Below are 72089 nucleotides of genomic sequence, written 5' to 3' on the forward strand. Positions count from 1 at the left end.
AAATAGCTAATGACGGCTGAAGTGGACAGGATATAGAAAAAAAAGTTTCTTAGGAAGCTGCAGGAGAGTCTGTACTAATAAATCATCGTCATCGTCATCATCATTTAAGACTGATTATGCCTTTCAGCGTTCAGTCTGGAGCATAGTCCCCTTATAAAATTCCTCCATGATCCCCTATACAGTGCTAACATTGGTGCCTCTTCTGATGTTAAGCCGATTACTTCAAAATCGTTCTTAACCGAATCCAGGTACCTTCTCATTGGTCTACCCCGACTCCTCCTAACCTCTACTGCTGAACCCATGAGTCTCTTGGGAAACCTTGCTTCTCCCATGCGTGTAACATGACCCCACCATCTAAGCCTGTTCGCCCTGACTGCTACATCTATAGAGTTCATTCGCAGTTTTTCTTTGATTTCCTCATTGTGCAGACCCTCCTGCCATTGTTCCCATTTACTAGTACCTGTAATCATCCTAGCTACTTTCATATCCGTAACCTCAGCCTTATTGATAAGGCAACCTGAATCCACCCAGCTTTCGCTCCCATACAACAAAGTTGGTCGAAAGATTGAACGGTGCACAGATAACTTAGTCTTGGTACTGACTTCCTTCTTGCAGAAGAGAGTAGATCGTAGCTGAGCGCTCACTGCATTAGCTTTGCTACACCTCGCTTCCAGTTCTTTCACTATGTTGCCATCCTGTGAGAATATGCATCCTAAGTACTTCAAACCGTCCACCTGTTCTAACTTTGTTCCTCCTATTTGGCACTCAATCCGTTTATATCTCTTTCCCACTGACATTACTTTTGTTTTGGAGATGCTAATCTTCATACCATAATCCTTACATTTCTGATCTAGCTCTGAAATATTACTTTGCAAACTTTCAACAGAATCTGCCATCACAACTAAGTCATCCGCATATGCGATACTGCTTATTTTGTGTTCACCTATCTTAATGTCACCCAGCCAGTCTATTGTTTTCAACATATGATCCGTAAATAATACGAACAACAGTGGAGACAGGTTGCAGCCTTGTCTTACACTTGAAACTACTCTGAGCCATGAACTCAATTTACCGTCAACTCTAACTGCTGCCTGACTATCTATGTAAAGACCTTTAATTGCTTGCAAAAGTTTGCCTCCTATTCTATAATCTTGTAGAACAGACAATAACCTCATCCTAGGAACCCGGTCATATGTCTTATCTAGGTCTATAAAACATAGATACAATTCCCTATTACACTCGTAACGCTTCTCCATTATTTGCCGTAAGCTAAAATCTGGTCCTGACACCCTCTAAGAGCCCTAAACCCACACTGATTTTCATCCAATTTGTCCTCAACTAATACTCACACTTTCCTTTCAACAATGCCTGAGAAGATTTTACCCACAATGCTGATCAAAGATATACCTCTGTAGTTGTTACAATCTTTTCTGTTTCCATGTTTAAAGAAAGGTGTGATTACTGCTTTCGTCCAGTCTGATGGAACCTGTCCCGACTCCCACGCCATTTCAATTATCCTGTGTAGCCATTTAAGATCTGACATTCCACTGTATTTGATGAGTTTCGACTTAATTTCATCCACCCCAGCCGCTTTATTGCACTGCAATCTACTGTCCATTTTCTCCACTTCCTCAAATGTGATCCTATTTCCATTATCATTCCTGTCCCATTGTACATCGAAATCTGAAACATTACTGATCGTATTTTCACCTACATTGAGCGACTCTTCAAAATATTCCCTCCATCTGCCCAAGGCATCAACAGGATTCACCAGCAGTTTTCCTGACCTATCCAAAATACTTGTCATTTCCTTCTTACCTCCCTTTCGAAAACTGCTAATTACACTCCAGAATGATTTTCCAGCAGCCTGACCCAAGGTCTCCAACCTGTATCCAAAGTCTTCCCAAGATTTCTTCTTGGATGCTGTAATTATCTGTTTGGCTTTGTTTCTTTCTTCAATATAACTTTCTCTGTCTACCTGAGTTCTAGTATGTAGCCATTTTTGATATGCCTTCTTTTTCCATTTACAGGCTGCCTTGAATGTGTCATTCCACCAAGCTGTTTGCTTCATCCTACCTTTACACACTACTGTTCCAAGACATTCTTTGGTCACTTCTAGTACTGTGTCCCTGTACCTTGTCCATTCCTTTTCCAGTGACAGCAATTGACTACATTCAACTAACTGGTACCTTTCTGAGATCACTGTTATTTACTTGTGTCTGACTTCCTTATCCTGAAGTTTCTTTCCTCTTATCCTCCTACACATGGACCTGACCTCCTGCACTTTCTGCCTCACAATCCCAATTTCACTGCAGATTAAATAGTGATCAGTGTCATCAAAGAATCCCCTGAATACACGTGTGTCCCTCACAGCCTTCCTGAATTCCTGATCTGTTATTATATAGTCAAGGACAGATCTGGTTCCCCTGCCTTCCCAAGTATACCGGTGAATGTTCTTATGTTTAAAAAAGGAGTTTGTGATTACGAAGCCCATACTGGCATATAAATCCAAGATCTGTTTTCCGTTCCTGTACTAATAAATAATTATTAATAAAAAAGTCGATATGTTGCGCCGTTTCCGAGTTAATTGTCATTGAAGTTTGCCAATCAGGTCGTTGGGTACGCTAATTCAGACGTGCCGCCAGGTACAATACAGTCAGCTGTTCTCCTAGTGTAGGTGATAACGCTGGAGGCTTCCCAGCCTTTGGTTCGATCCTTACTACCGCGCCATGCCCAATTTTCGTATCGGTGTCTAGTTCGGTTTTAAGAAACGTTTGCGGACAGCGTCTCCCCGAAACGTGTGATACGACTGGGCGAACCATTCCCGTGTTCCGAAGTTGTTTCCGTCTAGTTTCCGTATGACCTGGAGAGCACTGGAACACTGTCCGCCGCCGAGTTGCGCCCCCGCGATCCACTCTGCGTCACGGTCGGCTGCGGGGCTGTGAGTACGAGCCGGCGCCGCGTCTGGCTCTCGCTTGACGGCCAGTGAGTTACTGTCGTGACGTCACGAGGGCTCGATGGCCGCACTAGAGCCGCGGCCGGCGGCGCTCAATAGCGCAGTGCGCGTGCGCAGTGGGTCACGTCGGCGGGAGCCGCAAGCTCTTGGGACGGCTGTCACCGCGGCCCGTCACGGGAGGCGCCCGCCAGCCAGACAGCCACCTGTTCGTGCCCTGGAACACTCGCGCGGGCCGCGCCGAACACTCCAGCCAAATAAGGCCGCCTCACCTCCCTCCCCGTACCCCCCCCCCCAACACCACCCTCCACCACGACCGCGGGTAGGCTGTCGGGTGAAGGTCGGTTCTCCACCGCTCCGCTGCTGCCGCGGCTGTCGGGGAGAATTCGCGCGTCAGTCAATTTTGCCCTCGCGCCGTATTTCCTTTTATCGCTCGCCTGCGTTTCGACGGCGCGCGTTGGTGCTGAAGGCGCGCCCCTAGCAAATACCGTCCGTTTTAAAAACGACAGTATTTCTAACTTGCGTCAAAGAGGCCGTGTAACGGGATTCAGTTGATATAGAGCCTGAATATTCGCTGTAAATCGACGTGTCTTTAAAGTTATTATATTTTACCAGCATTTTGAGTTTGATCTAATGGGGCGCCAGTGCTGTAAACAGAGATTAAAAGGTTTTCGATTCTTCAAAAAATGGCTCTGAGCACTATGGGACTTAACTGATGAGGTCTTCAGTCCTCTAGAACTGAGAACTACTTATACCTAACTAACCTAAGGACATCACACACATCCATGCCCGCGGCAGGATTCGAACCGGCGAGCGTAGCGGTCGCGCGGTTCCAGACTGTAGCGCCTAGAACCGCTCGGCCACTCCGGCCGGCTTCGATTCTTCCATTTTATATTTAAGTCTGGCAACGTATACCGAAATTTTGCATAGTTTACGTTGATGTCAAATTTGTATTCAACAAATGAGTGGTAGAAACTACACCAGTCATTACTGTGAGCGCAAAGCAACAACAAAAACGAAAAGTATTAACTACAGCTAATATCCAACGCCTTTCTAGTTCCATAGCCACTGTTGTCATTCTTAAATACTAATGAAGCTACACGTATCACCACTATAAGTAAATAAGAATTTCTCTATTATCGGAACAGCACAGGTGTATGAGAAATTTTTCCTAAAGCAACGAGACTCAGAAAACTGTAGATGTCGACGCCCAAGACGATGTCGTGTTCCAATACCCGCACGGCGTTCTACAGAGTTCCACACTGCCGCCTGATGAAAGTAGTAAAAGGGTACGGAAAATCAGACCAACAGTGCGACTGGCTTGAACAGTTTCTAGCAGGCAGAACACAGCCTAACATTCTCAGCTGAGAAAAACCATCAGGCGGAAAAGTAACTTTGGATGTGTTACAGGAATATTACTTTTCAAAATATATATAAGTAACTTGGTAGTTGATACTGTAATCCTCATTTGTGTAGATCGCCATAGCCGACCGTGTGGCCGAGCGGTTCTAGGCGCTTCAGTCTGTAACCGCGCGATCGCTAAGGACGCAGTTTCGCATACTGCCTCGGGCATGAATGTGTGTGATGTTCTTAGGTTAGATAGATTTAAGTAGTTCTAAGTTCTAGGGGACTGATGACCTCAGATATTAAGTCCCATTGTGCCCAGAGCCATTTGAACGATTTAGATCGCGGTCGTTGATAACTTCCGAAATTCCACCATCCATCACGAGGATAATTGTAAAAAACTGTAGCGAAATGCAGGAACATATATACACTCCTGGAAATGGAAAAAAGAACACATTGACACCGGTGTGTCAGACCCACCATACTTGCTCCGGACACTGCGAGAGGGCTGTACAAGCAATGATCACACACACGGCACAGCGGACACACCAGGAACCGCGGTGTTGGCCGTCGAATGGCGCTAGCTGCGCAGCATTTGTGCACCGCCGCCATCAGTGTCAGCCAGTTTGCCGTGGCATACGGAGCTCCATCGCAGTCTTTAACACTGGTAGCATGCCGCGACAGCGTAGACGTGAACCGTATGTGCAGTTGACGGACTTTGAGCGAGGGCGTATAGTGGGCATGCGGGAGGCCGGGTGGACGTACCGCCGAATTGCTCAACACGTGGGGCGTGAGGTCTCCACAGTACATCGATGTTGTCGCCAGTGGTCGGCGGAAGGTGCACGTGCCCGTCGACCTGGGACCGCACCGCAGCGACGCACGGATGCACGCCAAGACCGTAGGATCCTACGCAGTGCCGTAGGGGACCGCACCGCCACTTCCCAGCAAATTCGGGACACTGTTGCTCCTGGGGTATCGGCGAGGACCATTCGCAACCGTCTCCATGAAGCTGGGCTACGGTCCCGCACACCGTTAGGCCGTCTTCCGCTCACGCCCCAACATCGTGCAGCCCGCCTCCAGTGGTGTCGCGACAGGCGTGAATGGAGGGACGAATGGAGACGTGTCGTCTTCAGCGATGAGAGTCGCTTCTGCCTTGGTGCCAATGATGGTCGTATGTGTGTTTGGCGCCGTGCAGGTGAGCGCCACAATCAGGACTGCATACGACCGAGGCACACAGGGCCAACACCCGGCATCATGGTGTGGGGAGCGATCTCCTACACTGGCCGTACACCACTGGTGATCGTCGAGGGGACACTGAATAGTGCACGGTACATCCAAACCGTCATCGAACCCATCGTTCTACCATTCCTAGACCGGCAAGGGAACTTGCTGTTCCAACAGGACAATGCACGTCTGCATGTATCCCGTGCCACCCAACGTGCTCTAGAAGGTGTAAGTCAACTACCCTGGCCAGCAAGATCTCCGGATCTGTCCCCCATTGAGCATGTTTGGGACTGGATGAAGCGTCGTCTCACGCGGTCTGCACGTCCAGCACGAACGCTGGTCCAACTGAGGCGCCAGGTGGAAATGGCATGGCAAGCCGTTCCACAGGACTACATCCAGCTTCTCTACGATCGTCTCCATGGGAGAATAGCAGCCTGCATTGCTGCGAAAGGTGGATATACACTGTACTAGTGCCGACATTGTGCATGCTCTGTTGCCTGTGTCTATGTGTCTGTGGTTCTCTCAGTGTGATCATGTGATGTATCTGACCCCAGGAATGTGTCAATAAAGTTTCCCCTTCCTGGGACAATGAATTCACGGTGTTCTTATTTCAATTTCCAGGAGTGTATATATATAAATACTCTGATGGAACATCCTATTTATTTTTAAAGTTAAAATGTCTCTGAGCACTATGGGACTTAACTCGTAAGCTCATCAGTCCCCTAGAACTTAGAACTACTTAAACCTAACTAACCTAAGGACAGCACACATCCATGCCCGAGGCAGAAATCGAACCTGCGACCGCAGCGGTCACACGTTTTAAAGTTACTAAAAATGTAAAACATTAGGAAAACTTGTATTCTTCTGTAATAACTTGAGCTTTAAATCATAACTAGTAACACAGCTGAAACTAAACTAAACTCCGCCCGAATAGCCGGTACTGACCGGCCGCCGTGTCATCCACAGCCCATAGGTGTCACTGGATGTGGATATGGAGGGGCATGTGGTCAGCACATCACTCTCCCGGGCGTATGTTGATTACGAGACCAGAGCCGCTACTTCTCAATCAAGAAGCTCCTCAGTTTGCATCAGAAGCTCTGGGAATAACACAGATAACGTATCACAATCAAATTACGGAAAAGTTAGTATCGTCAAGATGTCTGGAAAGAGAACTCTATATCGTTATTAGTTTTGGTCGAGGATTTATTCACTTCCTGCGGAAACCAAGTGTTTCACGGACAACAGTTTCTTAAAACCTGCTCTACAGGATGAGCGCTTAATGCAGGGAGCCGCAATTGATCCTAAACTGAAATGTAACGGATTGGGCACAAACAGAAAGACCGTCAATGCACAATGGCAGAATAATGACTGGAAGTATTTACTTCCACGAATTATTCAGGAGTATGTGTACGCAGCGATTTGAAGTGGAACGACAGCGTAAAACGGGTCGCAGGTAAGGGAGATGACAGTCAGATTCAGTGGAAGAGCCCTTAGGGAATGTAGTCCAGCTGGTTCTACAGCTTGCATAACCAACACTTGAATGTTGCTCATCCGACTGGGATCCATACAATACAGGATCGATGAAGGAAACAGAGAAGATCCAAAGTAATGCAGCGCAGTCTATTACAGATTCATTTAGTAACTGCGAAAGTGTCGTCCAGAGGCGCTCCCAGAGAGATATTGTACTTCATGCCGTGGTTTACTCAGAGTTCTCACAGCGTATGTTATTAGAAGAAACCACTAATATATTACTTTCTTTTTCTTTTTTAAAAAAATCTTTATTATCAAAACCATTATAATTATACAAATTAACCCACTACCTTACTTCATTAGTGGGTCCTAACATTTATACATTTATATTAAGTTGTTGCAGCTAGTTTAGTTTTAGTAAGTGAGCTACAGTTAATATTAGTATCAATGGGCATCTAATATCCACATATACTATTTATACCTAATTCCTATAACTAATTTAATTTGTATATGTATTCTGCAGCGTCACATGTGTGCCAGTAAAGATATAAACCTACTTTCACTTGCCTTGCTCTTCGAGATAAATCCGAAGAGCATGCCCCTGGTACTGGGCAGGCCTCGATGTTAATTCGCTGCAGTCCCTATCTTAATTTCCTATAACTAAGTCCTACAAAGTACCTTATCCTACGTCAAATCCGGTGGGTGTCATAATCGGTGGTTGTTCCCTACTCCCCCTAGTCCTGCACGTGGCGGATTCCAACTTAGATGTAGTCGGCCAGTCCACGCATAGGCGGCATGGGAAAAGGGCTCCTGGACGCAATTGGTGGTTATTGTATCTCTCCTAAATAGTCAATTAGAACTTTTCGAGATACCTCGTTAGCCAAGGTGTTCAAGGTCTGAAAAGTTTCCTCTTGTCTGAGTAGTTGGTATGTGTCGCGGCTGGGTAGTCTGTCTCGCAGTGTGTTGGCGACATCATTGAAGAGGGGACATTCGTAAACTACATGCTCGGGTGTACCCTCCGGATCACCACAGTCACACGCTGGTGTTGCCCTCTTCCCAAATCGACATAAATAAGTCGGGTAGGGTCCATGGCCAGTGAGAAAGTTGATCAGCCCTCGCGTAGGCTCGAAGTACTTCAGTCAAAGTCGTTCCCTGACATCAGGAACTGGAAGGTTCTTCGTCCCGTCTCTTCTACCTCCCAAGTCTCCTGCCAGAGCTCCTCCCCTCTTTTCCTTATCTCTCTTTTATCCCCCACTCTAATACCCATAATATCAGCAATCTTCTCATAATTTTCCTTCTTGGCCCAATACCACGCCGCCTGCTCTCTTATCTTTATGTCCAGGGGGCAGAGCCCCATTATGACTAATGGGGCCCCCCCTGGAGATGTTCTATAGACACCTACGGCTCTTAATACCACGCTTCTCTGGACCCTTCTCATGGCCATGGCGGGCACAACCCTCGTGAGCCTGTGCGCCCTGACTCCCGAGCCATAGCCCACAACTGAGGTTAGGATACTATTGTGATAGAGTCTGATTAAGCGTGGAGGAAGATGGAATCTTTTGTGGCCTGTTGAAATGAGATTATTTAATATCTGAAGGGCTCTCTGGGTGACAGTATCAATGTGTTTTCCGTAGCTCCACCTCTCATCAATGATAACTCCCAGAACTCCCAGGTATCGTGTCTCTCGTCGTCAGAGAACTGGTGAACCGTCTGTTCTGACTGTCGGGTTTCTGATAAGATGTCCTTTTAGTAGTAGGTAGGTGGATTTACTGGGTAAAATCGTCATTTTAGTCGTGTGGCACCACTGTAGGAGTTTGTCTAATGCTGTCTCTATTTTCGGTTCAATGTCTTAGCGGCTACGGCCACCGACCAACAGGAGGAGGTCATCCGCGTAGGCTATCACCTCTAGCACCTCATCACTTTGTTGCAATCTATCTAATAAAGGCTCCATATGGATGTCCCAGAAGAGGGGTCCTAACACAGAACCTTGGGGACATCCTTTGGTAATTACCTTCCCAACTCCTTCGCCAAACGATGATAACCAGACCTCCCGATCCTTACAATAGCTCCTCAGGCAACCATATAGCGGCCCTGGACACTCTTTCTCTCGCAAGCAGGAGAAGAGCGAAGGCCGCCACAGGTTGTCGAAGGCGCCACTGATATCCACCATGATGCCAACCACGTATTTGTGCGGGGTCGAGCCACAGATCTCGGCCGCCAGGGCGATTGCATCAGATGCCGATCGCCCCGGCCTGAACCCGAACTGCCTGTCGCTGACCCCACACAACACTCGATGTGCTGTCAACCTGACAGCCAACAATTTCTCCAATATTTTGCCAAATACGTCCAACAAGCAAATCGGCCTGTAAGATTTCACTTCTGCAGGGTCCTTGTCTGGTCCTTTCTTTATAATAACTACGTTCGCCATTTTCCATTTCTTCGGGAATCTTCTCTGTCTGAGGCATTCGTTATATAGATGTGTTAGTGGCGCAGTCAGCTGAGGCGCCAGAAACTGCACTACCTCCGCCACAATGCTGTCTGGCCCAGGTGCTTTTCCTTTTTTCAGTGATCTTATATGGGTTGCCACCTCCTCCTCTGAGAAGGGGTAGACAGCCGTATCATTAACGTATTCTTCTTGGTCTTCGTCTCTAAGTTGCTTCTGCCCCTCTGTCTCCCCATCCGCATGCGTCAGGTAACAGGGACCGGAGGAGGACCCCCGCAGTCTCCTGCCAGGACTCCGTCATCCTGTCCCCGTACCTGACTGTTGATAGCTCCAGAGGAGAGCGGATTTTTTCTCTTACCAACTTGTATGGAAGCCCCCATGGGTCAGTGACTAGCTGGTTAAGCACAAAATTTTCCCAACTTCTCCTCCTGACTTCGCGCAGTTCCTTTTGGAACTTCCGCTTTTCCTCTCTATGTAGCATCTGCCACCTTTGTCGTTCGTGCCAGACGACACTGCGCTGGTAGTGCTTCCTCAGCCTTCTGACAGATTGACGCAGTTCTCCCAGTTCAGCAGTCCATGGTGACGGAGAGGCCGCCATGGCCCTTCTCCTTGTAGGTACGGCTGCCTTCACCGCTCTTGTCACTGCATTCACCAGTTTCTCTGCTCTCTGGTCCACGTCTATGTCCAGATGCATGTCATCTTCCGGTAATGGAGGAATGTCACACTCCCTCGCTAGACGTTCCCAGTTGGCTCTCCTATAATTTAGTTGCACCTCCCACCCCGTGGCCCAGCGGCACTCTCTTTCTCCCAAGGTGAAAGATATCAAATTGTGGTCGCTTGTGGTGGCGTTCTCTATGACTTTCCAATTTTGAATAATGTTTGCCATATTTGGAGTTACAAGGGTGACATCAATATTTGTGCCCTGTCCTCCCCCTGCAGCGTAGGTAGGAGGAGTGCCGGCCCTGTTTACCACCACAAGTTGTGATGCCATTATAAGTTCCTCGACTTTTTCACTGTTAGCGTCTCTTGTGCCACTGTACCACAGGGGGGATTTGACATTGATGTCAGCTGTTATCAAAATCTTTCTTCCCTGTAACGCCGTGGTAACTCTCGCTAGATGGTCTATGTAGTGTTCTATGCTGTCCCCGTACTGAAAGTATATGTTTATGAGAGTTATGGTTCCCATAGGGGTTTGAAGCTCCACGACGTTACAGTGGCTCGTTGTGAACTGTGAGAGCGTGGTGACTCTCAAGAGTTTATTTGCAATTATAATTGCTGGCTTCGGGTCGTCCCCTCTGCTGACTATTTGCCAGCTCGCAGCAGCAAAAGCTATTTTTCCGGCCAGGGAGTATGGCTCCTGTAGACAGAGTACATCTAGTCTCCTCTCCTCCACATCCCTTCGGAGTTCCTGCATAACGAGTCTGCTGTTGTGAGTGTTAAGCTGTCCAATAGTTATTTTTGTCATGTATGTATTCGGTCATGTGGCCAAGTCTTAGTCCAGTCGAATGCAATTCGTCCGTGTGCTACTACTGATTGTTCGTAAATGTCGTTAAGATCAAATTTCTCACCTCGTCTTTCAAAAACTTTCTTGAGCAGATCTCGCAAGGCCCCGAAGTCGGTGGGAAGATTCACTGATTTTAGCTGGATTCTGTCAACAGCCTCCATAACCGAGAAGGTTATTTTTCTGCCGTCTTCATGTCCTACGCGGACCACATGTCGTAAGGCAGTGGTCAGGGTAGCCGGCTGCTCCAATCTGGATAGTTGCATAGTGTACTCCAAGTTGGGGTACACCCTAACCGGATCAACCGGTGGTAGTCTGACAATTGGTGAACTTTGTACAGTGGGGCTCGTACTTGAGCTTGTTACTGTATTTTCTTGAATGGGTTGTTGATTTGTTTGGTTGGTATGATTGTCTTTAAGCGTTGCCACAGCCACAGGATGCCCTTGCCGTTGTTGGTGTAATTCCGGCTTTGTTCCCCGGCTTCCAGAGGAGAGAGTTTCGGCCATGAGGGGGAGATTGGTTTGTATGCCAATGTCCATAGTTGGAAATTCGGTCTGTGTAGCTTTATCTATTGTTTCAGTTTTAGTGGCGCCCGGGAGCGACCTCAAGAAATCCTTGAATCTGTTTGCCCTCATGGCGTCCCTCCTCTTTTTTGCTCGGGGACTTTCGCTTTGGCATCCTGTTCGGTATGCCGGGCTCAACCATAGTCGGTTCTGGAAATTAATCTTTGCTCCAACATTCTGTATGTCGGGCAATTCCTGCCTGTGGCTTTCTTCTGCGTATATCTTGCGAAAAGACCCTGAAAGCATAATTAGAAAGATTTGAGCCCACACAAAGAGTTACCAGCAATCGTTTTTCTCGCGAGACACACGCAACTGGAACAGGAAAAGGGGAAGTGACAGCAGCCAACAAAATAAGCCACGGACACATCAAAAGGGGTCTTGCGGAAAATACACACAAACATCAAACAGAGTTTTGCTTCACCTCGGTTCCGAGAATTCCGGAACCTGTACAGGAAATTGGAATAGAGATCGACATAAACGTAATTTCCGCCCTTTTTATTGCTCATGAAAACCGCACATTGTGTGGTGTCACCGCCAGACACCACACTTGCTAGATGGTAGCTTTTAAATCGGCCGCGGTCCGCTAGTATACGACGGACCCGCGTGTCGCCACTGTCAGTGATGGCAGACATAGCGCCGCCACACGGCAGTTGCTTCACCTCGGTTCCGAGAATTCCGGAACCTGTACAGGAAATTGGAATAGAGATCGACATAAACGTAATTTCCGCCCTTTTTATTGCACATGAAAACCGCACATTGTGTGGTGTCACCGCCAGACACCACACTTGCTAGGTGGTAGCTTTTAAATCGGCCGCGGTCCGCTAGTATACGACGGACCCGCGTGTCGCCACTGTCAGTGATGGCAGACATAGCGCCGCCACACGGCAGGTCTAGAGACACTGACTAGCACTCGTCCCAGTTGTACAGCCGACGTTGCTAGCCATGGTTCACTGAGAATTACGCTTTCATTTGCCGAGACGATAGTTAGCATAGCCTTCAGCTACATTTGCTACGACCTAGCAAGGCGCCTATTACCAGTATAGATATTGAGATTCTATTAATATATCATCAAGAGCGATGTTCTACAAATGTGGATTAAAGTTAAGTATTCCAGAAGCTACGTACTTTTCTTTATAGCATTCATTACGTATCCTGTTTCAGTCTTCACGCCAGCCTGCGTGAGTTTAAGCGCGTGCCTTTCGGCTTCCTCTCATTGTGTCTAGGCTGTCTTGTCTAGACACAACACATTGCATGTTGTGCCACCATACAGCGAGAACTTCAGAGGTGGTGGTCCAGATTGCCGTACACACAGGTGCCTCCAATACGTAGCAGCACACCCTCTTGCACTGACGCATGCCTGTATTCGTCGTGGCATACTATCAAGGCACTGTTTGCCCAGATTGTCCCACTCCTCAAGGGCGATTCGGCGTATATTCTTCAGAGTAGTTGGTGGCTCACGTCGTCCATAAACAGTCCTTTTCAGTCTATCCCAGGCATATTGGATACGGTTCATGTCTAGAGAACATGCTGACCACCCAAGTCGAGCGATGTCGTTACTCGGAAGGAAGTCATTTACATGATGTGCACGATGGGAACAACAATTGTCGTCCATGAACACAAAATGCCTCGCCAATATGCTGCCGGTATGGTTCCGCCCTATCGGTCGGAGGATGGCATTCACGTACCGTACAGCCGTTACGGCTCCTTCCATGACCACCAGCGGCGTACATCGGCCCCACATAATTCCACCCCAAAACAACAAGGAACCTCCGCCTTGCTGCACTCGCTGGAAAGTGTGTGTAAGGCGTTCAGCCTGGCAGTATTGCCTCCAAACACGTCTCCGACGATTGTCTGGTTAAAGGCATATGCGACACTCATTGGTGAAACGTTATGCCAATCCTGAGCAGACCATTCGGCATCTCGTTGAGCCCATCTATACCGCGCTGCATGGTGTTGTGGTTTCAAAGATGGACCTCGCTATGGACGTCGGGAGTGAAGCTGCACATCATGCAGCCAATTGCGCACAGTTTGAGTCGTAACACGACGTCCTGTGGCTGCACGAAAACCATCATTCAACATCGTGGCGTTGGTGCCATGGTTCCTCCGAGCCATAACCCGTATGTAGCGGTCATCCACTGCAGTAGTAGCCTTTGGGCGTCCTGAGCGAGGCATGTCATCGACAGTTCCTGTCTCTCTTTATGTGCTTCATGTCCGAAGAACATCGCTTAGGTTCACACCGAGACGCCTGGACACTTCTCTTGTTGAGAGCCGTTTCTAGAATAAAGTAACAATGCGGACGTGATCGAACCGCGGTATTGACCGTCTAGGCATGGTTGAACTACAGACAACACGAGCCGTGTACCTCCTTCCTGGAACTGATCGGCTGTCGGATGCTCTCCGTCTAATAGGCGCTGATCATGCATGATTGTTTACATCGAAGAGCGGGTTTAGTGACATCTCTGAACATTCAACGACTATCTTCAGGCGGTCTGGGAAGCGGGGTGAAGCAAAACGATTTTTGATGTGTGCCTATTTAGAGGAAATACAGTTCGATGGACGACCTATCCTTTGTGTGTGTGTGTGTGTGTGTGTGTGTGTGTGTGTGTGTGTGTGTGTGTGTGTGTGTAGTTGTCGACAGACGGAGATGGAACGGCACGCAGAAAAGCTTTTCGAAAGCCTTATTTGCTATCGACAAAGACTCGGAACAGATGGTTCAAATGGCTCTGAGCACTATGGGACTTAACATCGGAGGTCATCAGTCCCCTAGAACTTAGAAATACTTAAACCTAACTAACTTAAGGACATCACAAAAAACCATGTCCGAGGTAGGATTCGAACCTGCGACCGTAGCTGTCGCGCGGTTCCAGACTGAAGCGCCTACAACCACTCGGGCACACCGGCCGACAAAGACACAGAAACATTTGAAAAATATGCAGAGTGACATTATAACTTGGAAATACGCAGTTACTCAGTGTTCAAAATTCGTCGAATTGATAACAGATTTATTGCGTGAAACATTTTCTGTATTTTACGACTGATATCGATGTATGAGGTCATCAGGTGTGTCTGTCAGAAAGTGCACAGCGAATCAGCACTGACTCGAACAACAGTTTTTGAGATTCGCTAAGGTTTCAGTGAAAGCTGGGCGGTAATGAAGGAAGTGCTCGGTCGAGAACAAATCGTAATCGTGAACATCGCTAAATTGGTTTTGCAGAACCGAAAAACGACGCAATGGATGAGCCGTGAAACACTAAACACCTATGGACCAATCGCATTGTGAACGTTTCATGGTGATTTGTAGAACTGGAGTCCGTTTTGAAGGTTTGTGCCCCGTTTTCTGAAACCAAGGGAGTTATCTTCTGTCAGCTGTCGATTTTGCAGCTTATCGCAATAACTAGAACATAAGTAACTAGTGAAAAGACCTGGACCTTTTTTTCCTGTGATTCTGAAGTAGAACATTTGAGTTCCGGGTGGGTGAATGAAACATGCTTAACATGGAAGAAGTTACTCATTCTAAAATAAAACTCATATTCATCGAGGTTTCCAATAGGAGCGACATCGTTTACATGGAATTATAGCTTCGAAGCAAAAACTATACTTGCTCGAATCGACCGTTTCCACAAGAACCTCTTCACGTTTCGACTTTTGGTGTTTTGTTTTGCTCTGCAAGATAACTCAATTGTTCAGTCTGCCACCACGAATCGGCACCCCTTGCTCAAAATAAGTCACAACATCCATTTTACGCTTCTCGTTTGTCAGTTCAAATTCATATCCTCAGCGAAGTGCTAGTAAATCAAAATTAATGAGAACATTAAAACAATCGGGAAATACAAAAGTCCTGTAAAATCTTTTAGAAAAGGTTATTCAACCATGTAAATCACGGTTGCTGTACGTCATCACAGCTTTAGGTTGTCATAGGAATCATCAGATATGTTAAAGCAACTGTAGTATATTAATAAGTTATTTCTCGTTCACGAAAATAATGCGAAACACGAAAGTAATTTCAACTTAGCTGTGATTTTCCAGCTGAACATTACAAAAATAGAACAACAAGCCTATAGACGCTATAATGGTTGTGACGAAACACTACATCGTGCGGAAATTGAGGCCCTCCATATGATCCCAGACAAAGACGTATTAGTTTTGGATCTTTCAGCCTTTCTCTGTGAGACATGATGGCACTGCATCCTCACTCATCTTTCTGTTAACTAAGATAAGCAGCGTATTGTTATTTGAGGCTTCTACTAAACATAGAACCGGTAGAGACATATTCAGCAGCAGGACTTAACTTGTTCTAAATGATTTTTTCTAGCAAAATTGTTGGGACAGCACATACCCATGTACAGTTTTACGGTAAGTTTTTCTCTCCACGTTTCTATTTTGTCGAAGATCTCATATTTTGGCAGGTAATTAACTGGCGATGGCCAAAATGTAGTGTTATAAAATGGAGACTGGAAGAAGCAAGAAGAGCGTTTCTGAAATAATGGACTAATTTTATAAACAGTACAGCTGTAAATGTTTCATGAAGGTATTTTTCCTTGTGCCATGAATTTGTAACTCGCAATGCGTGTGCCCATCGCTCGGATTGTATTGTTGATAGTAGGTACTAGTGTGTGCAGGCACGTTCATGCCGTCAAGTATTAACCTGTGGACTGGCTGTAGGAGGTTTTTTTTTTTTTTGGACGAATGCAGTGAGTTGGTTGAGAGCCAAGAACGAGAAGCTTCTCCAACCTCGTACGTCAAACAGCCGTTTTACATTACCTCACTAATGCTCAGAGCGGGTTGTGATCGATGTATGCACACAGAGAACCCAGTGGGGCGGATAGTGTCAACGGGAAAGGGAGGTGAATCCAGCTGGGAATCACGGAGGTGCTTAACCTTATAAGAGAAAAACTAAGTGAGTGCTTTAGTGTCTGACAGCAGCAATTTGATTGGTCGAGTGATGCATCATACTGTAATTTGACGAGTGCAAGTTGTGCGTAGTGTGTTAAGGATGATGAGTAATATTACGCACTTAAGGTCCGTGCCCACAGTGCGGCATGGTATGGTTGTTGCGTGGAGCGCTGCTCGTCATGCGAATGTTTGTCTAAGAATGAGAGCCGTATTGACTTCGTTAATTGTGCGCTGTGAGCGTGACTGATTTGTATGTACCTTTCTACTGAGGGTGATCCTGTTATTATTACGCTGTGAACACATCTTTTACGCCTTGTTATCGAACATTATCTTCCTATTTTACCCTATATTGTACACAAAATTATATTGAGATATGTGCATGGGTAATTCCGTACATGGCGGACAGTAGCTTTGCTTTAGTGACTAGCAGGTATTGGGAGATGTCAGAGATTCATGTTTTGTTGAGTTGTGGTGTAAGCATGGCTCAATATTACTGCAGCGGACTTCCAACGCTTTCCGTAGTCCATGCTACGTCGCTGCTGCTGCTGCTGCTGCGGAGGGCCACAGGATATTAGGAGTTGGGTATCCCATGGCTTTTGTCACAGTGTATATAACTGTTAATACCTCAGAGTGTGGCATAACGCAAAATCTGGCTACTTTTAAGGTTGTTGAAACTGTTGAAATTATGTGTCTGTAAGTACTGCCCTGGGTAAGGGTCCGTGGCGAGTCTGGAGCGAGGTGGTGCGGGATGGAGCCGACCACAACGACGAGGGAGGGCCTGGTGGCTGCCATCACCGGCAAACGAGCCAGTGAAGTCTTAGGCCGCTTGGTTTGAGACTGTGGCTCTAAGTATGGCAGTCTTTGTGAAATGATAGACCATGGGTACTATGGGAAACTTTAACCCTAGCGTTACGGAGGTAATTTATGTTGCATGTAAAATCAACAGGGGACATCAGAAGCCCAGAAAAAAGTGGCGATTTAGTTTGTCATAATGGAAGTTTATTTTCATCTGATACCACTAAGAACACTGATAACTGATTAGACATTATTTTCGTATCCTGGACAATAAGAAATTAAATAATAATGGGAGAAAATTCAACAAATCCAAAAATTCATTTTATATACTTTTTTCCAGTGACGTTCATAATTGAGTTCTCTTGTAAAAAACAACTACTCAAATTCAGTCCATTACATGAAGCAAACAGAATTTACTGTCTCATTCAGAAATATATTTTTCACACAGCACTGTCTTCTTACTGTGTTTTCCACAGTCGTGTTTGTGGCGCTGAGAGCAGATAAATCTTGTGTTGTACTTTTATGTTTTAGCTGCAATTTCTTGGCAGCATAGGTAGCACAGTCCACGTGTTCCTGGATCCACTGTTGGTGCTCAAGGTTCCATAGTGCAACTAAGCTTCTGTTGTGTGATGTTTTCCATTGGCCATATTACTGGCTTCTGAAGCCTGTACAAATTTAGGGCCTATTTATCTACATGAGGCCTAATTAAATCAAGATGTAAGTTAGTGAGATAAACTCTTCCACATTTTAGCAAATAATTTTTGCAATTTGGGAAATTGAGAAGGGAGGTTGAATATGCATTTAATGCAGCTATATTAGTGAGAGTGTACAGAATAGGAACCTAGGCCATCTTCCTTTTTAGAATTGCAGTAATATAATTATGTTTCTCTTATTTGAGTCTTCTTTACTAACCACCTCTGAGTGATAAGCCGAAAGAATCTACAGCAGTCACTTTGGTATCTCACGGATTAGGTTTGATGCGACAGTAACTGATGTCTGAAGTCAGTATATTCAAAGATGGATGAGCGCACACTGCGGCTAGTTGTAGTCTTCAACTGTGGTCTGTTCGACCGCAGGGTTCAAACAAATACGAGGTGAAATTCATTCCATAGGGTCTCAGTAATCTCGGCTGAAGTGTACATCTGCATCTGCATCTACATTTATACTCCGCAAGCCAACCAACGGTGTGTGGCGGAGGGCGCTTTACGTGCCACTGTCGTTACCTCCCTTTCCTGTTCCAGTCGCGTATGTTTCGCGGGAAGAACGACTGCCGGAAAGCCTCCGTGCGCGCTCGAAAGTATCTAATTTTGCATTCGTGACCTGCTCTGGAGGTATAAGTAGGGGGAAGCAATATATTCGATACCTCATCCAGAAAATCTCCCTCTCGAAACCTGGACAGCAAGCTACAGCGCAATGCAGAGCGCCTCTCTTGCAGAGTCTGGCACTTGAGATTACTAAACATCTCCGTAACGCTATCACGCTTACCAAATAACCCTGCGACGAAACTCGCCGCCCTTCTTTGGATCTTCTCTATCTCCTCCGTCAACCCGACCTGGTACGGATCCCACACTGACGAGCAATGCTCAAGTATAAGTCGAACGAGTGTTTTGTAAGCCACCCCCTTTGTTGATGGACTGCATTTTCTAAGGACTCTCCCAATGAATCTCAACCTGGCACCCACATTACCAACAATTAATTTTATATGATCATTCCACTTCAAATCGTTCTGCACGCATACTCCCAGATATTTTACAGAAGTAACTGCTACCAGTGTTTTTCCGCTATCATATAATCATACAATAAAGGATCCTTCTTTCTATTTATTCGCAATACATTACATTTGTCTATGTTTCGGGTCAGTTGACACTCCCTGCACCAAGTGCCTATCCGCTGCAGATCTTCCTGCATTTCGCTGCAGTTTTCTAATGCTTCAAATTCTCTGTACACTACAGCATCATCCGCAAAAAGCCGCATGAAACTTCCGACACTATCTACTAGGTCATTTATATATATTTTGAAAAGTAATGGTCACATAACACTCCCCTGTGGTACGCCAGAGGTTACTTTAACGTCTGTAGACGTCTGTGGTGCCGATTCATGGCAACATTGAGGCCGGATTACTCAATGGATTGTATTAATCTCTTTACAATATTCGTTGGTCTATTTAGAAGCTTGTGAGGTAATGGGCGATTTGTGGCGCCCTGAAACTATTCTAAGTTCGGAGTTGTTGTGGCCGTGCGGGGGCCTATCAGCGGGTGGCGGCTCGCTGGCGGCCACGTGGTGCCGAGCATCGGCCGGAGCAATAGGGGCAGCCCCAGCGTGTGGACCAGGCCGACCGCGTGACTGGGAGTTCCATGCTGACGCTGTGACGAGGACTGTGCTTTGTGTCGATGAAGATGTGTATATCGAGAGTGCCAAAGATGGCGGACTTTGTGAAACCATAATGGCAGACATGTCACAGTTCATGCAGGAATTAGTAATAGTCAGAGGAATCATGACACCTTAAAAAGAAACGTGTACATCACCATTATTTGCACGACGCTTTTAGTGGTGTTATCAGATTTAGAATATCTTTATTAGTTTAAAGTTTAGTATCTGACTGTAAATTACACAAGTAACACCCAGCAACGAAATTCCAAAATCTAAACGGTTCATCCGATTTGGTCGACCGACGTGTCTTTAGAAACCTGTTATTGTAAACCTAAATTGGTATGAACTACAGATGTGCAACTTGAATAGTACATGAGTTACTGGAGGTCAAAGTGGCCATTTACTATTGATCGCATCCTGTCAAAAGTACTCCACAGTTACACGAAAAAACGGTACCAGCATGCTTATATTTATTCGTCTAAGGCTTTGTTAATATCCGATGTATACTATTCATGAGGAAATTGGTTAAATATTTGCTGTATTTTAGAAAGCACAGAGACATTAGACTACTGGTCTACCTTTTGTTTCTATTCCTTTGATGTATGTTTGTTTGATTTGTTTGTGTATTTAATAATGTGTGTTAGAGCGTGTTTATGGTCCAGCTGTAAGAATATTTATTTAATTTCAAGTTATTTAAATATAAATGCATTATTTCGCATGTGTTTCAATGTGACTGTGAGTGTGCATTAGCTTGAAGAAATGGCGGGAGCCAATCACAGCGTTCGTTAGTGGGGAAACTGGATGGAAGTGGGGAAGGAGTACTGGACAGGACAAGGGGTGCTGGACTGGAAGCAGCGACGTACGGTCGTATGAAAGACTTGGAGAATGGAGCAGTTTGCGCGTGGTCGTGGGAGATAGAAATATTTCGTAGTGCGGACTTGTGCACTTATGAGATTTCCGTGGCTTCTGCAGTGAAGACGTAGTATGCGTTTAGAAGTGAATATCTCGCGAGCTATGTTGTTCATAACTAATTACGTGAAGTAGAAATCTATTGCTTCCCTGTTATCCAACTTATATTTTATTTAATTGCTGGCCATCGACACAGTTTCACAGTAATAAATGGCATTCTTAAAGGTACTTCTGCTATCGTACCCATCATTTAAAGTCGTTAAAATAGTACCTGCAGATTTTATTTCATTGCAATCTTTAATTTATAAATTTCTATGTTACAGTCAAAATTCGCGATTTCCGCGTGATATGAGCCTTTGACCATTCGATTCATGTGTATATTGATATTGTATACGGTAGTCTCAGCAGTATTTGGCTAGTAATGCGGCAACTACGTATCCCAGCCCGCAGACAACGAAACCAACAAAACTTTTAATATTTCAACTCTGAGTCTGAGGGTACATAGTTGAGGGCCACCTCATATTTATTTGAAAGCCCGTAAGCTGTGCATTTTCGGACTTTCCTGTATCGATGTCCACTCTTATCACAAATATAGTCTCAGAATCACGCAGCATTCTAATTAGAATATGCAGCAACCACGGAACAAAGAGTACATCTCATCTGTGGGGTGTAGAGCGGGAATGAAATGTAATGTAAAGGAAGAATTCAAGTTTTAAACAATTTCCCTCGTTACAGAAAACTTGTCAGTCTGGCGAAGAATTTCTCTTGCATTCTTATCATCAAATCTCAATATTTTAATCAACTGGAAAAATCAAATGTCTCATTGATGCATAGCACACACTTGTCGGCCCTGAAGCACAGACCGTGAATCTTGAAGAGGTGTCTCATAGTCATTTTTTGAACCCACAATTAGTACGAGACCTATATAACAACATAACTCATCTTCACCGGTGTGCTGAATACCTAGTCGAGAAGTCTCTTCATTTGAGTGTAGTTTTATCAAATTCACAAGATGAAGTTTACGACAGAGCTCTATAGCGTCTTTAGGAGAACCAATTTTTCCTTGTTGTCTTAGCCCCGTTCTTTCTCGCACTATATTTCGTACAGAACTATGATATTACCGATATGGCTGTTTAACAAACACGCGTCCAGTTTTGGGGTTGAATTTATCACAGTTGGTATCATTAACATCTGGTGGGTTGGGCTACACATCCCCATTCACGGACGGTGAAGCAGTTCTAATTTCTTCCATATCATCATCCACTTAACATTAACCTAAATCCGATTGGTTCAAGACTTTTTCAAGCACTCTTTCAATAGCACTATCGCGTAAACGTTGTCTGTACATGTTACTTGTTCAACAGAAGAAAACACAATGAAAATACAAACGGCCAACTACTTAAAAGATTTGAAAACGACAATGCAAAAGATCATTTCGTTTCAAATATTTAAAGCCAAAGTCTCAGCCACCTGCAATCTTTCCATGGTATTACCGATTGCGAGGAGGGGGAGGGGGTCTCCTAACGCCCATGAGAAATCGATTCAAGTAAGTGAATTTTAATCAACAAATTCCATAATAACTCAGCTGTAAATGCAGTAACGAACAATAAGCCTTGATTTCAAGTTCATATATCGGAAGATACAATACACAAATATAGAGCAAGTTAGCCTACGAATCCCTCTCCCGTCCCGTTGGTAATGCTTTGTTTAAAATTAAGCATTAACTCACAGATCTATCATATAGCAAAACCATAACATCAGTGTAATCATGACATTGTGGTGCTTACACTTAGGCCTCATTGTCATGTTTACAGTAACAACTACGAAACATACATCGGCACTGTAAATGAATAATAATTCAACTATAAATTAATAATTCTTGAACACTTCATTCGAACTTTACAAACAAGGCATGGAATGATAGCGAAGAAAACTAGCTGTCATCTCTGAAAATCACTGAGATGACGGAAGTCATGCAATATCTCGTGTTATCGTGTCCGGCCTCCTTTCACACGACGCTGAGCAGCATCTGGACTTGGCATGGACTGAACAGGTCTCTGGAAGATCCCTGCAGAAACATTGAGCCATGTTTCCCCTATAGGAATCCATAACTAGGAAAGTGTTGCCACTGCATGATTTTGTGCACCAACTGACCTCGATTATGTTCCTTACATGGTCGATGGCACTCGTGTCGGGCGATTTAGTTGACCGTACCATTCGATCGAATTCTCCAGAACGTCAAACCAGTCGGGAAAACTGAGGCCCTATGATAATTTCATCGTTGTTTCTGACATGAAATTTGTGAATGGCTGAAAATGTTCTCCAAGTAGCCCAACATAACTATGCCTAATCAATGATCGATTCAGTTGGACCAGAGGACCCAGTCTATTCCATGTAATCTCAGCCCAAACTATTGCGGAGCCGCCAGCAGCTTAAAAGTGCCCTATTGACAACTTGTATCCATGGCTTCGTCGGGTCCCCGCCACACTCCAACCCTACCTACTGAAACAGGAACTCATGTGACTAGGCCACTGTTTTACAGTCGTCTAGGGTCCAACCTATATGGTCACGAACCAAGGAGAAACGCTGCAGCTGATGTCGTGCTGTTGGTAAAGGCACTCGCGTCAGTCGTCTGCTTCCACAGACCATTAAAGCCGAATTTCACCACACTGTCTTAATGGGTTTAGCTTTTCGCCACACATTGGCTACTTCACGCAGTGTTGCTTGTCTGATGGCACTGACGACTCTAAGCAAACGGCGCTGCTCTCGGTCGTCAAGTGAAGGCCATCATTACTGCGTTGTCCGTGGAGAGAGGTGTTGCCTGCAATTGGTTATTCCCGGCACATTATTGACATTGAGGATCTCGGAATTTTGAATTCCGTATAGATTTTCGAATTGGAATGTCGCATGTCTCTAGCTCCAACTACTATTCCACGTTGAAAGATTCTTAATTGCCATGGTGCACCCATAATCACGTCGGATAACTTTTCACGTAAATCAGATGAGCACAAATGACAGCTCCGCCAATGCACTATATGTGATACTACCGCCATCCGTATATGTGCATGCCGCTATACCATGATGACCTTCGTCACCGCGATGCATTTATTGAAGTGTACGTGCTTTATGTCTTCTTTGTTACCTTCATGTTTCAGAGCGTCTTATTCTCCAGATTTACACAAAAAATTTACGCAGCTTGACGTTTCCTGTACCTCTCCTCATGTAATCATAGAATATATTTATAGAGTATTAGATAAACTTAAATCTATGTACGAGGTGGAACTAACTTCTGACGAGTCTTATAGAATGAACAGTTTTGAACTCTGATTTATTCCGGCTGCATTTTGCAATTATTACTGGCTATCTTGTTGTAATCTACTTGTGATCAAGTGTATTTCGATACTGGAACTTTATTTTTGAGCTGACGACAATTTTGTGTCTAAATCAGTGGGTTGGGACTCTGTTTTCCGTGAATCATTGATGTTTAAGTAGTATTTGCGTATGTGCTACTACCACTCAAATAGACCAAAACGCAATCTTTGCAAGATTTGTTTTATTTCTTCTTTAAAGATGTGCAGGGTGTCCCACAAAGGAGTTTACACTCTTGGAACTTTAGTAAGTGAGGGAACGTTAGTGATAATTTGATCCAGTTATAACATATGGCACTCTCATGACACGTGTGTGTAGTCTTTTACAGATTTTTCTTTAGTTTATTTTCCCAGGAACTACAATTAAATAGCTAGAAGACTGGAAATTAGTTCTTGGTGGGACGGAAGCGGATTTTAGTTACTGGAAATGTAAAAACATAAAATAAGTGCAGAGATGATGACGGATAGAGTTTGATAGTGCGCCGCTGTCATGTGTGACGCTAACGAAAGTACGCGGCAAAAGTGAGAGGGAGGGAAGTTGTAACACTTCCGCCCTGTCGGACGTGCGTTAGCTCAATAAAGCCTGTACTGTAATAAGTTCACGGGCTTCACCTTGTAAACAAGGATTTAGTACATAAGTTGACCGCGTGTACCTAATGGAAGCAATTCGGACTTATATTCAGTCAGTAACTACAGTGATGCGTCAGGCAAATGTAAAGTATAATTACGCGTTCTCATGGACAAGAAGTACACACAGTAGATACTACCAATGATTAATAATACGGTCGCCAGCCTAATTAGGCATTGAGTGAGTTTTTCCCTGTACAAGTATGTGCATGTACAAGCATAATGACACGTAGTAATGTTGCGTTTTATAGCAAAATTTAGAACCAAAAAGAATCTACTGAACTAAGGTTTTCTTCTTTTGTACTAATTTGTACGAGCTAAAATTACACAACACCACACAGCAATGATTACTACGAGCTGCACTTTGTATATTGATCAGACTGAAATCGGGCATAGATTACCCTAGAATCAGCAATTTTGAAAACACACATACAATGTCACTATTAAAATTGAAAAAAAACACTAATACACTTAGGTTTAATATAGAAATTAATTTTACTGTTCAATTCTGATCAGTACACTTTAAAATGTGCAAGAATAGGCAAGAGAATGGGGGGGCCCTGAAACTGTTATGGTCGTTATACGGAAGCTAGTAAGTCATGAAGGTACATTAACACTCGAAATTATTAACCTATGGATTACTATTCTTTTGTCACGCTTCTGGATTAATAGCCTAACATTTTTTCAGTCTCAAATGAATTAAATAACATTGCTAGCTCAATTCAAATTTTATCTTTCAATTTAATCACACTGATGTTCTTTACTAACATTTACATTTGCACTCCTAACCTTGAACGTCTTTATAGCATAAATTGGTCTGCAGATAATTTAGTACTAACTGTAAACTTTCAATTCAGGATACTCGGGTTACACAATATGTGGTAAGGACCCTGTCTAGGTCAATGATAAGGATAAGTAACGGCTAAGGCAATTCTGATAAAGGTCACGTTATTATTCAACAGTTAAAACAGTTTCGACACTGGTCCACACAGATACACTTCTAAAGATGAAGTAAATGTTTGACCTGTGCACGTCGGTGCGGCGGATGGCGGGCAGCGAGATAGCGGGCAGCACAGCACACATACAAGCACGGCTAAGGCTCTCACAGTATCGGCACTTTCATTCTTCTTGGCGTCGTAATCTTTCCAGTTTTGTGCCTGAGAATATATCCATGCCAAGTAGTCGTCGGAATCGGCCCATCCGAGGCTCAATGGAATCCACTTTTCCTAGATAGCCTCCTCGGTACAGTACATGTTCCTCTGACCGATGCCCAACTCCGACTGTGTTACTGAGCCCGTTGTGCCGAACCGCGCCAGTGTGCGTTTTCCCGCGCTCGCCAGCATCCACCTTTTCCCGCGCCCCTACAGGTAGGGTATTCACCACAGGTTTTCTACTACACATATTCTAATGCATTACCTACGTATGGACCAAGTGTTTAAATTACAATTTACACATTTTACAATAGTTTTAACATTAAATACATTTTCCTTTGGTTATCAAATTGCTTAAAATCTAACATAAGTAATGACATTCATTTCAAAAGTTGTGTACAGTTTCTTTAACATGACACGAAAAGAAAAAAATCTAAAATAATATTTACATTATTTCACATAAATTCAGAAAGGAACATTTATCTAAATGCATAAAGAAAAAAATTATTATAGGTACATTATTGTTACACATGCCCCTGTTTCCAGAAAATTTTCTTAAGTCCAAATTTTATGGGAACACTAAATTTAACAATAATACACTGGTTCTGAATCTTTACGTAAAAGTTCAAGAAGATTTACACTACATATTTCCTTTCACTCACTGTATATAGGTTCACACTATTTTAATATATTAAGACCAATTTCTTGCTATTTACTTAAGTGCCTTTTGCACAGTCCAACTTCCCATTTAAACATTACTAAAATAGCAATTTAATCATTTTTCCCAAATTTCTTAAAGAAATAATTTAAAATTCTGGAATGCAAATATTTAACTACAAAAACAAATGCATATTCCTTATATACTCTAAGATAATTTGTCGCTGCTTGCTTTGAATAGCAGTCCATTTTCTAATTTACTAAACAAAACACACACACAAAATTTTCAGAAATTATTTACATATATTTGCTGCCTATTATGTGAATTTGGGCAGTCCATTTCACTTCATATTGTCACATCCTCTGGATTACATTTACTATTTTCCATCGACTATTTATTCTGCCCTCATTGGTATTTGGCAGTCCTTCCTATTCTGGTTCATACTCTGCCCATTTTCATTTTAGACAGTTCCATCTTTTATCTGGCAGATAGCATTTATCCTTTCTTTTCAGTCCTTTCCTCCATACATTTTTACAGTTACAGTACAATTGGTAATCTGAAACTCACATAACTACATTAGTAAACTTTCAATGGTATACAGACATTTACAAAGAATAGTTACATTTGAAACAATTTGTGTTCAGCATAAGATACAGCACAATTACTCGTTTCTGGGAACATACAGTTTCAGATCCACTATATTTCTTACACCTAAAGGTCTTTTGGATTTTGGGTAGATTAGGTAGTAAGCATTTTCGTGTGGAATGTTCTGTATTATATATGGTCCATTATAGATATATTTAAATTTTGAAATTTCATGGTTTAGTTCACTAGACTTTTCGTGGGTTTTTAGAAGAACATGATCTCCAATTGTAAATTTAGAAACCTTTAGATTTTTATCGTGTCTTCTAGATCTAGATTCGGCTTTTTGCTTTGCCCTTTTTATTACCAATTCTTTCTTTTGATTCAATCCCAAACTTGTACAAGGTGGAAACTCTAATTTTTCTTCAATTAAACTTTTACTACTTCTATCTAACAAAATTTCTTCCGGTGGGAACCCTGTAGTTTCATGATGTAATGTGTTCATGACATTCTCAAAATCCGATATGAATCTGCCCCAGGCTCTATGATTGTGACTGCAGTATGTTCTACACAATCTCCCGACTTCACGCATGTATCTTTCAACCGGATTGCTTGCAGGATGGTAGGCTGCAATATATTTAACCTCCACACCATTTTTCTCCATTCCCTCTTTCCAAATTTTGGATATGAACTGGGGTCCATTGTCCGATAGTACTGCCTTGGGTTTCCCGATGGTCCTGAAGTATTCGACCATCCTACTAAATACAGCTTTTGCTGTGGCCTTTTTCAAGGGGTATAGTTTCACAAATTTAGAAAATACTTCCAAAATCACCAAAAGATATGCACAATTTCCCGAAGTCTTTGGGAGGGGACCATATAAATCTACCGATAATAAGTCTAGGGTGTCTTCAGGCAATGTACTTTGCATTGGTCCCCTACTAGTTTTGTTCGGTACTTTGGTCTTTTGACAGACATCGCATGACTTAATCCGTTCCTTTACCTTCTTACTTACATTACCAGTAATCACTACGACCTTATTCAGTTTATCCAAACATTTTTTCGGCCCACTATGCCCCAATGCCAAATGAAAATAATCTATGACATCAGTATCAAACTGTTTTGGCCAACATACCCTCCATTTCTCAGTAACTAAATCTTTCCTCATATATAAAATGCCTTTATAAATTTTGTAATATTTCTTAATTTGAGGATACTGCACACTGTCAAAATTTACTTTCACTGATTTCCAGGTTGAATCCTCATTCTGATGGTACCTCATATTCTTACATATCTGCTCAATTTTCCTATTTCCTGAAATCTCTTTCATATACCTTATCTGAAAAGTACCCTCTTCCCCATTTTCATTGGGCAATTCACTCATACCATTTGGCAATCGAGATAAGGCATCTGCCACATAATTCTCAGTACCTTTAATATAGCAAATATCGTAATCAAATTGCTGCAGGTACAAAGCCCAACGAGTTAGCCTACCATTAAGTAAACGGCAATCTTTAAGAAAAGTCAAAGCTTTGTGGTCGGTATGTATAATGAGCTTATGGCCCCACAGATAATTTCTAAACTTCTTCAGCCCCCATATAATGGCTAAAGCTTCCTTTTCCGAAATAGTGTAATTTCTCTCGTATCTTGTTAGGGTTCTACTGGCAAATGCGATAGTCCGGTGTTCGATTTCCTTGTCCTCACAGATTTCTTGGAACACTTCTATGCCAATTCCATAAGCACTGCTATCAGTACTCATATGGAAAGGTTTTGACAGTATGGGGTGATGCAAAATATTGTCATTCAAAAGTTACCTTTTTAAGTTTTCAAAATCTCTCATGCATTCTTCAGTCCACACAAAAGCACTATTTTTCTTAAGTAAATTGTTCAAATGAGGACTATTAAAAACTCGGCCCTTGACGAATTTTCTATAGAATCCACACAAACCTAGAAAGGCTTTCAATTGTTTTCTATTTCTAGGAGCTGGACATCCCGATATTGCACTTAACTTTTCCGGATCCTTGCCAATACCGTTGGTAGTAATAATGTGCCCCAGAAACTTTATTTCCGATTTCACAAATTCACACTTCTTCCATTTAAGTGTCATGCCCCCTGCTTGTAGAGCAACAAAAACTTTCTGTAATAACTCGCAATGCTCCTGCCATGTTTCTGTAGCAATCAGTAAATCGTCTACATAAATGGTTAACCGGGAACTCAGTTCTCTACCTAACACAAAGTCCAGTGCCCTAATAAATACTGCCACAGATGTGCTAAGCCCAAATGGCACTACTTTATACTGATAGCATTTCCCGGCGAATAGAAAAGCGGTATATTTACGGGATTCTTTACTCAATGGGATTTGCCAGTATCCGGCGGTCATATCCAGACTGGTTAAATATTTTACGTTATAAAATTTTTGGAGCATTTCGTCCAGATTCTCAGGCCTATCTATTTCCTTCTTTACAATTTTGTTTAAAGTCCTAGCGTCGATAACTACTCTCACTCCCCCATCCCTTTTGTTCACTATGATAAGAGGACTATTATACTCGCTGTTACTTCGTTCGATTACCCCCCACTCTATCATCTTATCTATTTCCAATTGAACAGCCTGCCTCTTTGATATGGGTATCGAAAACGGCCTTACGAAGAAAGGTTTATGCTCTATTGTCTCAATCTGGTATTCAAAATTCTTAACTAGGCCAGGTTTGTCCGAAAATACGGGGCTGTTATTATCTAAAATTTCAAGCAACTCTGCTTTCTGTTCGGGAGATATTCCCTCTAAATTTTCCACCATTCCCTTAAATTCATGCCCCTGCTTGTCACTCTCATTTAATAATTTCTGGACATGGTACACCTCGTACTTGTTCGTCAACCCATCATTCCCTTGGTCAATCTCCAACAACAAAGAATCAATTTCTGACTCAAACACTTTCCCAGTTCCCTCAAAATTCAATTCCAAATTCCTAAATGTATTATTGATTTTGATCACTCTCTGGCTACAATCAATAATAACCTTTTCTTTATCCAACCAATCTATCCCCAAAATCATTTCAGTACTCAGGTCTGGCACAACCAAAAAATCGTGTTCAAAGTTTTGTCCTTTTATACTAAATTCAACCAAAATCTGGTTCTTTACCGGCTTGCTAGCCTTGCCAGTAGCCCCAACAATTTTTACACCTGTTACTGACATAATTACTATCCCAGGCTTATCACAAATGTGTTCGAAAAATGATTGGGAAATTGCACTTATCTGAGACCCAGTATCAAGAAGTACTTGCAATTTCATGTTATAAATTTCAACTGGTATTATTGTTTGTTTAACCGTCGAATGTTTTTCATTATCGTGGTCTTCCTTGAGCAAATCCGGGTCGACAATTACATCGTCCCAAGATATGCTTTTAACCTTCACTTCACATATATCAGGCGGTTTCTTTGGCTCCGGGAGTTCAAAGTCATTAATTACCTGAACCCTTTGCGAGATAAACTCTGAGTCGTCCGGTGGTTCTTTCTTTCTTTGTTCAGTCACAACATCTGGATTCTGTTTTGACACTTCGTCATTGTTAGGTACAATATCGTACCTAACTATATCCCCTTTGATTTCACTGATCTTTTCATACCCTCTTTCGGTAAAAGTATATTCACTTTCTTTTACCCCGAAAAATTCATCTTCACTAGAGTCATCACTACTTTCTTCCTCCACATCAGATTCATTTAAGTATGCTACTTTTGCACAACAGGGAAAGCTAGTATATTCAATTTTGTCTGTATTTACGTATATTTCATCATCTGAACTATCGTCGGAATCCGACCATTCCGGATCGCTATCAGGTTCTAACATAAAGGCTTTTCTGAGACAGGCACTAAGTTCCTCCTCGGTATTGTTGTCAGGCTTAGATTTTAATTCAATCTCCTCTTTTGGTGAAACGGCCTCATCATCAGCTTTATTTACCTCTACTGTGACTTCATATTCGGTGTAATCCTCGTGGACTTTAATTACTTTCATGTAATCATCTGTCCCTTCTCCAAGGTGCCTCTCGGTAGCAGCTTGCACTATTGGCGGATTGTTAGCAGAAGTTATTTCTTCGTCAATGCTGAGGATTTCATCCTCCAAATCCTTCCTATCATTAACCTTCCCCTTATCGGCAGCACGCGTACTTTTCGCGGCGCTATTTATTCTCCCTTCTTCAAATTTGGGCCACGTCACTATATTGACGCCCCTATCATTTCCCTTTCTATTAACTAATTTCTTCGCCTCATATTCCTTCTTAACATCCTCCCACTCTATCATCTTTAGGCCCTTGTACAGGTCGTCGATCTGCACACGCCAATCAGTTACTTCTGCTAATTCATTATCGCCCTTTTCCTCATTGCAAACACTGCTAACCGCACCTCTCTGTGTACTCACAGTCTCATCTATTGTTTCCTTTGCCACGGAATTATCACTCGTAAAATTTTCATTATCTCTTACAGCTACGTTCGTACCTACTGCTGCCGTATTGCTAGCGGCTTCTCTCTGAACAGATGTTCCGCTAGGCTGGGCCGTTGCCCTCTGATGCTCCACTCGCCCGTTAATCTGGAGTATTCTGTGCGGCCTATATGACTCATGCTGGCTCGCACCTGACGCTTGTCTCGCCACTACACATTGCGTCGCTTCGCGCCTGTCTCTAGCCTGTCTCATTACATTACGGTCGGACCGGTATCTGTTCTTAATTCGGGGCCGGTATGTATTGTCCGCTTCCGTTTGGCCCGCAACGTTCGCGGAAATTAGTTTCCCGCGTCGTTATTATTTTGCGCGGCATATCCTCTACCGCGACTTTGATAATTTCCCCTGCCTCTTCCTCTGCCTCTTCCTCTCTGTATCATATTGACGCGAAATCCATCGCCGTCATTTCTTTCGTCATTGTGTCGGTTATTATGGTTACCAAAATTTTGATAATTGCCACGACTTGCGCGCCAATGGTCTTCGTCTTCGACCCTTTCCAGAAATGCTTGGAAACTACGATGGTTGCTTCCTACATACCTCTTGGAATCTTCTGGGAGCTTTTTATACAGTTCCCAGATAATTTCTGAATCTGATCTTCGGCCTTTTAAATGTGTCAATTTCCGGTACCAATACTCGCAGAAATCTTTCAAAGAATTCCTGCCCCTGCTATCATGCTGTTTTGCCATGATAAACTCGCGCCATAAATGGTCCTGCTTTTGTTCTGACCAATATTCTTCGGTAAATTTTTGCCTAAATTCTTCGAACGTCATTCGTTCGGTATTTAAATTTATTCACCAGCGCTTAGCGTCACCTGCTAAGGCGCTAATTACTACATTTATCTTTTCCTGATCAGACAAGTGCTCAGGAAATACTCTCTCGCAATTTTTGATGAAGTCTAACGGATGCCACCCGTTATGTTTCTTGGCTGGATCGAAGCGTTCCTCGCCTTCTAACAGCTTCGTAATTGGTGCGCCATTACAGACCACACCAGGCCTATCTTTAATTTTGCTCTCTAGATCGAAAATTTTGCCTTGAATTTTCGTACAATTTTGAACACATCCGGTTACTTTTTCACCTAATTCTTTTTCAGTGTCTACAACTACCTTTTTCAACTGAGATATTCCGTATTGACATTCGTTTACGATCTCAGTTTTAAGACCGAAAACTTTTTCGTCTACCTTAGTTTCAACCAGAGGTTCTACCTTCTCTTGGATGTTGAGAATTTCAACATCGAATCTACTATTAATGTTACCAATTTCCTCCTGCATAGTATCCATATTTTTGTTAATAGTATCAATTTCAAATTTCATATTATTTACCACAGAACTTAAATTTCCCACTTTTTGTTCTACCTGCTCTATTTGTTTACTAATTCTAATTCCTTGATCTTTGACCTGTGCTTTAATCTGATCACTTTGTGTTTTAAGCTGCTCGTCAACGTGTGTTTTGAGCTGCTCATTCTGTGTTTTGAGCTGCTGGCCCTGTATTTTCAACTGCTCAGTCTGTCCTGCAATTTGTTTGGTTAATTGTTCAAATAAGTCGTTCATGCTTAGAATCTTTACACTGTTTTGTTCTACGGAATCCGTGTGTTCCGGTCCTACTTCATAAGTTTCTTTCGGTTCTTTCTTTATTTGCGGTGAATCAAATATGTCAGTGGATTCGTTCACGTACCCACTATCATCTACAAAGTCACCCTCTACTTTCTGTTTTGTCCCTTGCTGTGTTCGAGGCGATCGCGACATTTCAATCTGTTCGTTGACGTGTTCATGGTATTGTATGTACGCCAATTGTCTTCCGCTAACGCCATCTGTTATTTGGCCGCGTAAACTCCTGCTACTACTAGCCGCATTCTCCATTTCGCTCGGCACATCTACCCTGTCTCCGTTCCTGTCCATATTGAATACCAACTACACCACACTATTGTACTTGACTCACACTGCAGTTTATTTGCTAAACTTTATTGCTATTCGAGCCACTGAACATCCACTGTTCGGTCTTTACGTTAGTTTATAACCGACAACAACTGGATGTCCTGTCACCGGGAAGCCACGTGTAACACTTCCGCCCTGTCGGACGTGCGTTAGCTCAATAAAGCCTGTACTGTAATAAGTTCACGGGCTTCACCTTGTAAACAAGGATTTAGTACATAAGTTGACCGCGTGTACCTAATGGAAGCAATTCGGACTTATATTCAGTCAGTAACTACAGTGATGCGTCAAGCAAATGTAAAGTATAATTACGCGTTCTCATGGACAAGAAGTACACACAGTAGATACTACCAATGATTAATAATACGGTCGCCAGCCTAATTAGGCATTGAGTGAGTTTTTCCCTGTACAAGTATGTGCGTGTACAAGCATAATGACACGTAGTAATGTTGCGTTTTATAGCAAAATTTAGAACCAAAAAGAATCTACTGAACTAAGGTTTTCTTCTTTTGTACTAATTTGTACGAGCTAAAATTACACAACACCACACAGCAATGATTACTACGAGCTGCACTTTGTATACTGATCAGACTGAAATCGGGCATAGATTACCCTAGAATCAGCAATTTTGAAAACACACATACAATGTCACTATTAAAATTGAAAAAAAAAACACTAATACACTTAGGTTTAATATAGAAATTAATTGTACTGTTCAATTCTGATCAGTACACTTTAAAATGTGCAAGAATAGGCAAGAGAATGGGGGGCCCTGAAACTGTTATGGTCGTTATACGGAAGCTAGTAAGTCATGAAGGTACATTAACACTCGAAATTATTAACCTATGGATTACTATTCTTTTGTCACGCTTCTGGATTAATAGCCTAACATTTTTTCAGTCTCAAATGAATTAAATAACATTGCTAGCTCAATTCAAATTTTATCTTTCAATTTAATCACACTGATGTTCTTTACTAACATTTACATTTGCACTCCTAACCTTGAACGTCTTTATAGCATAAATTGGTCTGCAGATAATTTAGTACTAACTGTAAACTTTCAATTCAGGATACTCGGGTTACACAATATGTGGTAAGGACCCTGTCTAGGTCAATGATAAGGATAAGTAACGGCTAAGGCAATTCTGATAAAGGTCACGTTATTATTCAACAGTTAAAACAGTTTCGACACTGGTCCACACAGATACACTTCTAAAGATGAAGTAAATGTTTGACCTGTGCACGTCGGTGCGGCGGATGGCGGGCAGCGAGATAGCGGGCAGCACAGCACACATACAAGCACGGCTAAGGCTCTCACAGTATCGGCACTTTCATTCTTCTTGGCGTCGTAATCTTTCCAGTTTTGTGCCTGAGAATATAGCCATGCCAAGTAGTCGTCGGAATCGGCCCATCCGAGGCTCAATGGAATCCACTTTTCCTAGATAGCCTCCTCGGTACAGTACATGTTCCTCTGACCGATGCCCAACTCCGACTGTGTTACTGAGCCCGTTGTGCCGAACCGCGCCAGTGTGCGTTTTCCCGCGCTCGCCAGCATCCACCTTTTCCCGCGCCCCTACAGGTAGGGTATTCACCACAGGTTTTCTACTACACATATTCTAATGCATTACCTACGTATGGACCAAGTGTTTAAATTACAATTTACACATTTTACAATAGTTTTAACATTAAATACATTTTCCTTTGGTTATCAAATTGCTTAAAATCTAACATAAGTAATGACATTCATTTCAAAAGTTGTGTACAGTTTCTTTAACATGACACGAAAAGAAAAAAATCTAAAATAATATTTACATTATTTCACATAAATTCAGAAAGGAACATTTATCTAAATGCATAAAGAAAAAAATTATTATAGGTACATTATTGTTACAAAGTGTGTACGATGTGAAGAAGGGACAGTGTGGCAGGAGAAATCAGTAGCGGTCGAAAGGCAGTGAATGCGTTGGTACAAAGTTCCACAGCAAATCAAAGAGGCATCACGTTTTCAGACAAACAAAGTGGAAACGTTGCATTCCAGTTCGATTCACGCGATGAATGATGCGCCTCAAATTTTGTGAATCGTTTGCTATAATGAACAGTTGACTCATGCTATTGTTTGGCCTGGCAAGGTGACTTTTACACTGAATGGAACCATCAACCACCATATCTGTGTTTACTGAGCAAGAGATAATTACTCTTGTTGTGGAAGAACTAGCTGTTACTCATCTTGGGTTATCAGTGCGCTGTGGTATGTCTGTTGGAGGACTTGAAGCACCATTCTCTTTTGAAAGAGCAGTGACAGGTGTAAAGTACCTTATCATGCTGGACTCGCGGTCGCGTTCTCACTTCCCGAGCACGGGGTCCCGGGTTCGATTCCCGACGGGGTCAGGGATTTTCACCTTCCTCGAGATGAGTGGGTATTTGTGTTGTCCTCACCATTTAATCATCGTTCATGAATGTGACGAGTTTGGACTGAGCATGTGTTGAGAATTTGTAAGGGCGCTGATAACCGTGCAGTTGAGCGCCCCACAAACCATACATCAACATCATCGTCATCTTATCATGTTGCAGGAACGAGTTATACAAACTGTACTGAAATGAAGATACTTTTTCTTCTTCCAACAAGGCGATGCACCGCCACATTGACATAGTGAAGCGCGACAGTGCTTCGATGAAACATTTCATGAGATGTGAATAGGTCGACGAGGAGGTGTTGACACCCTGATCTAACGCCGTTAGACTTCTTTCTGTAGGGAACTCTGAAGGACCCCGTACAAGCCACAATGGCACGTACACCGAGCAAGGGAATTGTGACTCCCTGTAAATTCATTCGAATGCCAACCATGACACATGTGTGTCGATCAGTTCCGCAGCGTTGCAGACTCTATACTGCTGCCGTTGGAGGTCAATTTGAACATCTTCAACAGTAAAATATCATCAGTAATCCGTTCCCGCCTGTATGACTTGAGAATTGAATAGTTTTCGTTATTTTATTCAAATCAATAAAATTCAAACAGTGATAAAACCCCTTGTAGGACATAGTATGTTAGTAGGACCACCATTTTTACTATTTATGTACTATAGTTTACTGATTGAATAAATCATCAGCTCATTCAATCTAAGTCCTTTGGCATGGACTACAATCAATTCTTCGGACGAATACAATACTTTTTATAATTTTTATTAAAACTTTATTTATTTCGACTTATATTTCAGATCAACTGGCATAACTTGATGACGCACAAATATTTACACTGAAGGATCACGACTTAAATTAATTTTCCAGTGAATTACGCAGCTGGGCGTGAAAGCAGACGGTGCACGATTCGACTCTACAAAGGTGTCGAGTTATTTGAAATAGACTCGCGAATTTTATCCAGCTGTAAATGTATGTGTATATGGTGCTTTGTGTGTGTGTAGGTGTGTGCGTGTATGAAGCGTACTGTCACATTTGTATGTGGCTATAATTAGTTTTCTCAGGTGTATAATGATTTGGTAATGTAAGGTAGCAGCACACATGCCAGTAAAGTCGTCGTGTCTTTTTACACAGTGAATACAAAAGCACTGTTTAAAGTCAGAGTTACTCCCTTTAGAATTCTTTATCAACTTATTCAGTCTCCCATTCCTCTATGTCACACTACCCTCATTTAAATATCGGTTCAAAAGTCCCCATCGTTCTCCCTTATTGCTATCAATCGGGGCTTCAGTCTGAGGCAACAGCCCTACGTACCCTCCATATCTCCTCCGCGACAGTCCGCCCTGATGTTTATCCTTCATATCACTCCTCCCTATTATCCCTAATATCAGGGTCCCTTTTAACCACTAATTTTCTTACCTCCTCATAAACATGGACTGACCTCATTCCAAAATTTGTGTCCTTTCACATCACTCAAACCTACATAACAACACGCCAACTTGATTGCTACCTCAACCCTCGTGTTACGACCAAAAACACCTGCTTCCAACTCAGGCTTTCATAAAGTAGGTCACATAGCTTTTATTTCATTGAAGTAAATTACTTCATACTTACTTTATATACTACACTACTAGCCATTAGAACTGCTACGCCACGAAGATGACGTGCTACAGACGTGAAATTTAACCGACAGAAAGAAGAGGCTGTGATATGCAAATGATTAGCTTTCAGAGCATTCACACAAGGTTGGCGCCGGTGGCGTCACCTACAACGTGCTGACATGAGGAAAGATTCCAACTGATATCTCATACACAAACAGCAGTTGACCGGCGTTGCCTGCTGAAACGTTGTTGTGATGCCTCGTGTAAGGAGGAGAAATGCGTGCCATCGAGTTTCCGACTTTGATAAAGGTCGGATTGTTGCCTATCGCGATTGCGGTTTAGCGTATCGCGACATTGCTGCTCGCGTTGGTCGAGATCCAATGACTGTTAGCAGAATATTGAATCGGTGGGTTCAGGAAGGTAATTCGGAACTCCGTGATGGATCTCAAAGGCCTCGTATCACTAGTAGTCGTGATGACAGGCATCTTATCCGCATGGCTGTAACGGACCGTGCAGCTACGTCTCGATCCCTGAGTCAACAGATGGGGACATTTCCAAGACAACAACCATCTGCACGAACTGATCGACGACGTTTGCAGCAGCATGGACTGCCAGCTCGGATACCATAGCTGCGGTTACCCTTGACCCTGCATCACAGACAGGAGCGCCTGCGATGGTGTACTTAACGACGAACCTGGGTGCATGAATGGCAAAACGTCATTTTTTCGGATGAATCCAGCTTCTGTTTACAGTGTCATGTTGGTCGCATCCGTGTTTGACGACATCGCGGTGAACGCACATTGGAAGCGTTTATTCGTCAGCGCCATACTGGCGTATCACCCGGCGAGATGGTATAGGGTGCCGTTGGTTACACGTCTCGGTCACCTCTTGTTCACACTAACGGAACTTTCAACAGTGGACGTTACATTTCAGATGTGTTACGACCCGTGGCTCTACCCCTCATTCGATCCCTGCGAAACCCTACATTTCAGCAGGATAATGCACGACCACATGTTGCAAGTCCTGTACGGGCCTTTCTGGATACAGAAAATTTTCGACTGATGCCCTGGCGAGCATATTCTCCAGATCTCTCACCAACTGAAAACGTCTGGTCAATGGTGGCCGAGCAACTGGATTGTCACAATAAGCCAGTCACTACTCTTGATGAACGATGTTATTGTGTTGAAGCTGCATGGGCAGCTATAACTGAAGATGCCATCCAAGCTCTGTTTGACTCAATGCCCAGGCGTATCAAGGCCGTTATTACGGCCAGAGGTGGTTATGCTGGGTACTGATCTCTCAGGATATATGCACCCAAACTGCGTGAAAATGTAATCACATATCAGTTCTTGTATATTTGTCCAATGAATACCCGTTTATCACCTGCATTTCTTCTTGGTGTAGCAATTTTAATGGCCAGTAGTGTATCATCTACATGTCTCTATGAGAAGGTGAACAGCTGTATGACAATTTATAGCCAAGTTTATAAAGTAATTTTAAACCACTTTTAAGTACCTTACGATTGAAATTTATTTCAAAATTTCTGATTTTTTAAAATGTTTTTGTCTGCATAGCGCGAAGTACATCGTTGCCAGCTATGATGAACCAGGGAACGGAATTACAATAACTGAAACACAAACTGAAGGTTTATTGCTTAAGAAGTTAGCAAGAGTCTTAACAGGTACTGTTCTCAGATATTTCATTATGAAGCCTGACCGCCACAACGTGTAGTTATGTCCGTAGCTCGCGGTCTAGTGGCTAGCCTTGCTGCCTCTGGATCACGGGGTCGCGAATTTGATTGCCGGCCGGGATGGAGATTTTCTCTGCCCCGGGACTGGGTGTTTGTGTTGTTCTCATCATTTCATCATCGTCATCATTCGTGACTAGATTGCATTGTGAACAAATTGGACTGCGTAAAACTGGTCCTGATGACCGCGCGTCTGAGTGTCCTACAAACCAAACATCATCACCATCATCAACTTTCTCGTAAGCTGCTGACATGTCGATGAAAAACACCCCTTTTTGTGGAAGAGGATTAGTTAATATACAGGGTGTCCGTAATTAACGTTCCAGATTCAAAACTCTGTAGAAAGAAAACCATTGCTCATGTGCAGGGAGGAGACCCCCCCAAGAGGAATCATTGCCGACAAAATTTTATTAAATAAATTTTTTATGCATAATGTTCGGCCGTAGGCATACTGTGGTGGAAGGTGCTGGCCGGAAGACCATGGTCGGCACATTCCTGCCACGTGCTCCTCGGTCAGAACAAGTCCCCCGGGTTGGTTGCGCTGACGGGGGTACGCTACTAGCAAGGCGCGTTGGCGGAATCAATCCTCCAATCAGAGACTAATCGTGTGATCACGTGGGGACGCGGCCAGGAGCGGCGAGGGCGGCTTGGAAACAGCTCCGCGCTCTCTTAGCTTCTGACCTCGGCCCCGAATAGTCGCTCCTCTAGCCTCTGCCTCTCTGATGAGCAGACGGCAACCCCTCTTGAGGCTGCTCGGCCCTACGTAGGCACCACTGTACCATCATTACAAGAATAAACTGGGTCCATACCACTTCAATTAATTTTCATTTCACAACGCCCTCCGCTCCTGACCTCTATCCTGACGAACACTCAAAACGACGTCGGATTTCAACAACTATTTATTGATACAGGGGGGACTTCATGGAACAAAAAAATTCAACTAAAATGTTCCATGATCATTCATTGTCCACTTCACTGCAAGCAGGTAATTTCAGAGCAAACATTTATCTTATTAGCACATCAGCATTGAGCAACTCGTTAACATGGGTGACTTTGTGTGGATAGCAATGCAGTACGTTTCGTGGGATTTTATGCACCGCACTCTCAGGTATGTCCAACGTTCGGGCAGTTCCCCGTGCACTATTGCATGTTAGAACACGCTGCTCAACCCGTCTTCAAACCTGTGACCACGTTTTTGATAGATGTCGGATCAACTGATCTCCTCCCTCGTACTGCATTTCAAGAGAACCTGTATTTTCGAATTTTGTAATAATTTCCTCCAGACCTTTACAGACATCGGACGAATGCGTTTTTTTCATGCGCTTGAGTGTCCGGAACTTTTGCAGGCCTACTTGTGCGCTGTCGCAGTTCTTGCAAAAGATCTTTGCTGGCAGCGCGCGATCCTTCATGGAGGCAGTCAAGTTGAGTGTCTCGGACACAAGCTAAGGGAAAACTTGCGCCGCACATCTGTTGGTGTGCATATTCTGACGTTTACAGCGCAACTTATTGATCAAATTCTCGTTTTTTATGTTCTTTCGTGGCCTTTCCCTCTTCATCAATAATATGCTCTTCAGATTTGGTGTCATTCTGAGCAGCAGTTCTCTTTATACAGCGTTTTGAAACTCTGGAACTTTAATTTGAAGACCCTGTATATAGTGATAACTTGTACTCATAATGTTCTGATCAGTCCAGAGATGTCCAGTTATATAATGATATGTCAGTATCTCGGAAAACAAATATAGGTCACATGTCTATAAACTTCGGTTGGATAGAAAGTTTTCTAACAGACACTGAGGAGTATGTCGTCCTGAACAGGGTAACTTTAACAGAAACAAGAGTAACTTAAGGGTGCCCCAGGGCAGCGTAATAGGTCCTCTGCTGTTTACGATTTACATAAACGGTCTGGTTGAAAGTATTGACAGCGGCCTTAGACTGTTTGCCGATGATGCTGTAGTCTACAGGAAAGTAGTATCACACGAAAGTTGTGAACAAATCAGTGAGGATTTGCAGAAAATAAATGCGTGGTGTAATGACTGGCAGTTATCTCTGAGTATTAGTAAGTGCAAACTACCGCGTATAACAAGGCGAAAATCCCCATTCATGTATAAGTACAAAATAAATGATCAGTCTTTGGAAACGGTAACATCAGCCAAGTATCTGGGGGTGACTATTCGAAATGATCTCAAATGGAATGATCAGATTACACAAGTAACGGGTAAGGCGAACTCTAGACTGCGGTGGCCTAGCGGTTCTAGGCGCTTCAGTCTGGAACCGCGCTACCGCAACGGTCGCAGGTTCGAATCCTGCCTCGGGCATGGATGTGTGTGATGTCCTTAGGTTAGTTAGGTTTAAGTAGTTCTAAGTTCTAGGGGACTCATGATCTCAGATGTTAAGTCCCATAGTGCTCAGAGCCATTTGAACAATTTTTCTAGACTGCGGTTTATTGGCAGAATCCTGAAGCGATTCAATCCTTCAACAAAGGAAATAGCTTACAATACGTTAGTTCGTCCAGTCTTAGAGTATTGTTCGTCTAGTCTTAGAGTATTGTTCGTCTGCATGGGACCCTTACTAGTTTGGTCTGATTGAAATTGAGAAGGTCCAAAGAAGAGTGGCAAGATTCGTGACTGGTACATTTAGCCATCGTGAGAGTGTTACAAATCTCATACAAAGTTTGAAGTTGGACACACTTGCAGATAGACGACGCGCTAAACAGACGGGGCTGCTCACTAAATTCCGAAATCCAATCTTCTACATCTACATCTACATCCATACTCCGCAAGCCACCTGACGGTGTGTGGCGGAGGGTACCTTGACTACCTCTATCGGTTCTCCCTTCTATTCCAGTCTCGTATTGTTCCTGGAAAGAAGGATTGTCGGTATGCCTCTGTGTGGGCTCTAATCTCTCTGATTTTCTCCTCATGGTCTCTTCGCGAGATATACGTGGGAGGGAGCAATATACTGCTTTACTTCTCGGTGAAGGTATGTTCTCGAAACTTCAACAAAAGCCCGTACCGAGCTACTGAGCGTCTCTCCTGCAGAGTCTTCCACTGGAGTTTATCTATCGTCTCCGTAACGCTTTCGCGATTACTAAATGATCCTGTAACGAAGCGCGCTGATCTCCGTTGGATCTTCTCTGTCTCTTCTATCAACCCTATCTGGTACGGTTCCCACTCTGCTGAGCAATATTCAAGCAGTGGGCTAATAAGTGTACTGTAACCTACTTCGTTTGTTTACGGATTGCATTTCCTTAGGATTCTTCCAATGAATCTCAGTCTGGCATCTGCTTTACCGACGATCAACTTTATATGATCATTCCATTTAAAATCACTCCTAATGCGTACTCCCAGATAATTTATGGAATTAACTGCTTCCAATTGCTGACCTGCTATATTGTAGCTAAATGATAAGGGATCTTTCTTTCTATGTATTCGCAGCACATTACACTTGTCTACATTGAGATTCAATTGCCATTCCCTGCACCATGCGTCAATTCGCTGCAGATCCTCCTGCATTTCAGTACAATTTTCCATTGTCACAACCTCTCGATATACCACAGCATCATCCGCAAAAAGCCTCAGTGAACTTCCGATGTCATCCATAAGGTCATTTATGTGTATTGTGAATAGCAACGGTCCTATGACACTCCCCTGCGGCACAAGACTTCTCTCTATTGAGAATGACATGCTACGTTCTGTTATCTAGCAACTCTTCAATCCAATCACACAATTGGTCTGATAGTCCATATGCTCTTACTTTGTTCTTTAAACGACTGTGGGGAACTGTATCGAACGCCTTGCGGAAGTCAAGAAACACGGGATCTACCTGGGAACCCGTGTCTATGGCCCTCTGAGTCTCGTGGACGAATAGCGCGAGCTGGGTCTCACACGATCGTCTTTTTCGAAACCCATGCTGATTCCTACAGAGTAAATTCCTAGTGTCCATAAAAGTCATAATACTCGAAGATAATACGTGTCTCAAAATTCTACAACTGATCGACGTTTAGAGATATAGGTCTATAGTTCTGCACATCTGTTGGACGTCCCTTGTGGAAAACGGGCATGACCAGTGCCCTTTTCCAATCCTTTGGAACGCTGCGCTCTTCTAGAGACCTACGGTACACCGCTGCAAAAGAGGGGCAAGCTCATTCGCCTACTTGTGCAAAATCGAACTGGTATCCCATCAGGTCAAGCGTCGTTTCTTCTTTTGAGCGATTTTAATTGTTTCTCTATCCCTCTGTCGTCTATTTCGATATCTACCATTTTGTCGTCTGTGCGACAATTTAGAGATGGAACTACAGTGCAGTCTTCCTCTGTGAAACAGCTTTGGAAAAAGACATTTAGTATTTCGGCCTTTAGTCTGTAATCCTCTGTTTCAGTACCATTTTGGTTACAGAGTGTCTGGACATTTTGTTTTGATCCACCTACCGCTTTGACGTAAGACCAAAATTTCTTAGGATTTTCTGCCAAGTCAGTACATAGAACATTATTTTTGAATTCATTGAACGCCTCTCACATAGCCCTCCTCACACTACATTTCGCTTCGCGTAATTTTTGTTTGTCTGCAAGGCTTTGGCTTTGTGTATGTTTGCTGTGAAGTTCCCTTTGCTTCCGCAGCAGTTTTCTAACTCGGTTGTTGTACGACGGATTGGGCATGTAACTCTAGCGATAAAATCCTCTTAACGTGAACTACAACAAGTAGATTCATAATTAACATCGTGACGAAACCTTCCGTCGCCTTTTGCCTCGTGGCGCCTTCAATTTCTTTCTCAAATTTACCTTTCCTCTTTCCCACGGAAGGTACTCGAGAAACAATTACGCGTCCCTGCGGAAAGAAACGGCGGCATATTTTATTCCTGACGGGTGCTCTTTAGCGTCCGCATGACGAGCGAGCCAGCGGCGTCGAGGAACGGTCCCCCTCGCTGCTGGCTGGCGCTCCTGCGGCCGGTGGCCGTAATTCAACAGCAAGGCGGCCAGGCCCGAGGGTGGGTCGCCGTGCGGGCCTGCCGGGTTCCTTCCGTCGCGTCTCTGTAACCTCCAAAGACCGGACGCTCGGCCGTCGGCGGCGCAGGAAAGGAGGATTTAAATAATGACCAGCGCGGAATGAGGAACAAGTCCCGCCGGAAGACTAACGTTGCCTGGAGGGACGGTCTAGTGCGAGAGGACGAGGTGGAGGAGGAGGACGAGGAGAAGGCAGCGTTGGAGGGAGGGGGAAGAAGGAGCAGAGCTGTAGCGGGGGCAGAAGCGGCTGCAGCAGAAGCACAGAACCAGAGTTGCGGCCGGCAGGTACGGGGATAAATAAGTAATCCAACAATGGGTTGCGGAGGTTACGGGAGGGCGTCCTCGTCTCCAAAAGGGGATAGCGGTCCAGACCTGAGGGAGTTTAACGCAGCAACGAGGCGGGCCACGCCTCCCGATGAAGCACGGGCGAGAGAAAATGAAGCGAAAAAGCTCGGCGCAAAGGGGCTGAAGAGAATTCTCTCGTTCGGCGGAGGGATTATAAATGCGCGGCCTGAATGAATAAATTAAGTAACTGAACTAATTAAGCCCTGTTTTCCGAGCCAGTGGCTGGCTGCATTTCTCCGACAGCAGCTGAGGGACTCGTGAGCACCGAAGCGCGGTCCCACTCTCTCCCAATCCCTCTCTTTTTATATTCTTTATCTTCATTGTCCGAGAAATCTCCTGCCACTGTATAGAGCGGCTGGCTTAATTTCCTCATTAGTCGTTATTGCACCTCAAGCAAACGGCGAAATGGTGAGTCACTTCCAGCAGCTTGCAAAACTGAGTCTCTGCTACTCGGCACAAGCTATTCATGCAGCTATCGGAGATCGCACACAGTAAGCGCTGTGACTCTCGCCTTCGTTTTGATGAATAACTCGGAAGTCTTATTTACGCACCACCAAGAGGTGCTGATGGAATAAACCTTCATTCATTACCAGTTTCTATCAACCGGTCGCCAACAATTAACATGTCTTTTACATCAATATTTAATTTATAGTCCTTAACGTGGCATGAGGAAGTAAAATAAGAATAGTGACTCAGGATTTCTTGTTGGTTATAACTCCTCCGACGTCACTACTGCACAAGATGCTATAAGTAATTTTACGGTACCTCATGATAATCAATTTAGCGGAGTAGGTAATTTATCAAGGTATATTTCATCAAACAGAGTCTGGATCACTTCTTTGCTGCAGATCATCCTTACGCCTAGTTAACACAAGAAGAAGAGGCAACAACAACAAAAGTTACGAAAGCGTTACAGTACAAACCCTACCATCAGATATTGACTATTAACAAAAAAATACTATGGGGCCCACACGGACCTGACGCTGTGAAGTGTAGTTTGTCAACTGACATAAAATACAAAGGTTGCGGGTGGGTTAAAAAAACTGAGAGTCATGTGAGGTGAGTAGGTGTGTATATATACTGAAGCGCCAAAGGAACTCGTATAGGCATGCATATTCAAATACAGAGATATGTAAACAGACAGAATACGGTGCAGCGGTCGGCAACACCTATATGAGACAGCCGGTGTCTGGCGCATTTGTTAGATCAGCTACTGCTGTGACAGTGACAGGTTATCAAGATTTAAGTGACTTTGAACACGGTGGTAAAGTTGGCGCACGAGCGATGACACACAGCATCTCCGAGATGGCTATGAAGTGACGATTTTACCGTACGACAATTTCACAAGTCTACCGTGAACATCAGGAATTCGGTAAAATATCAAATCTCCTACGTCGTTGAGGCCGGAAAAAAGATCCTGCAAGAACGGGACACCATTCAACGAAACATCATCATATGGGCTTTCGGAGCCCAAGGTCCACTCTTGTACCCTTGATGACTGCACGACACAAATCTTTACTCCTCACCTGGGCCCATCCACACCGACATTGATGACCGGAAACATATCACCTGGTCGGACGAGTCTGTTTCAAATTTTATCGAGCGGGTGGACGTGTGCAGGTATGGAGACAGCCTCATGACTCCATGGAAACCTGCGTGTCAGCAGGGGACTGTTCATGGTAGTGGAATCTCTGTATTGGTGTGGGGCGTTGGAAATTGGATTGATATGGGACCCCTGATACATCTAGATACGAGTCTGATAGGTGAGCATTCTGTCTGACACCTGCATCCATTCATTTCCATTGTGCGTTCCTAAGGAATTCGGCAATTTCAGCAGGACAATGCGACACTCCACAAGTCCATAATAGTTGCAGAGTGGTTCCAGGAACACCCTTCTGAGCTTAAAGTCTTCCGCTGGCAACCAAACTCCCCTGATGTTCAGAAGATATCTCTACCCTGTCGTACTCTTATAAATTTACAGGCAGCCCTGCAGGATTCATGGTGTGTCCAGCAAAACTTCAGATATTAGTCGAGTTCATGCCACGTCATTTTGCGGCACTTATGCGTGCTCGCGGGAGCCGTACACGATATTAGGAAGATGTACCATTTTCTTTGGCTCTTCAGTGTATTATACTCCGGTATGTTGAAACAGATTCTTGTCTTTTGGTAGTATATGTTCCAATTTAGTCAAGCACGTTAACAACCTGCTCTTTGCTTGCTCTATGCAAAATCTCAATGTTACTGGACATACTACTGATTTCATGTCTATGTGTTGATAAATGTGTACCTAGTGCAGTTTCACCTTTTCAATAAAGCGAGTTTTAAATGGTCGACCTATCTCCTCAGTGTATTTCTTTTGCCGATCATCACATGTTATCTTATCAAGTACTTTCTTGCTTGAGTCACCACCTACACCTAATACATGGAGAACCTGAACTTTACCAAGAAAATGTTCGTGGGTGTTATTTGAATATTTGGCATAAAGGACCTGTGGATCTCGTGCCATATGACGTTTGACATATAGAAAATCATACCACTGCCTGTCAGAGCAAAAGGCGTTTCCCCATTCCATAAATCCTAAGCCCGTGGTAATCCCTCTCCCACTTGAATGAAATAGTTTTCTTTCTGGTGATCAGGTATGATTAAGGGACAGATATAGAGACCAAATATGTCTTACGAAACCTGACCATGTTGCCTAAAACAAAAATGTGTCTCCTTCCTTTACGAACAGTATAGTCATCAGTAATTCCACTGTAAGCGAAAATGTCGCTTTTTAATTATAACTTTTCATACCATTTACTAATTATGTTGTGTTCGTAAATAACACATTAACAAAAATGGTTAAAATGGCTCTGAGCACTATGGGACTTAACCTCTGAGATCATCAGTCCCCTAGAACTTAGAGCTACTTAAACCTAACTAACCTAAGGACATCACACACTCGATATACTGAAACAAGATTCCGATAGATGCTTGCACCTGCTAATAATGTATACCGTCAAGCACGTTTCGACTTCATGGTGACAAATTTTCTCTACTATAAAAGCTCTGAGATGCCTCAAAGTTTCCTGATTCTGAAGTATCTTGGACAACAATATACTTAACAACCCCTCCGGCAACGGGTAAAGTTAAGAAAGCATAACAGAATGTGCTACTTGCCACGCATCAGCGTGAAGCTAAGGTCGAAGAACCAACCACTTCACAAATTTCATTCAATTGTTCAGTAGCTAACTCAGAAATACCACTAAACAAGCACGAAATAAGATTAGGCAATTTGCCAAATAAATGAGGAACCGACCCACCAAAGACTTGAGTATCAGCATTTCTTAAACATTGTGATGATTAATAGCTGAAATGCCCTCTTCACCACTACCAAGTTCACTATCTAAATCCAATGAACCGCTACCAGTTGGTAACTCTTTCGCTCGAACAAGCAATTGCTGAACAGTCTCCTTCTGCTGATCACTAAGTTGAAGATCAAGATGGTATAAATTAGCAAGATGATTACTCCCATGAAACAAATGCGCCTGAATCCCACACAATTGCCTTCAAGAGGGCTAATTACTGTCCAAGCACTGAATATTATGAGATATTTCGTCCACAGCTATGGAAGCAGCAGAAATAGCGCCACCTACCTCGCCATTTATTTCGGAGGAAATGAGAAGAGGGCTATCCAATGCTGGACGTAACCTGCCTGCTAGCTCCATGCCGGCCCCTCCAACAGGGATGCTTTGCTCCTGTAATTCATATTCAAGATGCTCAGGTTTGAGATACGATATACCTAAGCATCCTCTGTGTTCCATGCCCGTACTTTCTTTCTTTTGCTTGTGCCGTTTTTCCCGCGGAGACGCAGGGTCGGCATGGTTAATAAGATGTGGCAATGTTGGTTGAACGGGTGGCCGGATGCCCTTCCTGCCGCCACCCCGAACTCTGCGGGAAGGAATTAGTGTACCCCACTGTCTGCGGCTAGTGTAATCCATGGAATTGTGCGAAATTGATCAGATGTATGCGAGCCGTGTAACTGAGACGGGACGTGGGGACCAGCCCGGTATTCACCTATGGGGATGTGGAAAACCGCCTAAAAACCACATCCAGGCTGGCCGGCACATCGGCCCTCGTCGTTAGTCCGCCGGGTGGATTCTATCTGGGGCCGGAGCGCCTACCCGAGTCCAGGAAGCAGCGCGTTAGCGCCCTCGGCTAACCTGACGGTTTACTTCCATGACCATACATAGTTCTCTAAAAAAGTTGAAAGAGTTTAATACAGAAATTTCTAGTTTCTAAGAACAAATGATTCTAAAGGGGTAGACAACTCTCTCCGGCCCCCTTTTTACCCTGCGAGTTCATAACCACACTGTGCTACCATTGAAACTTAGGGATACAAGTTAGGATGTGAAAAGAATTACATGGAAATGTGGGACCACAAATCTCGCATTATTTGTCTTTTGATTCATCACACTTATTTACAATGCTCGTGATAGTACAAGGTAAAATATAACAATCACCATATGTCTCTGAACATTCGAGGTTGTTTAACGAAAACATGCCTTTTCAAATTTTAACCGTAACATGACATGATTGAAGTTTCAATTCTTGATACCCCAGTGAATCAGTTCCAGGAACAAAATATAAAAACAAATCATAAAACCTCTCTCAAGCAGTCTTCCTAAAGAGTCACACTCATTAAGTTAAAGGCTGGCAATTTAGAATAAACAGCAAAGAATGGCAAATGTAACAAATTTTATTACATCTATAGAACCGATACAATGACAAATTAAATTCAAACAAATAACAGGGAGCTACAATTAAAAATATAAATCTAAGGAGACGGCAGTCTGGAAGGAAATTACATTAAAATTATTCTGAGCATACGAATTATATACACAAATATTTAAAGAGGCGAAGAAACTACTCCAAAAGTTAATTAGAACAATGCTCACATAAACGGCCTTTAGGCCAAATAGCAAAGTAAGTATAGAGCCTTAAGAAGGGAAAGGCGAAACGCAAACCGTCAAAGTGAACAGTTACACTACACCAATAGCCTGGAGGAAATTGCTAGGGCACAACAGCAAGAGGCCCTTCCGACCGGAAACGCCAAAATGTAGGGCTCGTGCTTCACGAGAAGAAGAGGCGCTGCTAAAAAACGCCACAGAGATGAGACACAGGTTACAGAAATATAAATTACATGAACAACAATCGCCATCTTCTTAAGAGGTCAGGGCTATATGTCAAAAAATCTATTATAAAATAAGATAGCACATATTACTCCCAAAAAGCTGCCTAGAGGAAATAGATCTTAAATCATTGGCAAAGGACTGCAAAAACATAACAGTTAACGGCTCCCAAACAAGTTACGTAAACGACTAGACGCTTAGCTGAATCAAAGAGACAGAACAAATAAATGATTAAGCTTACTCCTCCGAGGGAATTCTTAGTGAGTAGGCACTTCATACATTGTTTCCTTGAATCAGTCCTCGGACTTGAGAGCCATCTAGATTCTAATTTCAAAAACACATGTATTGCTATAGGGAATTCCACTTAAAAGAATTAAAAGGTAAAATTACAAACATTACAGAACGTAAAAATATCTTATACTCAGTAAACAGGAATTATGCTACACGGCTCATGATCCACTTAATAAACTGGGTAAGGAACTTCACTAAAATCTAAAGCTTAAACACGAAATTGCCATACGCGTGAGGCGATAATTAAGATTCACTACTAAACAACTGAATTTGAAAGTGCTACACCGTGGTGTCCTTGGTAATCCACAACAAGTAAATGTTTTAGTGGTACACACTATCGTCAACGCATGGATGGTTATTAATTTACACTCAAAATTTCCACCGATGAAATAAATGCAAAGGTACAACACGATTGCGGCCAAGGTTAATCGCAAGAAATTAAAATGTTCCAGGGGTCCTTAAGGCATCAACAGCAGAGACACCGATATCAGAATGCGACCAACAGTGACCGCAAAGTTTTCCAGCGATAGTGCTTGCATACACGGAAACAATGAGTGTAAAACTGTATGTGTCCAGGTCTCCACAACACAGATAAACAGGGAAAGACAAACGCGTTGATAGCCGTAGGAGGACATCGTCAATACAGCAGTGTGATTGCCACTACGCAAAGGAATGACAATTCTATCTCGGCATAAACAGAACTAACGGCCGAAAGAACAGTTGCGCGAGATAATCCACGCTTGATACCCTTCAGCTGCGCCCCTCCTGCCCATTGTAACCTCACAACCCACTGCCGGCCTATTTTAAACTCTCTGAGCCAGCGATCATCTACGAAGACTGCAAGCTAAATTCGCACCACCTGTTGGGGCGCCAGAGAAGGAAGGCAAGAGTAAGACAAAGAGAAAATGAACTGGAGCCTTTACGACTGACTATACTAAGATGTAAAGATTTATTCAGTTTTTTTGAGTAGTTTCCTTGCATTTAGAATTACTGTAGTGCAGCTGCTATTCTGGGCAGGAGTTCTTGGCAAAATTTGTATTTCCTTTGGTCCTCGTGCGCGAGAAGAATTGACAAGTGAGTACCTGTACGGCCGATCGCCAGGACGCGACAATGGAGATGGAGACAGGTACGCGATTAGGCCATAAACGTGGTTGCACGTCGGTGTCAACAAACTGGGGAGGGGGAGGGGGGGTGAGATCTCTCCAGGTCTCTAGTGCTGAGTTGCCTTCTGTTTAGGAGCAGGGAACGGACAATGCAGAGAGGGATACCAGGTCATAAAACTGTGCCTTCGTCAAAGGGAAGCCAGGAGAGGTGACGCAAGAAAACACTGTTTGCTAGAAAGGCACAAGACTAAGGAAAGTGGAGGGCAGTGCTTTCAGAGCTGGTGAAATCAGAGGAGCTCTTAGATGTTTTCTTTTCGGCTGAGTTTTGTAGGAGGGGATTCGACGCTAGCGTGTCGAGCTCAAGTGTGATTTTGTACACACATTCTACCTTAGGCGAATTTCAGCTTGATTGGCTCCTCTATCCTGGAGGCACTCCTGGGGGTATAACATTAATATCAATTATTTTGATTGGGAGTTGTGTCTCGTGGCTGTCTAGCAACTCATTGTATGGAGAGGAACGGCGCGCCTCTCTGAGGCAAGGTGGGTAGCCACAGCTTTCTAGTAGAGTGTCTGGCGCTTGCACTTCGGAGGGAGAAGACTTGGTGTGCAAACTGGCATCCAAAGAACAATTACACGTTTTCTTAAACTTATAAAGGTAAGCTGCAGCTTGCCTCGATTAGAGTGAACAGTTTGACGTTTCGCACTAGGTACAGTAGTACCGCACATTTCATCCAGAGGCATCGTTTTTGGTTTGGTTTGAAGGGCACTCACCTGCGCGGTTATCAGCGCCCGTAAAAAGTCCCAACCATTACACAGTCAAATTTCGCCACGTTCACGAACGATTATGAAATGTTGAGGACAACACAAACACCCAACCCTCAGGCAGAGAAAATCTGCAACCCTGCCGAGAATGGAACACGGGACCCCGTGATCCAGAGGCAGCAACGCAAGCCACTAGACCACTTGCTGCGGACGAGGCATCGATGGACTGCGCAAGCATACCACGGTAGCAGCCTATTTGCATCCACTACTGGCAGATGATGAGGGAACAAGACTGCAGATGTATCACTCCATCTGCTGCTGTACTGCCGTAACCACTGAATCAGCCATGATAAGGAGACTGTGCAATGCACAGTATTAGGTTCACAACAGAGCAAACAGAGACAGGATGCAAGTTAGATAAATTGGGGTTAATACAACAGTGATATGGGCGGTATGGATATCAGGACTTACGCAAGTAGTCATGCAGCTTCTTTTCTTGCCCTATTTAAGTGATCCGTCATTTGATCAGTTCAATTTGCAAGAAAGTACTTAGTGGTGTTAGGAGAAAAGTAACTGCACTAGTTTGTTACCTTAATTCAATCCCTCTCTTTCCTCCATTAATTGTGAATAAATGTCAGATTGTTTGATCGAGCAGTCCACCGGAATACTGCTGATCCACACTCTCCAATGGGCACAGTATTTCGGCTATCAGACATGTTGCCATTGTCAAGTGTGTTGATGAACTGAATTCCTCCTACGACAAGCCGTTCCATCTGTGATCCACGACCTATGTCACGCGACGCCAGTCACGTAGACGCATGCGTTGGCGTCTGTGGTAGCGTCGATATTATTTCTGTGTCCCCCGATCGATAGAGCTTTGTGTTTACTGAGCGTCTTCTTAATTAGACCCAGTGCTGGTTTCCTAGCTTTACTGAGTTATAGCCGCAGACCTAATTGATAAGATTGTCCTTGGCGCTAATTTCTATGGCTTCTCTAACGACACTGTTTCAATGTTTAAAAGTCTGCTCTAAAATCCAGGTATGTTCGCATTCCATCGCATTATTCTCTTACAAACAGTGCTTTGCGACCGCCGACTCGGAGTACATTAGTCGAGCGTGCCGCTGATGTTCTCAGCAGTGATCTTCTATGCAGCGCACTGTTTGTCTATTGTACGTCTTGCCACATTGACACGAAATCTCACGTATCCAAGTCTTTCGCAAACACAGTTCACCTTGCACGCTCCTTATAATGCACATGCTCTTGTTGGGTGGGAAAAATACAGTTACTGTGTTGTTGTTGTTGTGGTCTTCAGTCCTGAGACTGGTTTGATGTAGCTCTCCATGCTACTCTATCCTGGGCAAGCTTCTTCATCTCCCAGTACCTACTGCAACCTACATCCTTCTGAATCTGCTTAGTGTACTCATCTCTTAGTCTCCCCCTACGATTTCTACCCTCCACGCTGCCCTCCAATACTAAATTGGTGATCCATTGATGCCTCAGAACATGTCCTACCAACCCTCTACGATTTTTACCCTCCACGCTCCCCTCCAGTACTAAATTGGTGATCCCTTGATGCCTCAGAACATGTCCTACCAGCCGATCCCTTCTTCTGGTCAAGTTGTGCCACAAACTTCTCTTCTCCCCAACCCTGTTCAATCCTTCCTCATTAGTTATGTGATCTACCCATCTAATCTTCAGCATTTTCTGTAGCACTACATTTCGAAAGCTTCTATTCTCTTCTTGTCCAAACTATTTACCGTCCATGTTTCACTTCCATGCGTGGCTACACTCCATACAAATACTTTAAGAAATAACTTCCTGACACTTAAATCTATACTCGATGTTAACAAATTTCTCTTCTTCAGAAACGCTTTCCTTGCCATTGCCAGTCTAAATTTTATATGCTCTCTACTTCGACCATCATCAGTTATTTTGCTCCCCAAATAGCAAAACTCCTTTACTACTTTAAGTGTCTCATTTCCTAATCTAATACCCTCAACATCACCCGACTTAATTCGACTACATTCCATTATCCTCGTTTTGCTTTTGTTGATGTTCATCTTATATCCTCCCTTCAAGACACCATCCATTCCGTTCAACTGCTCTTCCAAGTCCTTTGCTGTCTCTGACAGAATTACAATGTCATCGGTGAACCTCAAAGTTTTTATTTCTTCTCCATGGATTCTAATACCTTCTCCGAATTTTTCTTTTGTTTCCTTTACTGGTTGCTCAATATACAGATTGAATAACATCGGGGATAGGCTACAACCTTGTGTTACTCCCTTCCCTACCACTGCTTCCCTTTCATGTCCCTCGACTCTTATAACTGCCATCTGGTTTCTGTACAAATTGTAAATAGCCTTTCGCTCCCTGTATTTTACCCCTGCCACCTTTAGAATTTGAAAGAGAGTATTCCAGTCGACATTGTCAAAAGCTTTCTCTAAGTCTACAAATGCTAGAAACGTAGGTTTGTCTTTCCTTAATCTTTCTTCTAAGATAAGTCGTAAGGTCAGTATTGCCTCACGTGTTCCAGTATTTCTACGGAATCCAAACTGATCTTCCCCGAGGTCGGCTTCTACTAGTTTTTCATTCGTCTGTAAAGAATACGTGTTAGTATTTCGCAGCTGTGGCTTATTAAACTGAGTGTTCGGTAATTTTCACATCTGTCAACACCTGCTTTCTTTGGGATTGGAATTATTATATTCTTCTTGAAGTCTGAGGGTATTTCGCCTGTTTCATACATTTTACTCACCAGATGGTAGAGTTTTGTCAGGACTGGCTCTCCCAAGGTCGTCAGCAGTTCCAATGGAATGTTGTCTACTCCGGGGGACTTGTTTCGGCTCCGGTCTTTCAGTGCTCTGTCAAACTCTTCACGCAGTATCGTATCTCCCATTTCATCTTCATCTACATCCTCTTCCATTTCCATAATATTGTCCTCAAGTACATTGCCCTTGTATAGACCCTCTATACACTCTTTCCACCTTTCTCCTTTCCCATCTTTGCTTAGAACTGGGTTTCCATCTGAGATCTTGATGTTCATACAAGTGGTTCTGTTATCTCCAAAGGACTCTTTAATTTTTCTGTAGGCAGTATCTATCTTACCCCTAGTGAGATAAGCCTCTACATCCTTAAATTTGTCCTCTAGCCATCCCTGCTTAGCCATTTAGCACTTCCTGTCGATCTCATTTTTGAGACGTTTGTATTCCTTTTGGCCTGCTTCATTTACTGCATTTTTATATTTTCTCCTTTCATCAATTAAATTCAATATTTCTTCTGTTACCCAAGGATTTCTACTAGCCCTCGTATTTTTACGTACTTGATCCTCTGCTGCCTTCACTACTTCATCCCTCAAAGCTACCCATTCTTCTTCTACCGTATTTCCTTCCCCCATTCCTGTCAATTGTTCCATTATGCTGTCCCCGAAACTCTGTACAACCTCTGGTTCTTTCAGTTTATCCAGGTCCCATCTCCTTAAATTCCCACCTTTTTGCAGTTTCTTCAGTTTTAATCTACAGGTCATAAACAATAGATTGTGGTCAGAGTCCATATCTGCCCCTGGAAATGTCTTACAATTTAAAACCTGGTTCCTAAATCTCTGTCTTACCATTATATAATCTATCAGATACCTTTTAGTATCTCCAGGGTACTTCCATGTACACAACTTTCTATCATGATTCTTAAACCAAGTGTTAGCTATGATTAAGTTGTGCTCTGTGCAAAATCCTACCAGGCGGCTTCCTCTTTCATTTCTTAGCCCCAATCCATTTGCACCTACTACGTTTCCTTCTCTCCCTTTTCCTACACTCGAATTCCAGTCACCTATGACTATTAAATTTTCGTCTCCCTTCACTATCTGAATAATTTCTTTTATTTCATCATACATTTCTTCAATTTCTTCGTCATCTGCAGGGCTAGTTGGCATATAAACTTGTACTACTGTAGTAGGTGTGGGCTTCGTATCTATCTTGGCCACAATAATGCGTTCACTATGCTGTTTGTAGTAGCTTACCCGCATTCCTATTTTCCTATTCATTATTAAACCTACTCCTGCATTACCCCTATTTGACTTTGTGTTTATAACCCTGTAGTCAGCTGACCAGAAGTCTTGTTCATCCTGCCACCGAACTTCACTAATTCCCACTATATCTAACTTTAACCTATCCATTTCCCTTTTCAAATTTTCTAACCTACCTGCACGATTAAGTGATCTGACATTCCACGCTCCGATCCGTAGAACGCGTTTTCTTTCTCCTGATAACGACATCCTCTTGAGTAGTCCCCGCCCGGAGATCCGAATGGGGGACTATTTTACCTCCGGAATATTTTACCCAAGAGGACGCCATCATCATTTAATCATACAGTAAAGCTGCATGCCCTCGGGAAAAATTACGGCCGTAGTTTCCTCTTGCTTTCAGCCGTTCGCAGTACCAGCACAGCAAGGCCGTTTTGGTTATTGTTACAAGGCCAGATCAGTCAATCATCCAGACTGTTGCCCTTGCAACTACTGAAAAGGCGGCTGCCCCTCTTCAGGAACCACACGTTTGTCTGGCCTCTCAACAGATACCCCTCCGTTGTTACAATGCGGTGCTTTTTCAGTATGCGACCGACATTTCCCGATAGGGTCCAAAGGCTGTGACTATCTCTTCCTCCGTGATTTCTTCCGTCTTTACAACTTCTACTGTAGCGGTGTGGCGAAGTTCGTGTTAAATCTGGTGTCATGAGTATCCGTTTCATCAGTCAACTCTTCCAGTTCCTGAGGCAGACTCTCTGCTTCTGAGATGGCGTGTACCCTGTATGTTTCTAGTACTCCATTCTTCTGCGAAGGTTGATGGCGGCCATAAATGTGCGTCTCCTTCCGATACACACCGTGACCCAGGGTGACCGTCACGTCCAGGGATGGTAGTCCTTCTTCCTCTTCGGTCTCCATAGTAATCTGATGTTGGTATGCATAGAGTTCAGACGTGCCAAGAAACAAATAGTCTGACCCTTTCATGGGGCCAAAAGACGAATATGCCATCCACATAATGGAAAAAAAGCAGGTGAGGTGCATTTGAACGCTGTCATGACCTCTTCCACGAAGTGCTCCACTTAGAAATACGCAACTTTTGGCGATAGTGGGCTGCCAATTGTGACTTCCTCAATTTTCTGATAGTTTTCTCCATTAACAGAAAATACAAGGGGATTACGACATGGCCGGCTGGAGTGGCCGAGCGGTTCTAGGTGCTACATTCTGGAACCGCGTGACTGCTACGGTCGCAGGTTCGAATCCTGCCTCCGGCATGGATGTGTGTGATGTCCTTAGGTTACTTAGGTTTAAGTAGTTCTAAATTCTAGGGGACTGATGACCTCAGAAGTTAAGTCCCATAGTGCTCAGAACCATTTATTTGATTACGACATGCCTGAGCAAGTCGCTGGTTTAGCGTCAAATTTCTGACCAATGAGTTCTAGTGACCCCAGTAGAAAGAATCACTCTAGTGAATGAAGAAGCGACATCAAAGCTGACAGTGATACCTGAGTCAGGTTGTTGACACGTTTTACAAAATGTACAAAATTACTGAGGAACCACGCCAGAATATGTGTTTATGCTTTTCTTATTAAAGTTATACCTCTTTAGAAATAGATTTTCTTTCAAACATATGTGACTCTGATGGCGACCCTAATATTGTATCATTTTATTAATAAATCTATGCTTTTGGATCAAGTATTTTCATTTAATAATTGGTGGGTGAGACCCAGAACGGATATCGGGATTAATTTAAGAAAAACCCGTGGAAGGTTGGCCCAACGTGGTACGTCATTTATCATTCCAAAACAAACATTTTTATTTATTAATAATTCAGTCATAAGCCAAATACATACAAACAGTTAAGGCTTTTAAGTTAAAATCACAATGCGTAAGGACATTAGCATTATCCGGATTACAGACAGGTAATTGATTAAATAAACCTACGGCGGCACTCTGTCCGCGCGGCTAGCAACACAAGTGTGGGCTGATCTCACAACGGGACTTCAATACAAGTTCAACAAACGTTAGGTGAAAGATATTAAAATGCATACATCTCTACTGGTTATTTTGCTCTCGTATAGACTAGATACGGCCAAGCTGGCCAAACGCTACCCACGTCTAAAACCCGAAGCTAACGGAAGTACTTCATGAGTGGCAACAAGCCCCTTGCACATAATTCAAGTAAAGTACTTAAAAAACTAGCGGGACCCTAAAACACTACTAAAATGATAATGGTAATTAAAGCCCCCTTTTTTAAGAAATCAAGGAACTCAGTGCTCAGTTTGCCGAAAGGCTTTCATCATAAACCCACAATCACTTAACAATAATAGAAACACTGAATAAATTACTACCTAATCCGGTGACAACCCCGCAGCAGTACTACACCAAAAAAATGACAATAAACTACTAAACTTGAAGCTGGAACGGGAGATCCGCAGAAGCACCTGTGACATGCCAATATCTAGGCGTCGTGCGATGACGGGAAAGACGCCGCAGAAGAAGAAGAAGATGTCCTGGCATCGGACGGGTAGAACAGAAACATGCGAACCGCTGCCGATACAAAGCTGTCAGCATAAACCAAAACAATAAGTAACAAACAAGTTTGGTAGAAACTAACAATATAGCAACACTTAAACGGCCAACTAAAGATTATTTTCAGGGAAAGCAACTATTAAAAATTCATTATAAACACGCACACACACATGACCCACACGTGCGTACTCTTTGGCTGAGCATACACAATTTTAGCTACAGGCCAAACCCAATAACTGGCCCCAGGAACGGTCATAAGGTATACAAAAAACGGAAATTGCCATCAGTGGGTTCAAATGTTCAATGAAAACAAACAATGATTTCAAGTACCAGATTAAAATTGCAAAATACTAGCTTGGCACTCACGGTAACCTCCAGACTGACAAGCACAACCCCAAAAGGGGGCACTGAAAGGCATAAAAGAACCGGATTCCTGGCCAGCTTAATAGTCTTTAAGTACCTTACTTACTGAGCAGACTTCACACATAATGTCAAATAAATGCTAAGGAGGTCAATAGCTTCAAGACTCCACGTAGGCACCGGATAAAACTGCCCTCCTGCTCGTAACTGCTAACAAGTTACTGAATACATCTCGGCGTATACAGCACACTACATTTGACTGATGCACTTCGAAACAATGTTGTACTCGAGGAGAGCCGCTCCTTGCCTGCTAAACTCGCCGGCTGCAACGCGTCAACGCTGCAGGGAAAACGCCGGCCCCCATTGAACAAGGGTCAACAACTCCTATTCGCTGCAATTACCACGACCGAGTACTCAGGCACACGTACCTAGCTCTGTGTCCCCACACACCACTCATTACGACACAGCTTCAGAGGGAACACATAACCAAGCAAAGATGATGCTACTAGGGCCGGAATCTGAGGGAACGGGCGCATGAACGCCCTCCCCCCCCCCCCCCCCCCCCGATGACGTTACGGCTCAGTAGGATCGCTCAGATTATGGTAGCTACGTGCCCACTCACCATAATTTACTTATTGGGGCCATTAGTGATAACTAACTAATTGTAAATTAACAAAGCGATAGCATTTCAATGTTCGTATCAGTTTTGCGACCGCTGAGTTCAACGATGCTCCTGCATCATTGTGTTCCGAGCTTCAGGGATTAACGCGAACAAGTTTGTTTCTGTGAGGATCCACAGCCTCTAAATACCATACAAAAGAAAACATTTCTTTTTTTACGAATAAATGTGTTACGTGAAACCCAATGGTAGCTCTTGGGTATTGTTGAATGAAAAAAAAAAAAAAAAATATTCAAGTGACTCTGAGCGCTATGGGACTTAACATCTATGGTCATCAGTCTCCTACAACTTAGAACTACTTAAACCTAACTAACCTAAGGACATCACACAACACCCAGTAATCACGAGGCAGAGAAAATCGCTGACGCCGCCGGGAACGAAAACCCAAGGCAACGCAATTTGCCAGGAAAGGTGCGCTCAGCTCAGAATGTTACTGAAGACCAGGGATGTACAAATGATACGACTGACTACATCATACCACTTTCAGTAATAGTACCCTTACACTTCAAGAATATTATTCTGACCTACTGTTCAGCTAACGGGTATTCGACCAGCACATTCATCTATTTCGTTTGTGCTGGGATTTATTGAATCGAGAGCTCGGTTAATGTGCAAAGAGATGTGGAATAAGTTGCGAGTATTTTAATAATCATTTAGTCTATATTACAACATTTATAACGATTTAATTAGTATTAAAATGATTTCAAATATTTAATGTTACATATTACTACAATTTCCACATTTTTCAAACATGCATGTGTATTGGAAGGAAAAATAATTGTAATGATAAACTGTAACAGCGCAACGAACATTGGCGTCTGTTCGCAGCTCTAGTGATATTACGAAGTTGTCACAATTGCGAACATTTTTGGCTTCAGCTCTGTTAGGCTTAGAAATTATACCCACTAGTGACACACGAAAATCTCTGCGGGGTCAGGACTCGAAACCGGATTTCCCGCTCATGTGAGCGGCCACCTTAATCATCTCAGTTATCCGTGCATGCCTCCAGAACCGACCGAAACCTCCGTACTTCACAGCGTCTACACCCCCAGTTGTTACAGTTTACATTTTAAGTGTCATTAACATGTACATGTCTGAATGACCAAACACAGTAATAATACGTATTACAGCCAGGACAGGGAAATCAACGGTAACACTGATACTTTGCACGTGTGTCTCAGTGCTCTTGTTCCGGGAATCCGGGTAAGCTGCTCGCAATCGACGGAGAACTGAGATCGTTTTCCAACCACTCACGATAAGTGGGAAATCCACCTTCGAATCTCAGTCCGGCACATCTGAGTCCCGTGCCTAATATAGCTAACGTCAGAAATATTGGCAATTGCGACACAATTTCATGATTTAAAGTGTATTAAAAGTGGTGCTACTACAAACAACTAAGAATTGGTCGAGTTTTTACGGGTCTAACTCTAATTCCTCGTCGGTATGTGCACACTTATAATGACAGTATAGAGACTGTTGAATATACTTAGGAAATTAACTGAAATGCTGCTATCGTTACTTTAATAATGTGAATCTTCATTAAATGAACATTAATTATTTTAGATATAATAATATATATAGAGTCCGTCAAAAACACCGAAATTGTAATATTATTAATTCTATCAGTTAGCAAGAAGCAACAATATCTTTAGAAAAACTATATAATAGCCTAACCTGGCAAGAAACTGAACTCACGCTAAATTAATTTCAGTGGGGTAGTAATCATACATACATTTCTTAAAGCACGACTGAACTAGAAAGGACGAATGGTGAATGCCGATCGATCTTAAGCAATAATGAAACTCAGTAGTATATACTGTTTTTATTTCAATTTCTTCTTTCATTAGTAATACATAAATTACAAAAAGAAATGCAACAGTATTCGTGTTCATTAAGGCATATCAATGTTGTAAACTATGAATGCGATCTACGGATGTGAAATTGCTACTGACCAAACAGTCCACTGCCTAAATATTAACAAACTGGTAGGTGGATGGATAAGTTAAGGAATGAGCAGGTTCTCCGCAGAATCAGTGAGGAAAGGAAGATATGCGAAACTCTGGCTAGAAGAAGAGACAGGATGGTAGGTCTTCTGTTAAGAGAACATGGAATAGCTTTCATGGTAACAGAGATAGCTGTAGAGGGTAAAATCTGTATAAGAAGAGATAGATCGGAATGTGTGCGGCAATAAAGTGGGTTGAAAGGGCGACCGTGAGATGGAAAAGTTGTCACAAGAGAGGAATTTGTGGGGAGCTACATCAAACCAGTCAGACGACTCATAATTGGAAAAGGTAGGAAACTTAGAAAAGTATCGGAAAGGTTACAGATAAAATACCATTTCTTCTATGAAAATATGGCTTATAATCTGATAAATGTAGAACTTCATAACTAATAAACACCCAAATATTCATCTATGGAGTATAAGGAATTGTCAAGTGGACAGCATTTTATTTCTTTTAAACTTTCGGTGTGTACTAGCGCATGTAAATAACAAAGGAATTGGTCAAATATATTTTTATATTTATATACACTCCTGGAAATTGAAATAAGAACACCGTGAATTCATTGTCCCCGGAAGGGGAACTTTATTGACACATTCCTGGGGTCAGATACATAACATGATCACACTGACAGAACCACAGGCACATAGACACAGGCAACAGAGCATGCACAATGTCGGCACTAGTACAGTGTATATCCACCTTTCGCAGCAATGCAGGCTGCTATTCTACCATGGAGACGATCGTAGAGATGCTGGATGTAGTCCTGTGGAACGGCTTGCCATGCCATTTCCACCTGGCGCCTCAGTTGGACCAGCGTTCGTGCTGGACGTGCAGACCGCATGAGACGACGCTTCATCCAGTCCCAAACATGCTCAATGGGGGACAGATCCGGAGATCTTGCTGGCCAGGGTAGTGGACTTACACCTTCTAGAGCACGTTGGGTGGCACGGGATACATGCGGACGTGCATTGTCCTGTTGGAACAGCAAGTTCCCTTGCCGGTCTAGGAATGGTAGAACGATGGGTTCGATGACGGTTTGGATGTACCGTGCACTATTCAGTGTCCCCTCGACGATCACCAGTGGTGTACGGCCAGTGTAGGAGATCGCTCCCCACACCATGATGCCGGGTGTTGGCCCTGTGTGCCTCGGTCGTATGCAGTCCTGATTGTGGCGCTCACCTGCACGGCGCCAAACACGCATACGACCATCATTGGCACCAAGGCAGAAGCGACTCTCATCGCTAAAGACGACACGTCTCCATTCGTCCCTCCATTCACGCCTGTCGCGACACCACTGGAGGCGGGCTGCACGATGTTGGGGCGTGAGCGGAAGACATCCTAACGGTGTGCGGGACCGTAGCCCAGCTTCATGGAGACGGTTGCGAATGGTCCTCGCCGATACCCCAGGAGCAACAGTGTCCCTAATTTGCTGGGAAGTGGCGGTGCGGTCCCCTACGGCACTGCGTAGGATCCTACGGTCTTGGCGTGCATCCGTGCGTCGCTGCGGTCCGGTCCCAGGTCGACGGGCACGTGCACCTTCCGCCGACCACTGGCGACAACATCGATGTACTGTGGAGATCTCACGCCCCACGTGTTGAGCAATTCGGCGGTACGTCCACCCGGCCTCCCGCATGCCCACTATACGCCCTCGCTCAAAGTCCGTCAACTGCACATACGGTTCACGTCCACGCTGTCGCGGCATGCTACCAGTGTTAAAGACTGCGATGGAGCTCGGTATGCCACGGCAAACTGGCTGACACTGACGGCGGCGGTGCACAAATGCTGCGCAGCTAGCGCCATTCGACGGCCAACACCGCGGTTCCTGGTGTGTCCGCTGTTCCGTGCGTGTGATCATTGCTTGTACAGCCCTCTCGCAGTGTCCGGAGCAAGTATGGTGGGTCTGACACACCGGTGTCAATGTGTTCTTTTTTCCATTTCCAGGAGTGTACATCGACTCTCTGTGCGAGGGTAGGGCTAAATTGTGGACAATGATGGCTACTTTTGTTCTTAGTGTTACACTAAGGAGCGCGACTGCTATTTCCAAATTTTTTTCCGAGATTTTACAACAAAGAGAGCAAGTGTATTACAAAGCTTTTTTAATATGCTTCATTTAAACATTTGCACACATGGAGGTAGAATACAGACACCAGGTATCATCCTTATGGCACGTTTATGTTCAGTGAATGATGCCGTATACTTATTTGTGAATCCGTCAAGAAAAACCAGTGAGTGCAAACACCCAACTTAAACTAATTTACTAATGTTTTCATCACCAAAATCAGTAACTAAACGTAGGAAGAATATTGTTGAATGCAAGAAATTTGAAAATATCTCTAATATTTTATTTCTATTTCATGTTTCTATCAATATGCACGCACACCTAGTTTTGCATATCTAGCCACTGATCACTCTGTACTCCGAGTCGAGACAGGCTGGGCCGGGCATTGAGACGCCGGCATATCAAAGGCCGGCATATCAAACCCATTGTTTTGCACTGCAGTGTTCACACTGGCTACCAAGCTGTGACGGCTTGACTAGAACTGGGACGCTCCGTGAAGGCGGCATTCAGAACGTTTAATATTTCCGGCGCGAGGCGATATCCAACGCAAACCAGTGGCCTTATGCTTTATATTCTGCAGTAAATATAACAGACTACTCGCGGCTTTTTTTTTGTCAAAAGTTTACCTGCATAAGTTAACTTTTTTATTAAAGAAGGAAGATGTTTATTCAAATCTCGGAATCGGTGGGAAAAAAATTACACGTTTTATAATAACACTTGAGAAATTTACTTCTCCGTTAAATTAGCACAATACTCTCCCTCCATCTATTTACACAGTGCTGTAGCAACAGGGAACTAAAGAATCACGTTTGCTTAAATACTTTTATTTTTATTTCTGTTAAAGTGGTGAAATCGAAATAGAAACCCCTTAGAGATACTGACAGAGGAGAACTTAGTGCAAAGTTAGATGAGGTGTTGCAGAAAAAATTCATCTAAACACACTTCCAATAGGCCTTGAATTCATTACATGAATTTCTTAAAAGACGTTTTAACGGCAAGAACTACTGACAGTTCCTTGTCAGTATTTCACACTGAAAATGCCGATAAAATACCTTCTGCATCACCCAAAACTTTTCGGCTTTTACTATCCGTTGATAACTTGTACGGTACTTCTGATTCTGAACATGTAAGCTTTATTACAGAAATTATATTTAATTTGTAATGGATGTAATAGTGTACATACTTCTGCCTGTATATAACAGATTGTAATCATTATGTAAACATTGTAAATTCCGGGTAATAGGCAAGGGAACTTTATTTAAATGCTTCGTTAGCAAAAACGAAATGGTAGTAGCTGTGCCGTTGTTTATCTTTGAGTGTGGAGAGTATCTGTCGCGCTGCCAGCAGAGAGGAAGCAGAGCAGCTTGCATCATGAAAGAGTGCTGAGGTGTTTGTTGAGCGCTCCCGCATACGCTGGGGTGCTGCTATCATCCCGCCAGTGTGGACGTACCCAATTCGTTAACCCGTGAGTATTGAGAGCAAGGCAGGAGTGGACAGGTGGAGGAAGTTACGATTCCAACTATTGCTTGACCCATGATTATCCGTGACTCTGTAGACGACTCTGGGTTCGAAACCGGTAGCAGAAGCAATAGCAGGAGCTCAGCGTTGTCTTCCGATACATTCTTCGTCGGCCACGCAACTACAACATCGTAAGAAAGTTAACTGACAAAATTAGTACTGTTGTAGAGGCATTACCCAATGGCATCTCTTTCACAAAGCGTGGCTAACCTGAATAGTAACCTGCAATAGTTAAAACTTGTAGAGCTGCTGTGTAGTCTTTGTCCTCAGACATTGTCACGTTACAAGATCCCTTTAATTTCCATGCAATCACCAAGTATCGTAAAAATATGAAAATTGATTAACTATTTACTGACAGTTTTGTTTGTTTGCTAATGAACAGTTTCAGTCTAAATTTTCTGCCTCAGTAACTTTTCATTCTTGTATTTCGTAACAGAGGCTTACATAATTTGCAATTTTGAGTATTAACCTCAATCACTTAATGTAACGTGAACTTTCACTGGCTAAACTAATAACTAAAGATACATCACAAATTAAAAGTGCGCGATTTCATTTATTCTGCATTTAGCTTAGTGAGTGACACATGCTGGCTTGGTATGTATTTTATTATTGTTATTTCGAAATTAAAATCCGTTGGAAATTTGCTTGAACTAGATTCTATTCAGTCTTTCAATAACCAAAAGTGAACAGAGGTTACTGAATGTCAGTTTTTACATAGGAAAGTTTTAGTTACAATTATTTTACCAGTAACTTCATTAAACTTTACTTTCAAAGTTTGGTATTTCAGAGCACGTAATTGCAAAATTAGTGCTTTCTGATTTATTTATTTTCATGTGAACTGTTGTGTTCTGGAAAAACGTTATAACATTCTGTTGCCAAGACCATGATTGTTCTTGTTGTGTTGTTGTTGTGGTCTTCAGTCCTGAGACCGGTTTGATGCAGCTCTCCATGCTACTCTATCCTGTGCAAGCTTCTTCATCTCCCAGTACCTACTGCAGCCTACATCCTTCTGAATCTGCTTAGTGTATTTATCTCTTGGCCTCCCTCTACGATTTTTACCCCCCACGCTGCCCTCCAGTACTAAATTGGTGATCATTCGATGTCTCAGAACATGTCCTACCTACCGATTCATTCTTCTAGTCAAGTTGTGCCACAAACTCCTCTTCTCCGCGCGGAATTAGCCGAGTGATCTAAGGCGCTCCAGTCACGGGCTGTGAGGCTGGTCCCGGCGGAGGTTCCAGTCCTCCCTCGGGCATGAGTGTGTGTGTTTGTCCTTTGGATGGTTTAGGTTAAGTATTGTGTAAGCTTAGGAACTGATGACCTTAGCAGTTAAGTCCCATAAGATTTCATACACATTTGAACATTTTTTCCTCTTCTCCCCAATTCTATTCAATATTCCTCATTAGATATGTGATCTACCCATCCAATCTTCAGCATTCTTCTGTAGTACCACATTTCGAAAGCGTCAATTCTCTTCTTGTCCAAACAATTTATCGTCCATGTTTCACTTCCACGGCGACACTCCATGAAAATACATTCAGAAACGACTTCCTGACACTTAAATCTGTACTCGATGTTAATAAATTTCTCTTCTTCAGAAATTCTTTGCTTGCCGTGGCCAGTCTACATTTTATATCCCCTCTACTTCGGTCATCATCAGTTATTTTGCTCCTCAAATAGTAAAACTCCGTTACTACTTTAAGTGTCTCAATATACAGATTGAATGACATCGGGGAGAGTCTACAACCTTGTCTCACTCCCTTCCCAACCACTGCTTCCCTTTCAAGCCACTCGACTCTTATAACTGCCATCTGGTTTCTTTACAAATTGTAAATAGCCTTTCGCTCCCTGTATTTGACCCCTGCAACCTTCAGAATTTGAAAGAGAGTACTCCAGTCAACATTGCAAAAGCCTTCTCTAAGTCTACAAATGCTAGAAACGTAGGTTTGTCTTTCCTTAATCTATTTTCTAAGATAAGTCGTAGGGTCAGTATTGCCTCACGTGTTCCAATATTTCTACGGAATCCAAACTGATCTTCCCCGAGGTCGACTTTTTTTACCAGGTTTTCCATTCGTTTGGAAAAAATTCGCGTCAGTATTTTGCGGCCGTGACTTATTAAACTGGTAGTTCGGTAATTTTCACATCTGTCAACACCTGTTTTCTTGTATTATATAATAATATTGGAGTTGCTAACACGAAATTAGATGAAACCAAGAAAGAAATAATTGCAACGAATACCGAATATCTAGATACAGTCTAAATAGAAAGAGTCGTTTTGAGACAGATATAGAGACGATCTCACAAAAGCTAAAACAGAATGTTGATCAGGTTTTTGAAAATAAAGTAATTTAAACGGTAGAATTAGCGTGAAAAGACGATAGCGGAAAGGTAGGAATTTGCAAACATCACTATCAGACTGAACGTTATTCTGTTTGCGACACCACAAAAATGGTAACCCCTGGGGCTGACTTTATACAATAAGTAGGAATGAAGTAACATTTACTAACAACATTTATTTTTCAAAAGGAAACCTGACATAAATTACAGTTATTGACTCAATACTGTAAAAAATTAACAGTTCGGTTAAGAGAACAATGGACAACGATAAAGGGTGGCAGAAGTGAGTCAAGTATTCTGTCCCAAAAAATGTGGATAGCGAAATCCGAATTTATCTGACGCTGAGCAGACTTAATTGATAATCTACAGAAGTTTCTCAATATAGGTGCAGCTGAGACCAAATCGGGATTGATATTTGTACACCCTGACAAGGCCGGAGCAGCAGTACATTATCCTGTTTGCTCCGTGCGGCGATGTAAGTTGCAGCTGGCGAGAAGTGCGCGGCGGTGGAGAAAGAAATACAAAAATCTCGTGGTCAAGGGATCGGGCAGACGGATCCCAATTTAATCTCTACCAGAACCCTCAAATCACGGTAGATTTCAGTGTCTGACACGCCCGTTCGCTGATCATACCAAGGACCAATTTGCCTCAATTAACCGACAAGGATACTAAAAGTCAAGGCTGGTAAACCAAAAAGGAATAAGTGTGCCCTCAGCAAAGAAGTAGTCTGAGATGTTTGAAGTCACACTGCCGGTACGGTAAGAACTTCACCACAGGCTCCGCAGTCCAACTACTCGTAAGTGAAGCCAGTCTTAGGACTAGACGGTTTCCCGCAATGTGAATGAATGACATTGCCTTCACCACATTTTGAGCCAATCACAGGGCTTTAGAGGCTCTAAATACCCCCTCGTACACGACCGCAAAAACCTATGTCGAACCAGCAAAGGACTTAAGAAGACTGCGTCTCTGAAAAAAAAAGAAACCGCCAACAAAGATTTTTTTAAGTTTTCACGGAGGGGAAGGTGGTTTTCTCCAAAATCGTCTCACTTCCCACAGCAACAAGTGAACGGATACAATCTTAGAGATCTTTATCTAAATTGTCTGTGCCTTGGAGTACGTCAGTCCTAGCAATGAGGTGTAATAAATATTCTCTCTTTAAACGTTTCTCAGATGCCGGAGTTTCTTATACAACTGAGGCGGCTGATGGAACTGGGTCACAGGCCTATTTGCAGTATCATCGAACACTCTTTTTGGTATATGTGATTCTGCACAAAATATCTGGTTTATTAGTCCACTGTGTAGAGAGTTCCTTCAGTCCATCGGCCCCAGTCCAGCCTTCTGCTGGCACCACGGCAGGTAGCTCGGCATTGTTCTGTTGGAGACCTGTCTCGACTAGTGGCTGCTCTGTCTGCCCTTTACGGCTGTGGGCCTGTCTGGCAAGATTCGCTGAGGGATGGGCTCGCCACCAATTGCTTTCAACTTCCAACATGCCATTTCTGTGAGGCAATAACCATAAAAATACCTCATACTTTTAGTGCCCTACGAGAATCCATCAGTGTCTGCTCAGGCTATTAACTTTGTAGAGTCCCGCTCAAAGTGCGTGAGGTTGTAACAAATTCTTAAATAATTTTCCATATTCGAAAAATAGGTGAGAGAGTAACTTGTCCTCCTCACTGCCCTGTACCTGCCATTAATTTCTGTGCGGGTAGTGTCTGACTTCAACATTCGTTCGTGTGACACGAACCAGAGGAAATCATTGAAAATAGTAGGCGAATCTCATCCTTATAACCTATATAGTTGTGTGAAAAAAGGTAACTTTGCCAATCAGGATTGCCCGTGGCTAAAAGACATCCTAGCTTGACGTCAGTCATTCCAGGAGTCATTCACTCACAAGAAGCGGCAAGCCAGCAAGGGTACATGAAAAGTATGCTGCGAGTAGTATGAATTACATTAGACCCAGGGGTCATTGCTACACCACATACTTCAAACAAACGTTTGAAGGCGTTTAAAAGACCTTGCAGCAAAGAAGATACCCATTCACACTATATCCTGAAGTCAGAGATGTCTAATGTTCCTAAATATTTACAATGTCATAGAGTATGAACTGTTCTCAGACCATTGATTTACTCCTGCTCTATGACTCATTTGGCTACAAAGATCAAACGCATACATTCTCAAATTCTCAATGAACAAGGAAATGACATGTGTGATCTGTTTGTCTTATTACCTAATTTGTGTAGTTTGTGTATTATTTTCTACAACATGTAAACAAATACAGGCAAATAATCAGAGCATTAATAAATGTGCAGAACAAATATGTATGTCACAATTGAGACACCTCAACTGATACATACAAAAATACAAAAAGATATTACATAATGATGTTACAGAAAGATATCTTATTGCTCCCTCCCGAAGGGTCCCTGGGAGGACAAAATTACAATTGAAAACGTCACACGAATTGAAAACATGGTACTTATGCACTCGCAAAAACTGTGATTGGTAGGACTGAAGATCAGCAATTTTCTCCAGAGTGGAATGGCCTCTCACTCAGCGAACAACGTGGCACAAGTGGCGGCAGACGTCTCTGGCGTTTCCTCTCATCTGGCAGCATCTGGAAACTGGGCAGCCACCAGCATCTTGGGCAGCTTAGGGAAAGTAGCTGTACGCTTAGTGTCATCCTGGTCAGGCAGCAATCAGCCATCAGCGACTGGCGTGACAGCGTTGGATTTGACGTGGAACCTGCCCCTTGGCACAGAAATCCATCCAGCATTAGCGGGACGTGGGGCAGCCCTGCTCTTCCCATTCACCTCTGCATCAGAACACACCTGCCAGCACGGGACATTGGATTAGCTTACCTTTTGTCAATGGAACACGTCCCTCTAGGCACCCCTCTGAGTCGGTTAGGCTCGGCACGCATGTCGACTGTGGTGCCACGCGACTCACTTGGCCCTTGATTTGCGGCCTGGCTGGTCGTTGGCTGCTAAGGGTTTCTGCCAGCATATGGTGGTGTCCCGCTGCCTGATCAGGCTTAAGACATCCCGCCTGCATTGGCTGCGTGACATAGGCGCATGAGCTGGCAGGCTGGTTCCGTGACAACGGGAGAGGGAGGGGGATCTTCCACATTACGGCCAATGGCTCCCTTCTGCCATCGCTGGATAGCGTGGGCCATGACGTCAAGTCTGCAATGTTGGTTCTGGAGTCTGTGCAGTCCTCAAGTGCGATCAAGTGCCATATTCTCTCACAAATGTCATTAGATCGATATAATCCACTTTCATAAAAAGAAGATAATTATAAAAAAAATTTCACTTAGTATATTTACTTATTTATTTTATTACTAAGGACACAAATCCAAAAATAAATTTAATGACTGCAGTGCCCTGTTAACGTTGCAAGGACGTAAATTATGTGGTGTGAGGTTTCTTTGTTGGTGTTTGCACATGTTTTTGGTAGTTTTTGGTTAGTTCTACTCCTGTCATTCACTCTAATTTTTACGCTGGTGCTACCTCTATACCTCCACCAAACGTGCAGATATCTCCCAATACTAAATTCTAACTTATTGTACTCCCCTATGCTAATACTACCGAAGCGAATGTTCATGCATTTAATTCCTTGTATACTCCTCTTTTATTTTTAGATGGCCATCAGTGTTGTCTGCTGACACTAAAGTGGCCAGGAAGTTCGTCTACATACTGAGGTGCTGGTGGTTTGCCTGCAATCTCTGAAGCGGCATGCTGCCTCCTGTTTCTTCTGTCGGGATCGCTGCTGCTGAAATGAAACAAAACCATAGTGAATTCTATATATCTAAATATTTTTCTAATTTAGGTCTCATCCATGGTCCATCATTTCGTTTCTGTTTCCTATTTCCGGGTCTGGGGTTCACCTCTACCATGACCTGAACTCGTTCGTACTAATGCCCCATACACAATATTTCGCCGACGGCGCTCACATGGCGCTGGCTAAATTCCACCACGAGACAGGAGGCTACATCGCTCGACAGACGATGGCTCAAACAAACTGAGCCTTAGCGTCGACACGCGCCCAAAGCGTGGACTGCTGACACCATACGAAACACATTGGAATATTAAGACGCTCATTGGCACTATTTACCGTCTAGACACCACGAAAAACATAAAGTGACATACATCCGTCCCTCCGTCCCTTGGGCAGTGAACAAGAGACCACGGAAACAGTTTCATCGACCATGGTGATAACTGTGAAGGTTCTTATACGAGAATGCTACGACAGAGTACGTCACTCAGTTACGGAAATCGGACAATTGTGAGGTCCAAAGAAATAGTAGCAGTACTCAGTTTTTTGGAGTATTCAGTATTGCAACGTGCCATCTTTGGTAAACCACAAAATGTGCCAGCTCGTGATGACATAAATTTCAACGGAATTTAATTGAATCTGACACCTGCCAGTAAAAGTTTACGTGAAGATGTCACAAACACGCAACTCATTTGGCAACGTTCAACCAGGACTCATGCTGAAAACTAATGGAGATGAGAACTAAACAGAATAACACCTAAATAGAACAAGTGGAAAAATACGCTAAGCAACACAATATCAACATTAAATTACGCTAAACAGCTCATCCATGGAGACTGCACCTTCTCTGATCTATAAATCTACTATGTACACTTATTCTACGAAAGGTATTTATTCCAGGTTGAATTTTCTCTGCCTGACCCCTGCGATGGGTTAGGAGGCCTCAATTTCACATATCCACTACGTTGACCTTGACCGTTGTAGGTCCTGCTATTACTTTGCTGTTGGTATCTAGAATCCCGTTGAGCCCGGTTAGAGTTCTGTTGCACTCTTCAGTTTCCGTTCCTTAGGTAGCTGTTTTTGTTGTTATGATTATAATTTTTCATGACGGCTGGTTATTCCCATTGAACTT

This window comes from Schistocerca cancellata, chromosome 2 (assembly GCF_023864275.1).
Source record: "Schistocerca cancellata isolate TAMUIC-IGC-003103 chromosome 2, iqSchCanc2.1, whole genome shotgun sequence".
NCBI lineage: Eukaryota > Metazoa > Arthropoda > Insecta > Orthoptera > Acrididae > Schistocerca > Schistocerca cancellata.